Raw genomic sequence first — 72,089 nt, forward strand, 5'->3', positions numbered from 1 at the left:
TTTATATACCTGTGTTTTCCCTGTACTTGTTGTATGACTAAGAGCGCTCGAATAATAATGTGTCCCTTGAATAAAGACAGTTTTATTGCTATTGAAGCTGGATCCAACTCTACATTCTTTTCTAAGTAGGTGTGAGTATGGCATGTATATACGGATGATGGGGATTTGGCTGCCATAGCGTATGCATATTGGGTAATGATGTGGGGTCATAATCATAGCATCTAAGAGCTGGAGAGCTGGTGCCTACAACGAGCAGGCGCCGAATACAGAGTGAGGACATTAGCGCAGCGCACAAAACATTGTAATGCATACGTGGATGAATGATGGCTCATTGAGGTATGCAGTGCAGAGCGCATGTGTGCTAAGATTGTGAGAGGATGTGAACTGAGAAGCACCCAAAGTGATAGCCGCCGCCAGCGTTGAATATGTGAGCATGGATGCATAGATCCACGGACCACCAGGTATCTCCTCCTGTTGTATATTACTCTAATTAAGTTATATATTTAAAGCAGGGACTTTATGGCGTAAACATAAAAATGGCGGAATGGCGTAAACAATAAAAAAAAAAGTCCAAAAATGCAGCTTTTTTGTCACATTTTATTAAAAAAAAATTAGAAAAAATTATCTAAAATTTTTATATATGCAAATGTGGTATCGATAAAAAGTACAGATGACGGCGCAAAAAATGAGCCCTCATACCGCCCTATATACTGAAAAATGAAAAAGTTATAGGTGGTCAAAATAGGGCGATTTTAGATTACTGATTTTGTCCAAAAGGTTTTAGATTTTTTTTAAGCATTACAAAAATATTAAAGTATCTAGCCATGGGTATCATTTTAATCGTATTGACCCACAGAATAAAGAACACATGTCATTTTTACCGTAAAGTGTACAGTGTGAAAACAAAACCCTCCAAAATGTGCAAAATTGTGGTTTTCATTTAAATTTCCTCCTTAAATAAAATTTATTTTGGGTTTGCTGTACATTTTATGGTAAAATGAGAGGTTTCATTACAAAGTACATTTGGTCATGCAAAAAACAAGCCCTTATATGGGTCTGTAGATGGAAATATAAAAGCGAGGAGGAAAAAACGAAAACGCAAAAATAAAATTGGCCTGGTCCTTAAGGTGAAAATGGGCTTGGTCCTTAAGGGGTAATGTGTCTTTGTTTGCTTGTTTGCTGTGTAATTTGGTAAATTGAAATAAACTTGGATATATATATATATATATATATATATATATATATATATATACTGTATTTATCGGGGTATACTACGCACCGGCCTATAACACGCACCCTCATTTTACCAAGGATATTTGGGTAAAAAAAGTTTTTTACCCAAATATCCATGGTAAAATGAGGGTGTGTGTGTGCGCGTGTATACCCCGATATACCCCCAGGAAAGGCAGGGGGAGAGAGGCCGTCGCTGCCCGCTTCTCTCCCCCTGCCTTTCCTGGGGTCTAGAGCCCTGCTGCCGGCTCTTCTCTCCCCCTGGCTATCGGCGCCGCTGCCCGTTCTGTCCCCCTGACTATCGGTGCCGGCGCCCCATTGCCAGCGCCGATAGCCAGGGGGAGAGAAGCGGCGCCGACAGCCAGGGGGAGAGAAGGGGCAGCGGCACCCATTGCCGGCGCCGCTGCCCCGTTGCCTCCCCCCATCCCCGGTGGCATAATTACCTGGGTCTGGTCCGCGCTGCTGCAGGCCTCTGGCGCGCGTCCCCTGCGTCGTTGCTATGCGCTGCATGGCGCGGCGCATTACGTCAGTGCGCAGCGCCGTGCATAGCAGGGACGCACGCCGGAGGCCTGCAGCAGCACGAACCCGACCCCGGCAACAGGTAATTATGCCACCGGGGATGGGGGGTGGCAACGGGGCAGCGGCGCCGGCAATGGGTGCCACTGCACCTTCTCTCCCCCTGGCTGTCGGCGCCGCTTCTCTCCCCCTGGCTATCGGCGCCGGCACCGATAGTCAGGGGGACAGAACGGGCAGCGGTGCCGATAGCTAGGGGGAGAGAAGGGCCGGCAGCAGGGCTCTAGACCCCAGGGAAGGCAGGGGGAGAGAAGCGGGCAGCGACGGCCTCTCTCCCCCTGCCTTTCCTGGGGGTGTATCGGTGTATAACACGCACATAGACTTTAGGCTAAAAATTTTAGCCTAAAAAGTGCGTGTTATACGCCGATAAATATGGTATATATACATATATTATTTTTTTTTTGGGTGTGCACTGAATTGTGTATTGCTTTTTTCTTGTGGTGCAGTGTTAGTATATGGGTATGCATGGCAGCACCCCTTTATTAGAGGAGTCTTGATATAGCTGAGCCTGCTTGTCCTGTTATGTGTGGAAAGGACAATACTGCTAAACTCTTTCAGGCTATTTATCTCGCTAAGTCCAAGAATATCCCTTTGGCCCTTCTTGGCATCGACGCGGAAAAGGCCTTCGATAGGGTGGGATGGGACTATTTGAAGGTCACCCTACTGGCTTTTGGTCTACTACCACCCTTTGTACAGGCTGTCCTTTCCCTATATGACCAGCCCCATGCAAAACTCAAAATCAATGACACACTGTCCCCCTGCTTTGACATCCGCAACGAAACCAGGCAGGGCTGCCCCCCTGTCCCCCACACTATTAATTCTGGTTATGGAAACCCTTTTACAAAAAAATTTAACTGTCCCGAGATAACGGGAATACCAGTAGGCACCGGAGAATTAAAGGTTTTAGCCTTTGCAGAGGATCTGCTCTTTCTTGTCACAAACCCCCTGTCCACTCTCCCCCTTCTAGAACAGACCCTCACTGATTATAACTCCCTTCCTAACTTTAAACCTTTAAGGACCCGGGGTTTTTCTGTTTTTGCATTTTCGTTTTTTCCTCCTTGCCTTCTTACTTTTTAAAAATCATAACTCTTTCAATTTTGCACCTAAAAATCCATATAATGGCTTATTTTTTGCGCCACCAATTTTTCTTTGTAATGACATCAGTCATTTTACCCAAAAATGTACAGCGAAACAGAAAAAAAATCATTGTGAGACAAAATAGAAAAAAACAACACAATTTTGTAACTTTTGGGGGGGTCCCGTTTCTACAAAGTATTCGGTAAAAATGACACCTTGTCTTTATTCCATACGATTGAAATGATATCCTACTTATGTAGGTTAGATTTTTTCGTACATCTGGAAGAAATCATAACTACATGCAGGAAAATGTATATGTTCAAAATTGTCATCTTCTGACCCCTAAAACTTTTTTATTTTTTCTCGTATGGGCGGTATGAGGGCTCATTTTTTGCGCCATGATCTGAAGTTTTTAGCGGTATCATTTTTGCATTGATAGGACTTATTGATCGCTTTTTATTCATTTTTTCATGATATAAAAAGTGACCAAAAATGCGCTATTTTGGCCTTTGGAATTTTTTTGCTCGTACGCCATTGACCGTGCGGTTTAATTAATGATATATTTTTATAATTCGGACATTTCCGCACACGGCGATACCACATATGTTTATTGATATTTACATTTTTTTTTTCAAATGGGAAAACGGGGGTGATTCAAACTTTTATTAGGGAAGGGGTTAAATGATCTTTATTCACTTTTTTTTTTTTGCAGTGTTATAGCATTAATTATAGCATTATATATAGGACATAACCAGTTGATAATAATACATGAACATAATGATAGTGGTAATAATCCTTTATTGATCATAATATTATACATAGGTGGCTGCAAAAGTAATAGAATAAAACATTATATGCATACTTTATCCATTAAGCAGCTAAGAGACACATCTATGCCAGATCTGAGACTAAGGGGGATATTTATCAAAGGAGTTAGGATTTACTATAGGTTTAAGTTTTTCCTGTCTAAATTTGTCGCACAGAAAGTCGCAGTCTAAATATGTGTGACTTTTCTGCGACTTTTGCTTTAGAGGATTTTTAGAACATGATGCATTCTAGTCTATTTTAGTGCATTCTAGTCTATTTTAGATGGAAAAATGCATTGGTTCTGAATTTATCAAAAGCGACTTTTCAGTGACAAGTCGCATAGGCTGAAAGTACGGTGAAATGTCAGACCATGCTGGAGCAGGTTTAAATACAGTTTTGATAAATTAGGCGCACAATAGACCTGCCAAACACTCTGTAGTTTGGTCTATATTGATGCGGGACATAGACAGCTTTGATAAATATCCCCCTAAATCCCGATATTCCATCACAGTGCAGGCGTGCGCTGCGGACATGTAAAGTGCTTGCGTGAGTGGATCGGGGAGCAATGTGCAAGCGCAACTGAAACGGAAGCAGCTCCGGAAGGGAAGTAAAGTAAAACAACACACAGGAGATTTACATGCGACCTGGTAGTGATATATATATATATATATATATATATATATATATATATATATATACATATATTTATATAATGTGTCTCTGCTGTGCTCATTGTAGGTTATAGCTTGACTTCTGTTAGGTTTGAATGATTGGTAAGTGTAGGGGGAAGGAACCATGATGTCACAAAGGTCAGCCACGTATATGATGGCCCATTAACCCTCCTGATGATGTTACTAACGCAACAAAACATGTAGAGGGGGGACGTTCTTAGTTTTTAAATAGGTTCAGATACTTGTAGTAGTGAATGCTACAGATTCACCCATATTATTTTTGGCAAGATAGCCTACAGTTTTACAATATACCTGACCATCATTTTAAACGTATCTGGATCTTAATCAACACCAATAAAAATGAAGTTTTAGGGGTGGGAATAAATAGTTTTTTTTTTTTTTTACCTCTGGCTTTTGCCCGTGGGTTTGGAAATGCCCAAAACAGCCACACAGCATTTATTTTGGTGAAAAAAATGTCATGACCAGTTGTTTGCTGCAAGTCAATAGGGATTTGTGAAATGCCATACCCAATTGACGTTTTTTATTTCTCTTTGCGTTTTTCTGCGTTTTTGGGCTCATTGGTAGTTTTTCAAAATTGCAGCATGGTCAGACTATGGTGTTTTTCTATGAAATCTTTAAAAACTCTAGAAAAACTGCAAAATGAAGTAGCATTTTTTCCAGGCATTTTTGTTTGGCCAAAAAAACTTAACAAAAAAACCCCAAACAAGTGGAAACCTAGACTGTACTAGTATAGAGCCAATATTGCTGTAAAATGCACAGTTCACGCAGTCAAACTATTGCATGTAATAGTCTCCTTAAAAAGTTAAAAATAAAAAAAGTTTTAAAAATATATAAAAAGCCTTCACCTAATAAAAATTTTAATTACTACACTGTTCTCATTTAAAAAATAGAAAAAAATAATTTAAATAAAGTAAATATATATTTGCTTTCACTCCATGCAGAATAAAATATATCAGTTACCAGAATTGCTGGTTTATGGTCTCATCAAATATTAGAAAAAATAATCAAATTGATAAAGGAGTCCCATCAAAACAAAAATGCTACCAATAAAACTACCTGTAAATAAAAGAGAAAAAGAGAGACCGATGGGGGGCGCCTCGTGTATTACCACTGAGACCCTGTAGGGGATAAGGTGAAAAGAAGGGCTTGAATGGCCCTTAGGTAGTTGCCGCTCACCTGGAGCGAATAAGACATTTGTATATAACCCAACAAAGTGGGTAACCAATATAGGGAGGAACAGCTGCTGTGCCCAGGGTCCCAGGAGAAGAGATGATCCAATCCTGATGCAAGTAAACGAAGGTAGAGGAAAAACGATCCTTAGAGTGGCGCTGCTGTTGCCCAGGTAAGAAATGGAGTCCTAACCAGGAGTAATTCAAAGTACTGGAGTGGTAATATTGCATAAAACAATAAAAGATAGGGATGACACATTTTGGGGAAGCCACCCCCTTCCCCAGATCAGTGTAAGGGTTTATAGAAACAGCCAAAATATATATATGTTAAAAAATTGGCACCAATACAAAGGGGGCGGAGCTACAATGGTGACATCATACATCAAACAGTAGGGATTAAAATATATCACATAAATAAGTGCAACATTGCAAGGTAAAAAGCCAGTATATAATAAAACAATGTAAATGATATAATTAATCAGGGTACATTCAAAGGATGGCCATAACACAGCACCGCCATGAAAGTACAACATCCGGCTTCCAGATGTCAACATCCTGCGGTCTGCACAGTGAGGAGGAGGGGCCGATGTTGACAGCGCTGGAGCAAAAGGTTAAAGAGTGCCGCCGTGTCTGTGCATCCACGTGTCAGAGTGGTCCAATCAGAGTGCAGGGGCGTGTACAACTGTCACTGTTTCTGCTGCAGTAACTTAAAGTTAAATGGGGATGACAGGATATATAGCGAAGGTACTCGCTGTGGCATATATGATATGAATAACGAGGCTCCCAGAGGTGTCTGCATCAAGCATTATACAGGGTGCAATGGTTACATACAGAATAACTAAGCGGTGTTATAATAAACCATGAACGCTTGAGCAGTAACGCACATACATTGGATGGCAGAGCATGACAATGTATGACAGCATGAGAATATAGGACAGTATTCACTTGTAAATTGAACTGGGACATTCAGAGTTTTTTCTTTTTAATCAAGGGTATATGCAGGATGCATAGTACGGTACAAACATGGTGCACAGGAGTATAGGAATAATGCGCGTGCCAGGGCTGAGAGGAAGCAGCAGGAGTGGAGCGAGGTAAGGGACATGCCGGGATTCGGATGCGGGCGTGTCCCACGATGAGAATCTCGGCCCCGCCAGGAGTCAGGGAAGCTGCACTCACGGCCGGAGACAGCGGCCAGAGCGCAGCATGTTACAGTATCCTTTGGTCTCCCCCTCCTTTTACGGCTCAAGAATGTTATCCTTTGGCTCCCAAGACCTCTCTTCAGGACCAAATCCCTCCCAATCTACAAGAAAGAAACGACTACCTCTGATGAGCTTGGAGTCCAGAATTTCCTTGACAGAATATATATCAGAGGTGCCAGAGATGGGAGTGGGAGAAATGTCCTTTTTAGTGAAGCGATTATAGATGACTGGTTTCAAGAGGGAGACGTAGAAGGAATTTGGGATCCGGAGGGAGGAAGGCAGATGTAGCAAATAAGCCACTGGATTAAGACGTCTCTTGACCTTGAAAGGCCACAAATAGCGTGGTCCCAGTTTATAGCAAGATACTCTGAAGTGGATGTATTTAGATAACAGCCATACTTTGTCCCCAGGTGAAAATTCAGGAGGAGGACACCTTTTCCTGTCCGCTTGGGATTTCATACGGGTCGAGGCACGAAGAAGGGAGAGACGAGTCTTCTTCCAAATGGCAGTGAAGTTCCGTACCAGTTCATCAGCCATAGGGACTCTGGAGGAGGAAGGTAAGGGTAGAGGAGGATGAGGATGAAGTCCATAGACTACATAGAAGGGTGAAGTTCCTGTGGATTCGGTATCCCTGTGGTTGTATGAGAACTCAGCCCAGGGTAGTAGATCAGACAAGTCGTCATGGCGGGCAGAGACAAAATGGCAAAGATAATCCCCCAAAATCTGATTCACCCTCTCATCTTGTCCATTAGACTGGGGGTGATAGGCAGAGGAGAAGTCCAAATTAACTTGAAGTCGTGAACAGAGTGCCCTCCAGAATTTGGAAACGAACTGGAATCCTCGGTCAGAGACAATATGTGTCGGCAATCCGTGGAGACGGAAGATATGGGAAAGGAACAGTTTGGCTAGTTGTGGTGCGGATGGTAAGCCGGGCAAAGGCACAAAAGGAGCCATCTTAGAAAATCCGTCCACCACTACCCAAATGACAGTATTGCTGCTAGAAGATGAAAGATCCATAATAAAGTCCATAGCAATGTTAGACCAGGGCAGATCAGGCAAGGGATGCAGTAGATCAGCAGGCTTGGTGCATGGTGTTTTGTCCCCGGGCACAAACAGAGCAGGAACGAACAAAGTCCATGACATTTCGTTTCAGAGTCGGCCACCAATACTGTCGAGAATTTAGTTGCAAGGATTTACAGATTCCAGCATGATCAGCTAAAAGAGAAGAATGACCCCATTTCAAGATCTGGAGTCTCAAACGAGGAGAAACATAAATCTTCCCAGGGGGCAGATGCTGAAGACTTGCTGGTGCTGCAGAAATAAGACAATCCGCAGGGACAATATGTTGCAGATGGGGTTCCAGGTCTTGTACCTCGGAAGATCTAGATAGAGCATCAGCTCGAAAATTCTTCTCTGCAGGGCAAAAAGGAATAAAAAAGTTGAATCTGGAGAAGAACAGGGACCACCGAGCCTGACGAGCATTGAGGGCAGTCTGAAGATAAAGCAAGTTCTTGTGATCCGTATAGATGGTTATTGGATGCACAGAGCCCTCTAAGAGATGACGCCATTCTTCCAAGGCCAACTTAATAGCCAGGAGCTCTCGATCTCCTATAGTATAATTTCTCTCTGATGAAGAGGAGGTCTTCGAGAAAAATCCACAAGTCACAGTCTTACCCTTGAAGGATTATTGTGTGAACACTGCTCCTGCACTGACAGAAGACGCATCCACCTCTAAAGTAAAAGGAGTGTCCGGATCGGGTCTTGACAACACCGGAGCAGATGCAAAGACAGATTTTAAGTTTTTGAAGGCTTCTTGGGCCTCTGGAGACCAGGCCTTAGGATTGGCAGATTTTTTGGTTAGAGCTACGATGGGGGCAACCAAGGTGGAGTAGTGGGGGAATAAACTGTCAATAATAATTGGCAAAGCCAAGGAAGTGCTGAACTGCCTTCAGTCCAGTTGGTTGAGCCCACTCCAGTAAAGTGGATAACTTGTTAGGATCCATTTGTAGTCCTTGACTGGTAACCATATATCCCAGAAACGGAAGGCTGGTCTTTTCAAAGGCCCACTTTTCTAGTTTTTCGTAGAGTTGATTGTCTCGGAGACGCTGCAGAACTTGACGGAGATGGAGGCAGTGAGTGTGGAGATCAGGTGAATAGATGAGGATGTCATCCAAATAGACACAGGAGTAGAGAAGGTTCCGAAAAAGGTAATTGACAAACTCCTGGAAGACTGCTGGAGCATCACAAAGTCCGAAAGGCATAACAAGATTTTCAAAATGTCCATCTCAAGTATTAAACGCGGTCTTTCACTCGTCCCCTTCTCCTATACGAATTAAGTTATAGGCACCACGAAGATCCAATTTGGAGAAAATCCTGGCACCTCACAGACAGTGAAACAACTCCTAGATTAAAAGAAGGGGATAACGGTTTTTAACTGTGATTTTATTCAGTCCCCTGTAGTCGATGCAAGGATGAAAGGACCCATCTTTCTTTTCCACGAAGAAGAACCCAGCTCCTTGATATAGCTTGACATGGCCAGGGTTTCAGGAACAGACAAGGGGTTGATACAGCCGCTGGGCGGTGTGGTGCCGTGCAGCAAGTCTATTGGACAATCGTATGGACGATGTGGAGGCAAAACTTTTGCTTGCTTTTCGCTGAAGACATCAGGAAAATCCTGGAGAAAAGAAGGTGACCCGGGTAGAGGTCTAGATGAAGGTTCCAACTTGGTCATACGTACGTGAATGCAGTGATTGTTGGTGTGGACCCCAGCGAAGGACTTCTCCAGTTTTCCAATCCAGCTGTGGGGCATGGAGATGCAACCAAGATAGACCAAGCAAGAGAGCAGAAGTACAGTGTGGGAGTACATAGAAGGACAAGTTTTTTATTTTATTTTTACATATGCAAAAGTCGTGAATCACCTGTGGGGTATTAAGGTTTACTTTACCCCTTGTTATGTTCCCCGAGGGGGTCTAGTTTCCAAAATGGTATGCCATGTGTTTTTTTTTGCTGTTCTGGCACCATAGGGGCTTCCCAAAGGTGACATGCCCCCCAAAAACCATTTGTCGCTCCTTCCCTTCTGAGCCCTCTACTGCACCCACCGAACAATTAACATAGACATATGAGGTATGTGCTTACTCGAGAAAAATTGGGTTTCAAATACAAGTAAAAATTTTCTCCTTTTTACCCCTTGCAAAAATAAAAAAATTGGGTCTACAAAAACATGCGAGTGTAAAAAATGAAGATTGTGAATTTTCTTCTTCACTTTGCTGCTATTCCTGTGAAACACCTAAAGGGTTAAAACGCTGACTGAATGTCATTTTGAATACTTTGGGGGGTGCAGTTTTTATAATGGGGTAATTTATGGGGTATTTCTAATACGAAGACCCTTCAAATCCACTTCAAACCTGAACTGGTCCCTGAAAAAAAGCGAGTTTCAAAATTTTGTGAAAAATTGGAAAATTGCTGCTGAGCTTTGAAGCCCTCTGGTGTCTTGCAAAAGTAAAAACACATCAATTTTATCATGCAAACATAAAGTAGACATATTGTATATGTGAATAAAAAAAATTATTTGGAATATCCATTTTCCTTACAAGCAGAGAGCTTCAATGTTAGAAAAATGCTACATTTTCAAATTTTTCATCAAATTTTGGAATTTTTCACCAAGAAAGGATGCAAGTTACCACAAAATTTTACCACTATGTTAAAGTGGAATATGTCATGAAAAAATAATCTCGGAATCAGAATGATAACTAAAAGCATTCCAGAGTTATTAATGTTTAAAGTGACAGTGGTCAGAATTGCAAAAAATGGCCGAGTCCTTAAGGTGAAAAAGGGCTCAGTCCTTAAGGGGTTAAATTTCAAAGCTCCGGTGCACGCACGCCCTAAGGGACGGGGACGTGCACGCCGGAGCTGAGAGGAAGCAGCAGGAGTGCAGAGAGGTAAGGACACACCCGCATGCGAATTCCGACCCCGCTGGGAGCAAGGGACACAGGGACGCTGCACCCACGGCCGGAGTCAGCGGCCGGAGCGCAGCATGTTACAGCACGCACATGGTAACATATTAACATAGTTCATAAGATTGATAAAAGACCAGAGTCCATCAAGTTCAACCTATAACTCTAATCAGTCCCTACGGAGTTGATCCAGAGGAATGCAAAAAACCCTCATACTCAAGGTAAAAATTCATTCAGAATAGATCCCTGGATCAGCCTTCTGTCCATATAGATCTAGAATCCATAACCTGTAATGTTATTATTCTCCAAAAATGCATCCAGACCCATTTTAAATTATTTTACAGAGTTCACCATGACCACCTCCTCTGGCAGATAATTCCACAGTCTCACTGCTCTTACAGTAAAGAACCCCTGTCTGTGCTGGTGTAGAAACCTTCTTTCCTCTAAATGTAGAGGATGCCCACTTGTTATAGATACAGTCCTGGGTATAAATAGATCATGGGAGTGATCTCTGTATGGTCCCCTGATATATTTATACATAGTTATTAGGTCCCCCCTAAGCCTTCTTTTTTCTAAACTAAATAACCCTAATTCTGATAATCTTTCTGGGTACCGTAGTCCTCTCATTCTTTGTATTATCCTGGTTACCCATCTTTGAACCCTCTCCAGCTCCTTTTTATCTTTCTTGTACACTGGTGCCTAGTACTGTACACAGTATTCTATGTGTGGTCTGACTAGTGATTTGTACAGTAGTAGAATGATTTCCTTGTCATGGGCATCTATGCGCATATTGATGCACCACATGATTTTATTTGCCTTGGCAGCAGCTGCCCGACTCTGGTAACTACAGCTAAATCTACTATTAACTAAGACTCACAAGTACTTTTCCATGTCAGTCGTCCCAAGTGTGCTCCCATTTAATACATAATCCCAGCCCTTGTGCATTACCTTACATTTATCAGTGTTGAACCTCATCTGCCACTTCCCAGCCCAAACCTCCAACCTATCCAGATCCATTTGTAACAGTGCACTGTCCTATAGTGTTTACCGCTTTACAGAGTTTAGTATCATCTGCAAAGATTGCTACTTTACTATTCAACCCCTCTACAAGGTCATTACTAAATATATTAAATAGAACAGGACCCAAGACTGACCCCTGTGGTACCCCACTAGTAACAGTCACCCAATCAGAATAAGTACCATTAATAACCACCCTCTGTTTCCTATCACTGAGCCAGTTACCCACTTGCACACATTTTCCCCCAGTCAAAGCATTTTAATTTTATGCACCAACCTTTTATGTGGCACCGTATCAAATGCTTTCGAAAAATCCAGATATACGACATCCAGTGATTGCCCCTGGTCCAGTCTAGAGCTCACCTCCTCATAAAAGCTGATCAGGTAAGTTTGACAGGACCGATCCCTCATAAAGCCATGCTGATATGGAGTCATACATTTATTTTTATCAAGATACTCCAAAATAGCATCCCTTAGAAAACCCTCAAACAATTTACATACAACGGAGGTCTATAATTCCTGGGGTCACCTTTTGACCCCTTTTTAAATATTGGCACCACATTTGCCATGCGCCAGTCCTGGGGAACAGTCCCTGTTACTATAGAGTCCCTGAATATTAAAAATAGAGGTCTGTCTATTACATTACTCCGGCACTAAGACATCTTATCCCCTATATAAAGGATAGGGGATAAGATGCATGATCACGGGGGTCCCGCCGCTGGGGACCCCTGTGATCTTGCACGCAGCACCCCGTTAGAATCAGTCCACGGAGCGTGTTCGCTCCGGGTCTGATTACTGGCGATCACAGGGACGGAGCATTGTGACGTCACGGCTCCGCCCCGTGTGACATCACGCCCCTCCCCCTCAATGCAAGCCTATAGGAGGGGGCGTGACAGCTGGGGCCCTACACTGCGTCCCGTTTATACTGTGTTTCAGCAGTATGTTAGAGGTATCCGTCAGCATCATGTCAAAAAAGTGATGCTGATGTATACTGTAGCAGCTCCATTCCTTTCTGAATGAGACTGCTACAGTATACATTAACATCTCTTTTTTGACATGACAACAGACACTTATACTGCAGAAATGCAGTATGAATGGGGACTATCACCCAATCCCCCCCCCCCCCCCTCCAACAAAATAAACCATTTTTTTCAAGATTTTTTTCTTTCTTCTTTAACGCCCAGTGATGGATATATTGGCCATGAGTGGGTGCTTATTCTCACAACATGACGGATATATCCATCAGGAACTTTAACTGTCACAGACAGCCGCGCGTCACTGCTAGCCTACCAAGGACCGATCCGAGTGGTCCCAGGACAAACAGCTTGATAAAATATGGGGCGCAATTGCTCCATTTCAAAAGCGACTTACCAAAATGATGTCCCACAAATAAATTTGTGGGAAACACGGGACGAACAGCGTAATAAAAAATGGGGCACATTTTCTACTTTTCAGATGCAATGTACAAAAAAATATGTCCCACAAATGATGCATTTGTGGGGAAAAAAGAACATTTTAATTTTTCCATGGATTTTGTAACCATTCCAGCCACACAAAAAGGACTCAAAGTACTCACTTTTGGTCTAGGTGAATACTTTTGGGGGTGTAGTTTCCAAAATGGGGTCACTTGTGGGGGTTCTGTTTGGTTCTGACAGCTAAAACCCTTTGCAGGCATGAAATGCGGCCTATAATCCATTGGGCCTAAAATGATGCCCTGAAAGCCAAATGGCGCTCCTCTCCTTCTGGGTCCTACCACGCAGCCAAGGAACCAAATACGGCCTAAGCGGGGATATTTCCAAACACAGGCCAAGCAGCTCAATAAAATACAAGGTGCATTTTTTTCAATATAAGCGATGTACAAAAAATATGTCCCACAAATGATGCATTTGTGAAAAAAAGCTAATTTTGAATTTTTTACACTGACTTTGTAATAATTCCTGCCAAAAAAACTATGGTGTTAAAATACTCACTGTACCCCCTAGCGAATATCTTGAGGGGTCTAGTTTTTAAAATGGGGTCATTTGAGGGGGGACGGGTTCCTATGTTCTACCACCTTCAAATTTCTGCAAACCTTGCATAGCACATGAAGAAAAATGTACTTTTCAAATTCTCTAAATTTCAAGTTAAATTGTTAGGCTTCTAATTTATTTAAAATGTTAATTGAAACCAAAACAAATGCTTTCAAAATAAAGTAGACATCTAAAAGTATACGTTTCATAAACTTTTTGGTCAGAAAGTCTGTTGTAGATTAACTCATCGTTTTTGTACATAATGTATATACCGAAGCATAGAGAAATAAATCAGACAGAGCCATTGTGCTTTAGAGTTCTGTGTGCTGTCCACTGGACTTTATTTCAAATCGTTCAAGCTTATATCACCTTTGTCATTAACATAAGTTCCCACCCCCTGCTAGGGGATGTTCTAGCATTTAGGGAGTGTACAAATATCATGAGGAATGTGCCTCATCCTCATGGCATTCCACTTCCTGTAACTTTCCCGGGCTCCCTTTATTCAAAGTCTTCACACGATGGGAGGGGTCCAGAGCAGATACAGGAAGGAGCAGAGGGGCAAAACAGATGGGGAAGGGGGGCTCCTAAATGAATAATTTTTTACATAGATAAATCTATTACAAGCCCCCCTAGAAAATGATCATTCTACCTTTCCCTAATTTCCATCATCCTAACTCATCTGCCCCAATGTGTTTTCTCGAACGTTTCACTGTACTTTAGATGACCCATGGCTTATCCATGGACCCCCTTAGCCTCAGACTTTACACATATGGAGTCAGATGCTGTCCCTATGGGTCACTGGTGTTATAGATGGCATTGAAGCTCTGTAATGGGGTATAGGCTTCATCTGTAATCTCAAAGTCCACATTTGTCATCACTGTCACTGCATTCTTGTCGGTCGTCTCACACTTCTTCTTCTTTAGGCAAGGCAAAACACAACACACAACAAAGCAAGATTATTAGAATTATGAGTATGGTTATTTTACTGGTCCTATACTGACCGAGATATACGCGCAACAAATCTCCCAAACATTTTGTATACCCCCTTTTTCCTTTTACACCATACATCATATCTAATGCCATACTATTTTGGAATATTATAGCGGATGTGACTCTTAGTTGTTTGGCCTTACCTTGAAGAGCATTTACAAAGAAATGTATTAATCTTAGTTGGTTATAATAGATATAATTAATTTTACTCATGGAAATCTGGGATATTATTGACTCAACTCCGTCTTTTTATTTGACCTCTAGCTATAAAACTCATCTGGGACCCCCCTTGGGACTCCTTTAATATACACAAAGGGATCAAAACTCCCAGCAGGGGCTGTACGTTTTCCTCTAAAGTGTGGTTTAGATTTCTTTGTAGGTTTGATAATGGATGTGTGTATGAGCAGACGTGTCTTGACTAATGTGTATTCCCCAGTTTAATTCCTTTCTAATTTAACTCTAAACTTCATATTCCCAAGTATCCCCTACTTTATGATAGTTACAATTTACTCATCCGGCTAGCTAGGTCTATCCTTTCTATAATCTTACACCAAGTATTCCTTTCCTTTATAACATTATTACTCACTGAAATGCTTGTTGCACACCGTTATTTGTACATGTTCACCTGTTTCTCCTCATACAACGTCACATCCTAACAATCCGTAGTGATTATCTTTCCCTTTGGAACAACCATGGTTATGCACATACATAAATTTAACAGTTATCAGAGATACATCTATACGGGATCATCATATGCAATCGTCTCTTTCCTTACTTATTTCCTGCATACGTTTTGAAGAAATGGGTGACAATTACAGAATCTGAACTAGGTACAGTTTCACAAAAGGTTCTTAATTGTACACTTTACTGTATCTATGGTTAGGGATCAGTACAAGTAGACAAGGAGATACTGATATTGACCTACCCCAGGCAGTTAGATGAAGTCTACTCATATCTGAAACAGGTAAGAAGTTTATGGAGCGTGTTGGTCAGGTACCTTTATTGTTTTTACCTAGGTCATATGTCAGATGTAAATGATGACGTCTGTACAAACCTTCTTTCTGCATTGTTGAATCCTGAGGCGACCCAATGTACTGACATTACTATGCACATAGCTCCCTTCTGCTTAGTGTATGGGGTCATATATGTTACCATGGGGTACAAGACTGCTGGCACATACATTTTCTTACCAATTCTTTCCGGATGCCGTCTTTGCCCTGTACCACCTCTTTCTTCTTCCATTGGTCTCTCTCAGCATGCATAGCTGGTTCCTGCAAGAGATCTAACCAGAAAATTCCACAATGCCCATCCACCTGTACACTTGGTACCATCATTGTGGGGGAACAGGAGCGCTGCAGCCTTGGCAGTCTCCTTCACCATTCAATCCCCTTGGCTTCTGGGGCTGTTTCCTTCATGTGTCTCTGATCTTTACGATGGCCACTTTCTCTGGCAGCTCTCGGACTTTGAACACTTGAATTACAAACTACAGATTGGTTTGCTCAAGGATTCAACAACACTCTTACGTCAATAGGCCCATACTTGTGGGCGGAAATTAGAGTGTACCCGTACTCATTGTGTCATACCTTTAGATATCTTACACATCTCAGTGAATACCTTCAACTCTACTTCTCTGAACCACCAGCTCAGATCGAGTGGTTTATTGCAGTAGAACTTCATTCTGCGTGTGGTCACCATATATCCTGTTTTATGTATTACATCTTTACATTACTTAGAGCAAACTTACATTTATGACTCAGCATTAACCATTGATTCTCCGATATCCTATCATGGCTCTTGAAATTTCTCCTCCCACTCCTCTATGTCACTGGTCACCACCCCTTTGAGTCTGGCTTTTTTCCTCATTTGGTTTGGTCATTTCTCAAAAAATTCTTGAGCAATCAGTGCCTATATGGAGACATACCACACACATGTAACATGTAACAATACTAACAGTTACAAATACTCAACATACAACACACACAGACAGGGCCCACATTCTCACCAAAAATAAAATGTAAAAGAATAAAAATATATACAGAGCTCTTTCAAAAATTGGGGAAAAAAATCATCTTCAATGCACATTATTTATAATCAATAAACCATTAGCTGATTTTAAATGCTTAAAGTAATATTCATTAATTAAACAGTGATCACTTTTTCATTTATTTTACGTTTTATTTTATTCTCCTTGGCCAAACTTCTCTCCTTACTCCTATAATATAATCAGACAGTTAATTGCATTTCCTTATAACTTTCCTTTTTTTTTATCCATCTTGCACTCCTGCGAAAACAAACTTATTAAGAGATTAATAAAATATCATCAAGTAGTTTCATTATGACATAATCAAGTACATACACAGTTTCACCTAAATCCATTCACTGGTCATACTCCATGTATTCCTAATTTATCATATATGTTTCAATTGACTAGGTGTGTTAGAAATGGCTGCAGGGGAGTGGTAACATGGCTGCCCCCATACGGAGTAAGCATGTGGCAGATAATATTATACAGAAAGTTCAATTTTCACACTGCCTCCCCCCTGCTTACTACAAAGACTCTCTTAACCCCTTAACGACGCAGGACGTATATTTACGTCCTGCGCCGGCTCCCGTGATATGAAGCGGGATCGCGCCGCGATCCCGCATCATATTGCGTCGGTCCCAGCGCTAATCAACGGCCGGGACCCGCTGCTAATACCACACATCGCCGATCGCGGCGATCTGTGGTATTAACCCTTTAGAAGCAGCGGTCAAAGCTGACCGCCGCTTCTAAAGTGAAACTGAAAGTGACCCGGCTGCTCAGTCGGGCTGTTCGGGACCGCCGCGGTGAAATCGCGGCGTCCCGAACAGCTGACCGGACACCGGGAGGGCCCTTACCTGCCTCCCCTGTGTCCGATCGGCGAATGACTGCTCCGTGCCTGAGATCCAGGCAGGAGCAGTCAAGCGCCGATAACACTGATCACAGGCGTGTTAATACACGCCTGTGATCTGTGTAAGAAATCAGTGTGTGCAGTGTTATAGGTCCCTATGGGACCTATAACACTGCAAAAAAAATGTAAAAATAAAGTGTTAAGAAAGGTCCTTTAACCCCTTCCCTAATAAAAGTTTGAATCCCCCCTCTTTTCCCATAAAAAAAATAAAACAGTGTAAAAAAAATAAAAAATAAACATATGTGGTATCGCCGTGTGTGTAAATGTCCGAACTATAAAAATATATCATTAATTAAGCCGTACGGTCAATGGCATACGCGCAAAAAATTCCAAAGTCCAAAAAAGCGTATTTTGGTCACTTTTTATACCATTAAAAAATGAATAAAAAGTGATCAAAAAGTCCGATCAAAACAAATGTCATACCAATAAAAACTTCAGATCACGGCGCAAAAAATTAGTCCTCAAACTGCCCCGTACGTGGAAAAATAAAAAAGTTATAGGGGTCAGAAGATGACATTTTTAAACGTATACATTTTCCTGCATGTAGTTATGATTTTTTCCAGAAGTGCGACAAAATCAAACCTATATAAGTAGGGTATCATTTTAACCGTATGGACCTACAGAATAATGATAAGGTGTAATTTTTACCGAAATATGCACTGCGTAGAAACGGAAGCCCCCAAAATTTACAAAATGGCGGTTTTTTTTTTGATTTTGTCGCACAATGATTTTTTTTTCCGTTTCGCCATGCATTTTTGGGTAAAATGACTAATTTCACTGCAAAGTAGAAGTGGCGACGCAAAAAATAAGCCATAATATGGATTTTTAGGTGGAAAAATGAAAGGCTTATGATTTTTAAAAGGTAAGGAGGAAAAAACGAAAGTGCCAAAACGGAAAAACCCTGAGTCCTTAAGGGGTTAATTGAAGATATGATAATTCTCACCATCCTGTCACCAGTTTATAAACAAATGTATGTCTGTACATCGGTGTTAACTTCAATACCTAAATATTTGCATCATACTTTCAGTCCACACCTCATGCCTATCTATTTGCTTCACATTCTTTTGCCTATCTATATCCATTCAGAGAACTTCAACATAACTAAGTCAAATCACAATTGTTCTCAAGAATCACACTGTTATATATAACCATATATTACACTGCTATATATATATATATATATATATATATATATATATATAAATATACACCTTCTTATCTAATCAACCATCAATATATTTCAAACTTGCAACTGCCTTAATATCTTTAATTTATCAATTCCATTTTGAACTCACCACATGCTTTCCATCAAAACTCCATTTTTTTCCCTATACAACTCTGTGTAATTCCCTTCCCCCACTTCCTCTCCATATGCAATTTTATCAATGAGATCAAATTACTTCTGCACATTCCAAAGCCCTGCATCTCTCTTCAGCCCCCCCTGTCTCCTACAAACAGCCCAGGGTGTCCCCAGCTGTTGAAAACTAAAACCCTCTCAAAAACTCCTTACTTTTAGGAGATATCTTTAAAACACTAATACATTAGATTTAGTATTAGAAGGGAAGTTATTTCCCCTTCTTCGTCTGAATTAGCTAATTTAACAATACACATTAAGACAAGACACATATCACATATTCAATCAGTTATAATGGGACAAGTTTCAGAAGTCTGCTATTGCCGGGAAAATCCCTTGTACCCCCAGTCCTAGACAAGCTTTAATTATGACGTTATACCAGGCGACCAGCACCATATCCGTCCTAGATCACTTATCTATTTATGACTCTGTCCTAAACATTCTAATGATGCCTTAACATCCCAATGCTTATTTATGACAACGTACTCCGCAACGCAACTCCCCAATGAACAGTCCCAATTCCACTTATTCACTCACACACACTTCATACACACTCGGGCAGTAAGATAGATACATTATGATATCTTATACATGGGTAATTGGCTTGACGAGAATGTATCTGTCTTTCTCTGTTAGGTCACATGCAAGTCAGCTAGATCAGCATGACAAAACAAAGGGGAGACATGGGTGCTTTTGGCTAGGTACAAGTATGTCCTACCGTACGCCTGGAGTTGATCAAATCCCATCTGTGTCCGTCTATGTTCCATCATCTGGTCTGACTGCGACCTGCACATGAGGCCTATAATCCAGGCCCCACGCTAATTGGGCGCCATCTGTTGTAGATTAACTCATCCTTTTTGTACATAATGTATATACCGAAGCATAGAGAAATAAATCAGACAGAGCCATTGTGCTTTAGTGTTCTGTGTGCTGTCCACGGGACTTTATTTCAAATCGTTCAAGCTTATATCACCTTTGTCATTAACATAAGTTCCCACCCTCTGCTAGGGGATGTTCTAGCATTAAGGGAGTGTGCAAATATCATGAGGAATGTGCCTCATCCTCATGGCATTCCACTTCCTGTAACTTTCACGGGCTCCCTTTATTCAAAGTCTTCGGACGATGGGAGGGGTCCAGAGCAGATACCGGAAGGAGCAGAGGGGGAAAACAGATGGGGAAGGGGGGCTCCTAAATGAATCATTTTTTACATAGATAAATCGATTACAAAAGTATAGTATTCAGGGGCGTGCAGGTTTACTTGTATTGGTCCTTAAGGGGTTAAGGACACTCCAGCTACCTCTTACTTATTGGTGCCAATATGTACCATGACTGCTGGGTCCTCTCCAGCCCCACCCAGCAACCTGTCAACCCGATCTGCGATGTCCTGAACTCGAGCGCCAGGAAGACAACACACTGTTGGGCGATCCTGGTCTTTGTGACAGATCGCCCTGTCTGTCCCCCTAATAATTGAATCCCCTGCCTACCAGTACCTGTCTGGCCTGCCTTGCACTCCTCCCTCCCTCCTTACTGGAGAAAACACCCCCCTGGTGTTCAGAGGCAGAGTCCTGCTGCAGTACCACTAGCTCTGAAATGGCATCCCCCTCATCTGCCAACCGGGCAAACTTGTTGGGGTGTGCCAGTTCAGGACTAGCCTCCCTGACACTTTTCCCTCTACACCATTTTCTAACTGTAACCCAGCTAACTGTCTGACTGTCCTGCACCTCCGTCACACTATCCTCCCCCACCTCTACCCCCCGAGAGTACTTGCTCAGTGAGCAGGAGACTCCTCTCCAAGTTGTCAATGCGTCTCAGAGTTGCCAGTTGCTCCTCTAGATCCAGGATCTGGATCTTCCAAATGAAGAACTTCAAATATTGCATGCTTTTTTGCAATTCTCTATATTTCACTGCATATATAATTATACGGTATATATTTATCTGCCACATGCATATATGTATGCCTTTTGGAAATCGCTATATCATACACTTATTTCTATTACATTGGGACATGATATACCAATCATATGCACACAGCATTATGCACTGTGCATATACTCCTTTGCATCATGTGTGTACCGTACTATGCATCCTGCATTTACCCTTGATTAAAAAGAAAAAAACTCTGAATGTCCCAGTTCAATTTACAAGTGAATACTGTCCTATATTGTCATGCTGTCATACACTTTCATGCTCTGCCATCCTATCTATGTGCGTTACTGCTCAAGCAATATGCCATCGGCAAGCGTTCATGGTTTATTATGACACCTCTTAGTTACTCTATATGTAACCATTGCACCCTGTATAATGCTTGATGCAGACACCTCTGCGAGCCTCGTTATTCATATCACTTATGTCCATATGTAAGTGCCGCATCGCCAGTGCAGCCTGTCACTGGTGAGCGCACACTGAGTGTGCCGTACTCTATGCGCACTCAGGGTGCGCTTCTCCATACATTTAAATGTCACGATTCTCCACAATATGCCACAGCAAGTACCTTCTCTATATATCCTGTCATTCCCCTTTAACTTTAAGTTGCCGCAGCAGGAGCAGTGACAGTTGTACAAGCCCCCGCACCCTGATTGGACCACTCTGACACGTGGATGCACAGACACAGCGACGCTGTGTAACCTCTGGCTCCAGTGCTGTCAACATCTGCCACTCCTCCTCACTGTGCAGACCGCAGGATGTTAACAACCGGATGTTGTACTTTCGTGGCGGTGCTGTGTTGTGGCCATCCTTTCAATGTACCCTGATTAATTATATAATTTACCTTGTTTTATTATATACTGGCTTTTTACCTTGTAATGTTGTACTTATTTATGTGATATATTTTAATCCCTACTGTTTGATGTATGATGTCACCATTGTAGCTCCGTCCCCTTTGTATTGGCACCAATTTTTTTACATATATATTTTTTGGGCTATTTCTATAAACCATTACACTAATCTGAGGAAGAGGGTGGCTCCCCGAAATGCGTAATCCCTATCTTTTATTGTTTATGCTTCAATAACACCACTCCAGTGCTTTGAATTACTCCTGGTTTGGACTCCATTTCTTACCTGGGCAACAGCAGCGCCACTCTAAGGGTCGTTTTTTGATTGTGAAAAAAATGGCCCTCATACAGCCCCCTAGACAGAAAAATAAAGTTATAGGCCCAGATTTATCAAACTGTGTGAGAGAAAAAGTGGAGTGATTTTCCCACAGCAGCCAATCACAGCTCAGCTTTCACTCTACCAGAACTTGTTAGCTGAGCTGTGATTGGTTGCTGTGGGGAAATAACTCCACATTTTCTCTCACAGTTTGATAAATCTGGGCCATAGAGGTCAGAATAGAGCAATTATTTTTGTCAAACACTGTTTGAGACTTATCTGTGCCAACTTCTTGGAGTTCAGTATTATTTAATCATTCGTGCAGGTATAATTTTAATGGTGGATACTAATACCATGATTGTCCGCTTTATTAATTTATATATATATGTGATTTATTAGTCAACTTCTTTGTGTACAACGTCACTTGTGCAAATAGATTTATTTATGATGGTGGATACTGGTGCTGTTTATTGACTAATATCATGATTTGTGCATAAATATGGAATATTTAGATGTTAGTAGGTTTTTATATTATAAATTTATATTATACAGTGGGGATCAAAAGTTTGGGCACCCCAGGTAAAACATTGTATTAATGTGCATAAAGAAGCCAAGGAAAGATGGAAAAATCTCCAAAAGGCATCAAATTACAGATTAGACATACTTATAATATGTCAACAAAAGTTAGATTTTATTTCCATCATTTAAACTTTGAAAATAACAGAGAACAAAAAAATAGCACACCCTGCAGAATTTATAACATGCACTGCCCCCTTTGCAAAGCTGAGACCTGCCAGTGTCATGGATTGTTCTCAATCATCATCTGGAAAGACCAGGTGATGTCAATTTCAAATGTTTTAAATGCCCAGACTCATCTGACCTTGCCCCAACAATCAGCACCATGGGTTCTTCTAAGCAGTTGTCTAGAAATCTGAAACTGAAAATAGTTGACGCTCACAAAGCTGGAGAAGGCTATAAGAAGATAGCAAAATGTTTTCAGATGTCAATATCCTCTGTTCGGAATATAATTAAGAAATGGCAGTCATCAGAAACAGTGGAAGTTAAAGCAAGATCTGGAAGACCAAGAAAATATCAGACAGAATAGCTAGCAGGATTGTGAGAAAAACAATTCAAAACCCACGTTTGACTGCACAATCCCTCCAGAAAGATCTGGCAGACACTGGAGTTGTGGTACACATTTCCACTATAAAGAGATAATTGTACAAATATAGTCTTCATGGAACATTTCATGAGTAGAACGAAAAATGGATTCAATAAAATATCAGCAAATTTTGGATGCTAACTTGATGCCATCTGTGAAAAAAGCTGAAGTTAAAAAAAGGACGGCTTGCGTATGAATATGGCTGAAAGAATTACTCTGATAAAGACAATTATTTTCCCTATGGTTTTGCATGTGATTAGAGCAGCACCAGTCTGGTTAGGGGAACACCATTTTAATAAAATACAGAGTGAGATTAATGATTTTTTATGGGATGGGAAACAAACACGGATGAAACACACATTTTTGAGTCCTCCTTTGAGTAGTGGTGGTTTGGGTATACCAAATATGCAACTGTATTATATAGCGGCACAAATTGAATACATGATAAAGGAAGATGATGTTTTAAAAACATTTTTTATTCTAAATTAGGTATTAGGGGGGATAGCACTTTGAAGTTTATTGAAGGGGGAAGATGTATGCACAGGGGAAAATCCCCACTTTTAATATGCTTAATAAAGTATGGAGATTCACGTGAAGAACAACCCTAGATGGGCAATAAATAGACATGAGTTAATTGACTATATGTTTGGGCTTCGGTCCTCCTCGACAAAGGTATTAGGTAACTTATATAAGGGCCTAGTTAGATTTTCCGTTGAAAAATTTCCTCCAAAGAGTAGGGATAAATGGAAGCAAGTAGTAGGTCAGATCGATGGGGAAGAATGGAGGGAAGTGTTTATAAATATTTCCCAATCATCTCTCAACATGAACCATAAAACTTCTATGATAAAGCTGATACATAGGATCCCATATACGCCGGGGTTTTTGTATAAGATAGGAAAAAGACTTGACTCTAAATGTCCGAAATGTAATATGGAAGGTGCGGATTTGTCACACATGGTGTGGGGCTGCCCAAAACTGCTTTCTTTTTGGACAGGGGTATACAAGATGGTAGAAACGAAATTGGGTACTAAGATAAGCTTTGATATTAAAACTGCCATTCTAGGGATAGGGTGCAGTGTAAGAACAGTGTTCTGATAAAGGCTTTCGGATTAGCTAGAATAATTATTCTTAGGAGATGGTTTGCTCCCCAGGGCCCATGTGGGGTTGAGTGGCAGAGGGAAGTTCAACAAATGAGAAGATTTGAAGCTATTTACTATAAGGGAAAAAAGATAGGCCAAAAAGTTGAAAACGAGTGGAAGAAATGGGATGAGGCATCCTAGCTGGTAGTGGGTGGGGGGATAGGGGCCTGGGTGGGATTATTTATATTGTGTAAAGCGAATTTTGAAATGCATTATTGTAATTTTGTAATTTGAAAAAAAAAAAAGGATGGCTTCTACAAATGGTTAATGATCCTAAACACAACTCGAATCAAGAGGTGTAAACTGAAGGTTTTGCCATGACCTTCACAATCTCCTGACCTCAACATAATCGAAAATCTATGGATAGACCTTAAAAGAGCAGTGCGTGACAGACAGCCCAGAAATCTCAAAGAACTGGAAGACTTTTGTAAGGAAGAATGGGCATTGATACCTCAAACAGGAATTGAAAGACTCTTGGCTGGCTACAAAAAGCGTTTACAAGCTGTAATACTTGCCAAAGGGGGCAGTACAAGATATTAACTCTGCAGGGTGCCCAAACTTTTGCAGACGCCATTTTTTTGTTTGTTGTTATTTTGAAAGTGTAAATGATGGAAATAACTTTTGTTGACATAAGAATGTCTAATCTGTAATTTGATGCCTTTTGTAGATTTTTCCATCTTTCCTTGGCTTCTTTATGCACATTAATACAAATTTTTACCTGAGTTGCCCAAACTTTTGATCCCCACTGTAAATATAAATGTATTTATAATGGTGGATATTGGTACTATTTATTAACCAATATCACTAGGTATGCATAAATATGGAATTTTTAGATGTTAATTGGTTTTTATGCACTATTTATACAGAATTAAATTGATCATTTAAGTTTTTAATTATTTTCTATTTATAGATATTTTGGTCCTGTATCCTTCCATGAATTTGACAGGTAAGTACTACTTTTTTATGCTAATTTATGAATATTTGATATTTGGACATTTGAATTTATCACAATATATTTACTCTATTGCCGAATTGTCCTCTGACAGTAGTTAACACTGCCTAATTTATTGTATTACCATTATTTATTGTTATTATTTTTGGGAAAATCTACTCCAAGAATGCGGAATATGAAAAATCTTCATTTAGTCCTTTTGGACTTTTGCTGTCTAATCGATAGATCCATCAAGTTTCTTCTTTCAACAATATTTTATCTATATCTCCTTTCCTTTGCCCTATTTTGATCTTTCTCAATCCTCAGAATTTTATAGAGTATTTTTCTTTGGCATGTATTTTATTCATGTGATTAGCTAAAGGTGTGTCAGCTCCTGTACGAATAGTACTGATATGTTTTCTCACTCTTTTGCGGAGCTCCTGAATAGCAATTCGTACAATGTACACAGGGAAAAGATCCCTGTGGTTGAGCTGGCAACCACGTTCCTGGATTCCTCTCCTCACTCTTCTGATGGCTGTGAACCAAAAGAATTGCGCATCACACATGAATGAAGGAACCTACCAGCTTGTATTGATATATGGATCGCATATGCGCACGCACAGACATCTGACGGGCATCATATACGGGGCATGCGCAAAATACGGTGCACGCGTAAAACTTATTTTGGACATCTAAAACATTAAAGTCTACGGACATGCACCATGGCGAAGACATCATTGGTGTGCTACTGACATCACACGCACCAATGAATGCAGGAAAGGTGATGTCGCAAGGAAAACTCGAATGCTGATTGGAGGAATAGGACGCTGAACAATTAAGCAATTAGTCAGCGTATCTATAAATAAGCACAGAGTCCGCATCCCTGACAGCCTCGCGCCCTTTTGAAAAAGCCAGTTCATGGCGAAACGTCAGGAAGGAGGAAAGTAAATTTTAGAGCAGCACTGTGACATAGGTTCTATATAAATGTAGAACACGCTGTACTGTCAGTTGGCAGTATGAAGTAAATACAGCCAATCAAAATCACAAATGCTAGGATCATGGACTAAAACTGTATGAATACTGGCATTATTATTAGACATGAGCGAACTTTTGAAAAATTAGTTTTGGCCGATTTTTGGCTGATTCGCCAAATGTTTTCGAAAAGTTTGTTTTGGGTCGAATAAATTTGAACCTATATTAAAAATGGCTATTTCTGGCCTACTGAGAGCCCCAATAGGGGTGTAGAACACTTTGCCTTGCTGTAAGACACATAGGGAGTGTGCTAGGTTAGTGAAATCATACTGTTATTCACTATGGCATGCAGATTACAGGCAATGCCATTAGAATCGCTGCTGCAGAGCATCTATGTGGCAGCAGGGAGACCATAAGGTGTGAAAATTGAGGAGCCTAAAGAGATCTTTTATGTCATATTTCATGTAATGTCATGTGAAAATCTATTTTTTTCCTTACCCATACCACCTGTTCCAACACCTGCCTCTCAGTGCCCCCCTGACTATGAAAGTACAAATGTTTTATTTAATCAGTTATGGTTCATTGCTATTGCTCCAACATGTTTCATTGGATTCTTGTGATAATTCCACAGGTAATATGACATCGACGGCCAAAGGGCCTCAGTCTTGAAAAAATGACTACCTCTAAGAAGAAAAGATGACTGTTGAAATCTCTATTGAAGATGTATGTTAGCTAGTGCTACCATCAAAAAAATTTGGGGCCAGGCCCAGCAGCAACAGTAGGTCAAGGAGTTCCTGAAACACACAGAGGGTTTAATAACCCCATACATTGCACCATAAATTTTGAAATTTAAATTAAGCATATATTTATCTATTCCAAAAATCCAAAAATGAAAGGCCCAAGCCCAGAAGCATATTGAAGGCAAGTAGTTCCTGAAAGACACAGGAGCAGTCAGGAGCAGGCATCAGCAGTACCCAAGAGGCTTTCATAACCCATTATATTGCATGATCAATTTTGAAATTTCAATTAAGCATGTATGTAGCTAGTGCAAACATCGAAAAATGTAAGGCCCAAAGCCAGAAGCATCAGTGGGGCAAGTAGTTCCTGAAAGACACAGGATCAGTCAGGAGCAGGCATTCGCAGTACCCAAGAGGGTTTCATAACCCCTTACATTTAAAGATCAATGTTGAAATTTGCATTAAGTATGTATTTAGCTACTGCTAACCATCCAGAAATTAAAGGCCCAAGGCCAGAAGCATCAGTGAGGCAAGTAGTTCCTGAAAGACAGGATCAGTCAGGAGCAGGCATTCGCAGTACCCAAGAGGGTTTCATAACCATAATTGTGAAGTGTTGGTGTAGCAGCATCTGAGGCATCTGGCATTGGTGGCTTGAAATCCTGGCTGATCGATGCCTGATTCATCTTCACAAAGGTCAGTCTCTCCACATTTTTCATGGACAGACGAGTTCGCCTTGGGATGACTATGGCCCCGGCCGCACTAAACACCCGCTCTGATGGCACACTACTGGCCGGGCAGGACAGCTTTTCCAGGGCAAACTCTGCTAGTTGGGGATGTAAATCAAGTTTGGCTGCCCAGAAGTCCAGCAGATCTTCAAGGTTTGTTGGCATGGCCATGTCAAGGTATGCCACCACCTGCTGGTTCAGGTCCTGCTCCATGTCTACCTGCTGCTGATGAGTTACTTCACTATGCGGGTGAAGAAAGCTACTCATCATCGACTGTTGATAATGGAGCTGGTACTGCTCCTGCCACCCCTCCCCAGCAGCCATGGCAGTGGAAGGTGAGAGCAGAGGGACCCCCATGTCAGACCTGCGAGTGGATGGACCATGTCGCCGATAGGCATCGGCCAACTGACTAAGTAGGATCTCTCTGTAGTAGGTCAGTTTGTCATCCCTCTCAGTGGTTTTAAAAAACGCCCCCATTCTGTGACAGTAGCGAGGGTCCAATAAGGTGGAGAGCCAGAAGTCATCCGGCTGACGAATTTCTTACAATTCGGGGGTCACTATGCAAGCAACTGAGCATGCATTGTGCCATTTGCCCCAGTTACTCGGAGGGACTCCCTGCCTCCATCTCCACTGCATACTGCCACGGTGTGTCTGGGTCCTCTGTCTCGCCTTCCTCATAATAACCCTCTAGCTCCTCTAGCTGATCATGCTCCTCCTCTCCTGTCCAATGAATAGAAACACCGGCCATCTCATCCAACCTGAACTGTGCTCCGCTCTGCCCCTCATCATCCTCCTCCTCCAGTTCATCCCCCACAGGGCTCATGTAGTCTTGAGATGTAGGCGCAATGTCTCCATTGCTGTGACCAGCCATCGTTTCAATCATTTGTTGTAGGCAATGTAGGAGTGGAATTACATTGTTCATCTAGTAATCCAGGCGACTTACAAGTATTGTGGCTTCCTCAAAGGGCCTCAGCAAACGGCAGGTGTCACGTATGAGCTGCCACTGGTTCACATTGAAGTTACACAGGGGAGTACCCCTATCTGATTGGATCATCAAGAAATCGGTGATGGCTTTTCTTTGTTCGTATAGTCTGTCAAACATATGGAGGGTGGAATTCCAACGTGTGGCAACGTCACAAATAAGACTATGTTGTGGGATACCATTCTGACACTGCAGCTCAAGGAGGGTGTGCTTTGTGGTGTACGAGTGACTGAAGTGCATGCACAGTATCCATCCCAGTGTTAGGATGTCTTGCAAATGGGGTGGAGACTTCAGGAAGTGCTTGTCAACCAGATTCAACACGTGTGCCATGCAGGGCGCATGTTTCACACTTCCTTGTCGCAGCGCGGACACAATGTTCTTCCCATTGTCGGTCATAATGGTTCCCATTTCCAGTTTTTGTGGAGTAAGCCAGTTCCTCCCCTGTGTGACTCCGTTCGCCAAGGCAAACCATGTGAAGAACAGCGTGACACCGCCGTGCCCTACACACATGGTACGATGAAGGGCCACTGAGATTTGTACGTGCAGTGGAGGCCGAGGACACGGTGGAGGATGAGGACTTTGGGGACCTCACCACAAGGTAACGGATGCAATCCGGTACCGGGACACCACACTTGCTTGTCCTCAGTGCATAGGGCCCTGCTTGTCCTCAGTGCACAGAGCCCTGCTTGTCCTAAGTGCACAGAGCCCTGCTTGTCCTCAGTGCATAGAGGAGCCCTGCTTATCCTCAGTGCATAGAGGAGCCCTGCTTGTCCTCAGTGTACAGAGCCCTGCTTGTCCTCAGTGTACAGAGCCCTGCTTGTCCTCAGTGCACAGTGTCCTGCTTGTTCTCCGTGTACAGAGCCCTGCTTGTCCTCACTGCACAGAGCCCTGCTTATCCTCAGTGCATAGGGCCCTGCTTGTCCTCAGTGCACAGAGCCTTGCTTGTCCTCGGTGCACAGGGCCCGGCTTTTATCGCCAATATCGCAAATTCGCGAATATTGCGAATATATTTGCTATATATTTGAAATTGCGAATATTCGCTTTTACCCATATATGCGCATATTCGCATATGTGAATATTCGTATATGCGAATATTCGCATATGTGAATATTCGCATATCCCTTCTTTTCACTTGTGGGCCAATTAGAATGATGCAAATACACTTGTCAGAGGTTATCAACAACATCCCTAGCAACCAATAGTAAAGTTGCCCACCCCTTCACTGTTTTCTTCCTCGAATACGCGAATATTCAAATATGCGAATATTCACATATGCGAATATGTGAATATTCGCATATGCGAATATATACGCATATAACGAATACGCAAAATTCGTGAATATAGGACGAAAATTCATCTATATATTCGCGAAATATCGTGAGTTCGAATATGGGCAATGCCGCTCATCACTTATCCTCAGTGTACAGAGCCCTGCTTGTCCTCACTGTACAGAGCCCTGCTTGTCCTCAGTGTACAGGGCCTTGCTTGTCCTTAGTGTACAAAGCCCTGCTTGTCCTCAGTGCACAAAGCCCTGCTTGTCCTCAGTCCATAGGGCCCTGCTTGTCCTCAGTGTACAAAGCCCTGCTTGTCCTCAGTGCACAAAGCCCTGCTTGTCCTCAGTCCATAGGGCCCTGCTTGTCCTCAGTGTACAAAATCCTGCTTGTCCTCAGTGTACAGAGCCTTGCTTGTCCACAGTGTACAAAACACTGCTTGTCCTTAGTGTACAAAGCCCTGCTTGTCCTCAGTGCACAAAGCCCTGCTTGTCCTCAGTCCATAGGGCCCTGCTTGTCCTCAGTGTACAAAACCCTGCTTGTCCTCAGTGCACAGAGTCCTACTTGTCCTCAATGTATAGAGCCCTGCTTGTCCTCAGTGTACAGAGCCTTGCTTGTCCACAGTCTACAAAACACTGCTTGTCCTTAGTGTACAAAGCCCTGCTTGTCCTCAGTGCACAAAGCCCTGCTTGTCCTCAGTCCATAGGGCCCTGCTTGTCCTCAGTGTACAAAACCCTGCTTGTCCTCAGTGCACAGAGTCCTACTTGTCCTCAATGTATAGAGCCCTGCTTGTCCTCAGTGAACAGAGTCCAACTTGTCCTGCCCTCACTTCCTGTACACAGGCAATAGCTACGGGGATTTTTACACTCAAAATATGCACATTTTATAACTAATTTATATTACAAATATACATTTAATGTCATTATCTACATTATGTAAAGAGTTTTTGCAAATGACAAACAAGAAAAAAAATTGTAATGCATTACATTACTTTTAGTTAGATTTTCATAAGCCCTGCTTGTCCTCAGTGCATAGAGGAGCCCTGCTTGTCCTCAGTGTACAGAGCCCTGCTTGTCCTTACTGCACAGAGCCCTGCTTGTCCTCAGTGCACAGAGCCCTGCTTGTCCTCCGTGTACAGAGCCCTGCTTGTCCTCACTGCACAGAGCCTTGCTTGTCCTCAGTGCATAGGGCCCTGCTTGTCCTCAGTGCACAAAGCACTGCTTGTCCTCAGTGCACAAAGCCCTGCTTGTCCTCAGTGTACAAAGCCCTGCTTGTCCTCAGTGCACAGAGCCCTGTTCTACAAGACTATGGCCAGTGCTAGACTATTTTCCACTGTAGACAAGACCAATCCTAACACTTCCTCTTCCTCCTTCCTCTGGATTACAGTGCAGTTACATCCAGCGACTCACAGGGGCAGACACACAAAGCGGGCAGTTTCCGGGCAGAGCAGGACTGTTGATGACCCTTTGCACTACTCTCAGGGGCACATTAATTTTACCCACAGTGGGTTGGAAGACGGGCGATCCACTGTGAATCTGACCTGAAGATTGTCAGTCCGGCCCTTCCCCCAGCAGTAGAGGCCCATGGGCTCTATATTATGCTGCCGTAAACTGGGGAAGATAGCTGTCTGGGCCCTAATCGGAAGTGCGCCCTAGGCAGCTGCCTAGTTTTCCTAGTGGAATAACATTATATTCTGCACTGCCCATTAGCCCAGAATCAAAGTCCTAGCCGACTCTAGTACTGAAAACATTTAAAAAATCTTATCCTTCCTCCTTTATAAGAGAACCAAAGTGCTATTACACTTATTTACCCCTACACATTAACAACTACAGGGTTTTGGTCCTAACTCGCCAATGATTTTACTTACCAGGTAGTTTACCATGATGGTTTATTTTATTGGCCAACAAATAAAATTAATTATGACACATCAATCTGTTTTTAAGAACTTTTTTATTAAAAGTTTTTTCTTTCTTTTGGTTTTATTAAACAAGTTTTTATTTATACTTTTACTTTTTCAACTCTCTTTTGGTTCCAGGAGTTTTTAGACACTTTGCATCTCTGATAGCCAGGACAACTTTCCTACTTCTGATATTGGCAATAAAACCTAAATTACAAAAAAAAAAAAAAAAAAAATTAAAGCAAACTGACCTTGCACCATTTTTCCTATACCTACCAAAAACTTTTGCACTGTACTGTATATATTTGCAAAATGTGAAGTTACAACATTTGTATTGGGGTCCATAGGACTCTAGTTGTGCCACTGGCTACTGAAGTACCTCCCTGTCAGGATGTATTAGTATTATCCTTGATGGACAAAGCGGTTAAATTTGCAAATTTGCACTAAAGTAAGGTATTAAGGTCCCCTATGTATTTACTCAGGTTCTATAGTCTTGGGTGAACAGGATGACTGAGGCAATGATTTGTGTTCCCAGTGTGGTCATAAAAGAGCAAAGCTAGTAGGGAAACTATGAGATGAGGGGTGTCATATTCAGTATTATGCTTCCAAAATATGTTTGATACAGTATAGTATAGCATTGTAATTCTGAGTGTATTCTGACAACTGTTAAGACTGAATACCAGCAAAAAAATCATATATTGAATCCATTCATGTATTTCTATGACTGAATCCTTCATACCATATCCATCATTTTAATATCATTTATTTATAAAAGAAAAGGAAAAATCTAATCAAATAATAATTATTACTTATATAATTATTATTATATAATTCGTTATTTGACAAATTTTACAACTCAGTAGCATTCACAGATTCTTACAATGCATTTGGAAAATTTTAGACCTTTCACTTTTTTAATTTTGTTATGTTGTGCACTTCAAATCTCTATTTGTCTGCATCATTATGCATAATGAGAACTTTAGACATTTTTGCAAATTTATTATAAATGAAAACTTTAATTTTCCATGGAAAGATACAGCCCTGTCTATACAATGTCTCACAGCTGACAATGAATATTAGAGCAAAAACCAAGCCTTGAGGAAGAAAGACCTGCCTGTAGAGCTCAGAGACCGGAGTGAGTGGAGGGACAGATCTGAAGATGGGTACAAAAGAAAGTTATGTTACATTGAAGGGTTTGGGTTCATGGAGAACTGGGCTGACTTCGCTGTCGGTTACCGGCTCTACCGTAGGGACGGGCTGCACCTCAATGGGGAGGGTGCAGCTTTGCTTGGGGAGAAGATGGCTAGAAGGGTGGAGGAGTGTTTAAACTAGGGACTTGGGGGGAGGGAACCTACAGCAAAGAGGGGGAAGATAGTGTAGATAGAGAGGTGGGAATTATAAATGTACCTGGGGGTGGAGCGGAGGGAGGGGTTAGAATAGTTAATAGGAATAGGCTTCGTAGGAAAATAAAACTTACACCCTTGAATCCCACTAACCCCAATTACATAAAGGATGGAAATGTAAAGTGTATGTTCACAAATGCCAGAAGCCTAGCAAATAAAATGGGGGAGCTTGAGGCCTTGATACTGGAGGAACATATGGATATAGTTGGGGTCACTGAGACATGGCTGGACTCCTCGCATGACTGGGCTGTCAATCTGCAGGGGTTTACATTGTTTCGCAAGGATAGAATGAACAGAAAAGGTGGTGGAGTCTGTCTGTATGTAAGAAGTGGTATGAAAGTCAGTGTGAACGATGCCATAGTGTGTGATGTTTTTGAGGAGGTGGAGTCACTGTGGGTAGAATTACAAAAGGAGGGAAATACTGAAAAAATAATATTTGGGGTAATCTACAGACCCCCTAATATCACTGAAGAGATAGAAGTTCGGCTTCATAAACAAATAGAGAGGGCCGCCCGGGCAGGTACAGTGGTAATAATGGGAGATTTTAACTATCCAGATATAGATTGGGGTCCGGGGTTGGCTAAAACTACAAAGGGGCGACAATTCCTAAATTTATTGCAGGATAATTTTCTGGGCCAGTTTGTGGAGGACCCAACAAGAAGTGATGCCTTGTTGGATCTGATCATTTCCAACAACGCAGAGCTGGTTGGTAATGTAACTGTGCGGGAAAACCTTGGTAATAGCGACCACAATATAGTTACTTTTGACTTAAAATGTAGAAAACAAAGACAGGCGGGGAAGGCAAAAACATATAACTTTAAAAAGGCAAATTTCCCTGGGCTGAGAGCTGCACTACAGGACATAGACTGGGGGGAGGTGTTCTCAAATACTGATACAGAAGGTAAATGGGACATCTTTAAATCAACTCTAAATAACTATACAGCTAAATATATATCAAAGGGGAACAAATATAAACGATTAAAACTAAATCCTACATGGCTGACAAATGATGTTAAAAGAGCAATAAACAACAAAAAAATAGCCTTCAAAAAATACAAATCTGATGGGTCAGCGATAACATTTAAACAGTACAAAGAGCTTAATAAAATCTGTAAAAATGGAATAAAAACAGCAAAAATTCTAAACGAGAGACAGGTGGCCAAAGAAAGCAAAACTAATCCTAAATCTTTTTTTAGATATATAAATGCAAAAAAACCAAGGACAGAGCATGTAGGACCCCTTAATAATGATAATGGGGAGGTTGTCACAGGCGATCAAGAGAAAGCGGAGCTACTGAATGGGGTTTTTTAGTTCTGTATACACTATGGAAAAAGGAGCTGACATTGGCCAGGTCAGTGCTGGTAACACATCATGTAATGTACTGAACTGGCTTAATGTAGAGATGGTACAAGGTAAGTTAAGTGATATAAATGTAAGCAAATCTCCAGGGCCAGATGGACTACACCCAAGAGTTCTTAGAGAGGTAAGTTCAGTAATATCTGTACCCCTGTTCATGATATTTAGAGATTCTCTGGTGTCTGGTATTGTGCCAAGGGACTGGCGCAAGGCGAATGTGGTGCCAATCTTCAAAAAGGGCTCTAGGTCTTCCCCAGGAAACTATAGACCGGTAAGTTTAACGTGCATTGTGGGTAAATTGTTTGAAGGACTTATAAGGGATTACATACAGGAATACATAGGGGATAGTAGTATTATAAGTGATAGCCAGCAGGGGTTTACTAAGGATAGAAGTTGTCAAACCAATCTAATTTGCTTTTATGAAGAGGTGAGTAGAAGCCTTGACAGAGGAATGGCTGTGGATATAGTGTTTCTGGATTTTGCTAAAGCATTTGATACTGTCCCTCATAGACGTCTGACAGGTAAGTTAAGGTCTTTGGGTTTGTAAATTTTAGTTTGTAACTGGATTGAACACTGGCTCATGGATCGTACCCAGAGAGTGGTGGTCAATGATTCGTACTCTGATTGGTCCCCGGTTATAAGTGGTGTACCCCAAGGTTCAGTACTGGGCCCGCTGTTGTTTAATTTATTTATCAATGATATAGAGGATGGTATTAACAGCTCTGTTTCTATCTTTACAGATGACATCAAGCTTTGTAGCACGGTACAGTCTATAGAGGATGTGCATAAGTTACAAGATGACTTGGATAGACTAAGTGTCTGGGCATCCACTTGGCAAATGAGGTTCAATGTGGATAAATGTAAAGTTATGCATCTGGGTACTAATAACCTGCATGCGTCGTATGTCTTAGGGGGGATTAAACTGGCAGAGTCACTGGTAGAGAAGGATCTGGGTGTACTTGTAGATCACAGACTACAGAATAGCATGCAATGTCAGGCTGCTGTTTCCAAAGCCGGCAGGATATTGTCATGTATCAAAAGAGGCATGGACTCGAGGGACAGGGACATAATACTTCCCCTTTATAAAGCATTGGTACGGCCTCACCTGGAATATGCTGTTCAGTTTTGGGCACCTGTCCATAAAAGGGACACTGCGGAGTTGGAAAGGGTGCAGAGACGCGCGACTAAACTAATATGGGGCATGGAACATCTTAGCTATGAGGAGCGATTAAAGGAGTTACAATTGTTTAGTCTTGAGAAGAGACGTTTAAGGGGGGATATGATAAACGTATATAAGTATTTTAATGGCCCATACAAAAAATATGGAGAAAAACTGTTCCAGGTTAAACCCCCCCAAAGGACGAGGGGGCACTCCCTCCGTCTGGAGAAGAAAAAGTTTAGTCTCAAGGGGCGACACGCCTTCTTTACCGTGAGGACTGTGAATTTATGGAACGGTCTACCTCAGGAACTGGTCACAGCAGGAACAATTAACAGCTTTAAAACAGGATTAGATACATTCCTGGAACAAAATAACATTAATGCTTATGAAGAAATATAAAATCCCATCCCTTCCCCAATATCGCGCCACACCCCTACCCCTTAATTCCCTGGTTGAACTTGATGGACATATGTCTTTTTTCGACCGTACTAACTATGTAACTATGTAATTGACAGTTCACAAGAGCAAAGTGGCCTCCATAATTCATAAATAGAAGAAGTGTATAACAAATTGGACTTACTCCAAAGCTGGATCCCCCACCAAACTAAACACCCAATGGTCACTCTAGCTGAGCTCCAAAGATCCTATGTGCGGATGGGATAAACTTTCAGAAGGTCAGCATCACTGCAACCTCCACCAATCTAGGCTTTATAGAGTGGCCATAAAGAACCCTCTCCTCAGTAAAAGATGCATGAAAGCTGCCTGAATATAGCAAAAAAAAAAAAACACACACACAAGAGAAACAAGATCCTCTAGTCTGATGAAACCAAGATTGATGTTGTTGGCCTCAATGACTCTAAGCACACAGCCCAGACAACACAGGGGTTAAGGAAAAACATGATGAATGTTCTTGAGTGGTCCAGCCAGAGCCCTGACTTGAACCCAATCAAACATCTCTGAAGAAACATGAAAATGGAGTCCACTGATGGTTCCTATAAAATCTGACAGAGCTTGAGAAGATCTGCAAAAGAATGGCAGAAAATCCCCCAAACCAGGTATGTAAAACATGAGGCTTCTTCCCCAAGCAGACTGGAGGATGTAATTGTGGCCAATGGTGCTTCAACTAAGTACTGAGTTAAGGGTATGAATACTTATGACAAGTCCACTTTAAAGTGCTACTGTCATTTAAAAAAAACATTTGATATGTCAAAAATTTTGTTTGGTGGGCGTTTGGGTGATGAAACCCCACTGATCAATAGAATGACCAGGAAGAAGCACTTAGCTGAGCATTGTTTTTCCCTGCCATCTACTTTCTCCAGGAGATCAGTTCTATAGAAAGTCTATGAGGTTTTTGCCTTCAGTAAGAAGAAGGCAAAGATAAACAGACTTCAGTTGAGAGCTTCTGCCTATTAATTCTAGCAATTGGTGGGGGTCTCAGCACTCTGACCCCCACTATTCAAAATGTTTAACATGTCTCTATGACATGTCAATTTCTTTTTTAAATGACAGTATTGCTTTCATGTTTATGGAGTTTTATGAATAAAGCATACATTTATTGCTTTACCCTCAACTTTTTTTTAGATGTTCCAGGGTTTTAAACTTGGACAAGTAGATAAAAACTGGAAGCTGAACTATAAGATTACAGTTATCATATATTCAGTGTCATACCTCCAAAATGTCTTATTGGTGAATCTATAAAACTGGTTGAAGCTGAAGGTCTTAAATCAAGTGAACCTCTTCATGTATCTTAATACCAATAAGCTTTGTTTCGATAGCCATAATATTTAAAGTACAATATGCATTGTTTGTATTATAAAAAATGGAAGGAAAATCAGTTGAAATAATTATTGCCGTATGACTAGACCATATGACTAGTATACGAAAAAGAAGCAGCACTCTTGGTCAAAAAAACGTGTCCCCCATACACCACGTGGAGGTGGCCTCATTTCTGATGATATCATGATTCAATAACATTAACGTCTCCAGATTCTCATATGATACTTGTGGATTTTAATTTCTTGAATCCTTCTTTTACTGCTTTGTTTCTAATGCTGTAGATGACTGGATTTAATATAGGAGAAAGATATGTAAAGATCATTACAAATATTTTGTCCTTATCCAATGCGTAGTCTGTACTAGGTCGAAAATAAATAAATCCAAGGCATCCGTATTCCACCACAACTACAGTGATGTGGGATGAACAGGTAGAGAAAGCCTTTTGTCGACCTTCAGTGGTGCGGATTTTCATAATAGCAGAAATGATGTACATATAGGATGTGATCAGGAGAAGAAATGGGATAGTAAAGATTGCTAGCCCAAGAAGATAGGTGGTAACCTCAGCCTCCCTGTGACCTGGTACATTGGTACAGGTTAAAAGCAAGACCTGACCTACATCACAATAAAAATGAGCAATTTCTGGTGTTTTACAAAATGGAAGCCTGAACACAGAATAAACCACTATACCAGTTATGCCGATACCAGTTATAAAAGCTATGACTAGAAGCATGGTGCATGCAGCCCAACTCATAACAGTTTTGTAACGTAAAGGGTTACTTATAGCAACATATCGATCATATGCCATCGCTGTAATAATAAATATTTGCATTGCTCCAAAAATAATGGTAAAGGACATTTGAGTGGCACAGTTAACAAATAAGATACTGGGTCTGCTCCCCAAAAGGTTGCACAGAAGTTGTGGGACTATAGTTGAGATATAACATATGTCCAGACAAGATAAGTTAAAAACAAAAAAGTACATAGGTGTGTGGAGCCGAGTGTCAAATGTTATCACTAAAATCATTAAAATATTTACAGAAACTATAAGTAAATAGATGAAAAAGAAAAGTATGGCAAATAGGACTGAGAATCTGTTGGATCTTGTAAATGAAAGAAAGGTGAATTCTGTCACTGATGTATAGTTTGGTCTTTCCATATGGTCCTGTGGGATCTAATACGACAACAGTATTTGTGAATACAAACCCAAATGAAAGAACAAGGAAATCAAATGTGTCAGATATCCTTCTATTTTATTAACAAGGGAGCAGCACTCCTATATTTCAATAAGATAGGTGGTGGGGTGCAGATAGTTGCATAAGATCCTAGTAGCAGATCCTTCCTGATAGCAAACAAATAAGCAACAGCACTCCCATAAGGTGCAAAAAAAAACGGTCCTTCATTCACATAAACGTAGAGGTGGCGACGTTGCGGCTGATTCAATCAAGCACTGATAATGGCTGAGTGAGTCAGCCGAAACGTCGCCACCTCCTCGTTTATGTGAATAAAGGACCATTTTTTTGCACCTTATGGGAGTGCTGTTGCTTCTGTTTTATTAGATAGTTTTATCAATGAACAAAATGCTAAGTAAATGAACAGAAGAGAACTGTACGTCAAATCGATATTTAGTGTGAGCACCATTTGCATTCAAAACAGCATCAATTCTTTTAGCCACACTTGCACAAAATCAGGAATTTTGCATAATTATAGTCAGAGCTAGTATGAACCAATAATATCAAAGGTTAAAATCATAATTTTCATATGAAGGTTAAAACACAGTCATTAACAGAAATGGATACAGGTGTGTAGAAAGCTTGAAGATGGGTAAGGAAGAGCTACAAAGTTGAGGTTGTAGAAGACTGTACCATATCACAGGTCAGCAAGACTGAGCACAGCAACAAGACACAAGGTAGTTATTCTACATGCATTTCTGTCCACACAAACAGTTGTAACAAACATGGGGACTTCCTCAGGGGGACCTAGTGCCACCAGATTCCGTATAGTTATTAGTAATGGATACCATTAGGGTGTGTGGTGTCCCAATACCGTATTGCATACTGTACCTTGGTTAGGGGTCCCCAAAGTCAGAGTTCCTAGTAACTGTGGGGTTCCGCTTCCTTAGTCTTCCCCTAGTCAACCCTCAAATAGTTAATATATTGCTAAAATAAATGTAAATACTGTATAGAAAGTGTATACTTACCTTGCATAGCGTCGCAGGGCCTGCGGGTCATGTGACTGTGGTTTAGTCTCTATGGTAGGTAAAAGGACCTTTGGAGGTTCTGGGTCATGTGATACCCACAATACTTTGTAAAGCTGATTGACAGATGGTCCGGACCAATCCTAAAACGGCCAGCCCCTGCCCATATAAGGGAGCTGCAGCCAATAGACGCTCTCTTGTTCCTGCGCTGCAAAGCAAGCAGCATCTCTTTGCTCTTGGGTTGCTGACACTTCATGAGGACAGACCTGCGCAACTTACAATGACTGCTACTATGCCAAAGCCTGCCGACCTCGGCTCAAATCAAACAGTGAGTTCTTACAAACTTCCCCGCTACTTCTAGCAAGACCTCTGGACCTAAACATAACACTGAATCCAGCGGATCTGCGCATACTAAATCCTACTAATCTAAAGAATTTACCAAGTCCCAATCTCAGCTAAGCTGTACATAGACTCTGTTATAAATACTGTACCTGTTATCCCATGTTACAGAAAATCTTCAGTAAAGTTTCCAAAAGTTTTCAGCAAAGCTCTGGTTGTGGACATTGCATTTATTCTACATCTCCCTATCGCTTTTGTGAAGGGTGGCCATAGGCCAAGCATCACAGTATTGACCCTCACCCTGGCATCACGACTGACAAGAGTTAATTATAACCGTGATATACCTCACAGCAACACCCCAACTGCCATACCCCCCCAAGGCACCACAGGTGCATCACTATATGTGCATCACTATATACCACAGATGCACTCCTATAAGTACTCCTCTATGCAGTTATGCTTATGAGTATCACATCGCTGCTGGGTCATTCTATTCGGGGCCATCCTGGTACATTACACAGTAAATTGTATAGGAGAAGGATAGAGGGGAGGGAGGATAGAGGGGTAAGAAACTAACTAAATAAATATCATCTCCTAACATTAGTCAGTGATACCGCTCAGAGTGAACACTTACAGTTTGTGATGCTGAACAGTACCATTAATTCGATCATGTAGTGAAAGGAATGCAGGGAATTGTCCCGGCGTGCCGAAGTAGCTCGTGGTGAAGCCTGTGCCTACTGCACGGCTCTACTTCCCTATATGACTGCTAAAGTGGGGATGCGAACTAGGTGCTCAAATCAAGTAAAGCTCATCTATTATTATATCACATATATAGATAAAGGGGGAGATTTATCAAAACCTGTCCAGAGGAAAAGTTGCTGAGTTACCCATAGCAACCAATCAGATCGCTTATTTTATTTCTCAGAGGCCTTTTCAAAAATGAAAGAAGTGATCTGATTGGTTGCTATGGGCAACTCAGCAACTTTTCCTCTGGACAGGTTTTGATAAGGGGGAGATTTATCAAACCTGTCCAGAGGAAAAGTTGCTGAGTTGCCCATAGCAACCAATCAGATCGCTTCTTTTATTTCTCAGAGGCCTTTTCAAAAATGAAAGAAGTGATCTGATTGGTTGCTATGGGCAACTCAGCAACTTTTCCTCTGGACAGGTTTTGATAAGGGGGAGATTTATCAAACCTGTCCAGAGGAAAAGTTGCTGAGTTGCCCATAGCAACCAATCAGATCGCTTCTTTTATTTCTCAGAGGCCTTTTCAAAAATGAAAGAAGTGATCTGATTGGTTGCTATGGGCAACTCAGCAACTTTTCCTCTGGACAGGTTTTGATAAATCTCCCCCAAAGTGTGCAGTCACAGCATTCTTATGACAATAAACCATATGCAACAAGGCTCCGTGCAGGATAATAGCCAGCATAAACATATACATATTTCGTATATAGATGAGTGATCCCATTATAGAAAGGGGAATATTATAGTCAGTAAAATGGTCAATGATAATGTAAGTCATGGAGAAATCATCATTTCCTTCGACATTGGAGGAAAGGTAATCAAATCACATCACCACATTGGCCAGACAGAACTGGTGACCCAGGGGTATACCTAACGGGGAGGGGGAGTCAAGAGATAAGATCAGGAATCTCGGATCTATTACTGTCCCTATAACCATTCTGTATAATGGGCCCTATTCCTAAGCGGCACGGACGGCCTATAAAGGGCGGTACCGACAGCAGGATACCTCCTGCTATGCCCTAATGCTAAGGAGGTGGTCCTAGAGACACTGGTCCACTGGGACCCTCCCTGACTACCTACATTCACCTCCAATCCACCGTATCTGCTAGGCCGTGGTCTTCCCAATTAGGGATAAATCAAAAGGGGAAACAAATAGATGTCTAAAATACCTAAATAAAGGGTGAAAAATGAAGCTGTTCATTCAACCCGTGAGGTGCCATGGAGTTCAGGTTATATATCCATCTACATTCCTGTTGTCGAAGAACCTTTTTGAGATACCCCCCCACGGGGTGATAGATTAACTCTTGTATCCCCACAAATCTCAGCCCCTACTATCACCTCCATGATCTTCCCTTATGTAAATGTATACTGGTGTACTCTTTTACTGAATCTCCTAAATGTTTTTCCTATGCAAAGTTTATTGCACAGGCAAATGGCAACATATATTACAGATTTTTTAATCTCAAGGGATGCTTCACTGGTAAAGAATAACCCAATATCATTATTGTTGAGGGATTCACTCAATGTATCCAATTGGGCCTTTGTTACTGTCCATAAAATGAAAATATCATCTATAAACCTGGACCAGAAGATGGCATATTCAGATAAGTATTCCTGGTCATCTTGGAAGGTGATGGTGGCCTTCCACCAACCCAGGAGCAAATTAGCGTGGGAGCACATCGCTCTACCCCTGAGTTGGTGGTAATACCTTACATTGAACAGGAAGTAATTATGGGTTAGCGTGAAGTGAAGTAATTCCAAAAAAAACTGATTGTGTGTCTGCATAGAGGAACCCCTAGTTAAAAGAAAATGGGAAACAGCCCTCAAGCCACCATCGTGAGGTATGGAGGAGTACAGGGCTTCAACGTCTTTACTTACGAGCATGGTTTCTGTTTCCACAGTGACCCCCCTCAAGTTTATTAAGCAGGTCCATTGTATCGCGAGTATAGGACGGAAGTGCAAGTACAAAATCCCTCAGGATTTTATCAATATAAATGCCAATGTTTTGGCCTATACTCCAAATGCCTGCCACTATAGGTCTGCTCTTGAGGGGTGAAAGCCTTTTATGTATTTTGGGTAGGGCATAAAAGGTTGGCACAGTGGGAACATTGGTAGTAAGATAGGCATACTCATGTTCATCAATTATGTGATCCACTGCATAAGTGTCCTCGAGTAGTCTTGTGTGGGATCACGGCTCAGGACTTTGTATGTATTGGTGTTATTCAATAGTCTGTAACACATAGCAGTATATTTCTCACGGTCCAGGAGTACAATGTTTCCCCCTTTGTCAGAGTTCTTAATTATCAAATCATGGTTCTGGGCAAGGGATTTCATAGCTTCTCCTTCTCTTCTAGTCAAATTAGATGTTAACAAATTGGGGGAACTAGAGATGGATTTGAGGTCCCGAGTTAGAAGGTCCACAAATACCTTATTGCAAGATACGTCACTTAGTGTTGGAAATTAGAGATGACATTTTCATGAAAAATTTGATTTGCAACGAATGCGAATATCGCCGCGATTCTTTTGCTATCGCTTCATCACACTCCATTTAGTGCGGTCCAGGCTCCAGGGCATCTAAAATGTTGGATGAACATGTGAGGACATGGGGTAAGGAACTCTGGGAAGGCAGGAACAAGGGTAGGCGGGATGACCCTGTATCACATGCAGGATGCAGCTTATCATCAGCCAGTCACCCCTGTGATGTCACAGCCCTATATAATCAGAGGCCATATTCCGGCAAGTCACTTCATCCTTTCACGGCAGAGAGATAGGACAGCGCTGATTGTTACACAGAAATGTTTTTTCCAGAAGCGTTTTACCTCCTAGTCACGTCAGCGTTCTGCTGGACATAGAGCTGTGCGTTTTTCGCTGAAAATAATTTTTACTGCAGCCATTACCTCCCAGTCACTTTCTACAGCAAGAGGGGCAGAGAGCTGTGTGTTGCCTCATACATTTGAACAAGCTGGCTCAGCTGTAGAAACCTTAGCAGAGGATGGAGGAACAATTTTTCAGTGAAACTCTGTCTTGTTCCACAACAAATGGTCTGCTGGTTATACTAGTCTGTAAACTGTGTAATACCCCGCAGTCCATTTCTCATAGTCTTTGAAATGCAACTGTGGGTTTAGTACACAGAGACTGTGTGCTGCAGCACTGTTGTATACTGCTGGTGTTGGGCAAAAATACGTTTTTTAAGCGTACTGTAGCACATTTTTCTACCCTCATAAGTGCATACCACATATGTACATCTAAGTAGTGTACTATTTTGTACCTGTTAATCTGTCAAGGGCCTAGATACTGTGAAAGGCCAGGCAAAAGTAATCCCCGGCTGGTGTTTTACTCCAAATACGTTTTTTAAGCGTACTGTAGAACTTTTTCTTGCCTGTAAGTGCATACCACTTACCTACATATAAGTAGTTTACTATTTTATTTTATTTATTTTATGTAGAATGTTTGAAGTGGTGTGTATAGGAAGGAGACTATATATGGTCCTTGCGGGTGTGGGAAAGTGAGGTGGAGTAAGATATGTGAGTAAGGTGTTGAGAGAGATTAGGTTGAGATATGATAGATTGGATGTTGTTAATACTTGTTGGAGTATTATTTTGTAACATTTATTTGTCTATATTATGTATCATGGAAAATCAATAAAATATATCATACATTAAGAAGCGTACTATGTTGTACCTTTTGATCTGTCAAGGGCCTAGATACTGTGAAAGTCCAGTCAAAAGTACTCACCGGCTGGTGTTGTATTCAAATACTTTTTTAAGTGTACTGTAGCGAATTTTTCTGCCCTCATAAGTGCATACCACATACCTACATCTAAATAGTGTACCATTGTGTACCTGTTAATCTGTCAAGGGCCTAGATACTGTGAAAAGACAGCCAAAAGTACACACCTGCTGCTGTTCTAGACAAATACTGTTTTAAGTGTAGTGAAGCGTGTTGTACTTCCCTCAGCTAGTGGTTATGTCTCGATCAGCAACCCATCTGCCGTCATCGATTGGTTAACACGGTCATCCACTTCATCACAAGTGACATCTGATACCCCCAGTCAACAGTCGGTGGGTTCCTCAGAAACAACCCTCAGTTGTCATGGCCCTCTGTCCTATGCTGTTCCCTCCCCTAAAGAAGTATCTTATGCTGTGGGTTCAGCTACACTATTCAGTGAGGACGATCTAATAGAGGACAGTCAGCAGCTACTGCCCAGCCAAGAAGGGGAGGAGACATCCGCCAGTTCCTCCGCTAGGCGGGCAAGTAGTGATGAGGAAAGTGACGTGGGAGTTGCTGTTCCCAGTGTTCAGGGTCCTGAAGCAGATCCTGTTGAGAAACCTGAGGAGCACATCAGTGACGTGCAGACACTTGTTGATGATGATGAAGCCGATCGCAATTGGGAGCCAGGTGCAGAAAGAGGCTTCATCATCATCATCATCATCATCATCATCAGGAGAAGAGAGTTGCAGGTTGCCCATGAGGCAGCAGCTGAGCCAGCAAGGTGGTAGCATGGTTGGCAGTCAGCATGGTGGCAGAAGTGGAAATTCTGGAGCCAAACGTGCCCGGGGGATACCACCTGCTTCGCGGAAGGTAGTGGAACAGTGGTTCCTGGACACTGCGGCAGTAGCTGTCAATTAGTGCGGACTGTTGGTGGGAAAATCAGATACTCGGCGGTGTGGCAGTTTTTCATCAAGCCTCTGGAGTAGGTTAACATAGCCACATGCACGATGTGTCAGCAGAAGGTGAAGCGTGGCCAAGGTCCCAATGTTGGCACGACGGCCCTGCGTCAACATATGCTGCATCACCATTAAGCGGCCTGGGAGAACCGTGGCTCCGATGTAGTGGTCCAGCCTGCTGCATCACCCAGTGGCATGCCGCTCCCTCTTTCAGCCAGCCAAGGCTCCACCACCTTAGCCAAAGGGAGCTGTGTGTCATACCCTCCTTCTGTCGCTCCAGATGCTCCTGCTCCTCCTAATTTTAGTCAGTCATTCTGCCAACAATCCATCGGCAAAGCCATGTCCAAGAGACAACAGTATGCGCACACTTGTCCAATGGTGCAGAAGCTGAATGCGCTCCTGTCCAAGTTGCTGGTGCTGAAGTCCCTCTCTTTTTAATTGGTGGACTCTGCACCTTTCAGAGAACTGATGGTTTGTGCCGAGCCGAGGTGGAGAGTCCCAAGCCATCATTTCTTTGCAAAGAAGGCAGTGCCAGCCCTGCACAATTTTATGGAAGAGAAGGTGGGCCAGTCCTTGAGCCTGTTAGTGTGTACCAAACTGCAAGGCAGTGCCAACATCTGGAGCTGTAACTATGGTCAGGGACAATACATTCTTTTATGGCCCACTGGGTGAATGTGGTTCCTGCACAGCCACAACACCAACTTGGGTCAGGTCACACCCCTTGCTCCACCACGATCTCAGGGCTTTGGTCCTGTGACAGTGTGTGACTCTGCCTCCCCATCCTCCACCGTGTCCTCAGCATCCGCTGCACGGACAAGTCTCAGTGTCCCTTCAGCATACCATACCTCTTGCTGCCCCCAATTCCAGGCTGTGTCATGCTGCCAGATTATGATCTCCTCATGCTGCAGCCACCTCTAGGCTCTGTCATTGTGCTGCCATGTGACTCCTTGTTAGATTGGGTTTTGTGGTCATACAGTTTTAATTCAAAGGGAAACCGAAAAAGTGGGCCAACCAATTAGGAAACAATTCTAAGGATGTCTCAGGTAAAAGTGGTGCACTTAAATTAATCCAAAAAAGAGATATGCTGAGAACTATGTAATAAACAGTGTCAAATACTTTATTAGAAAGTGAGTTAAAAAACAATAAAAAAAATAAAAAAATTGGAACAGAGACAGACAGACTACTGAGGTGTCCGAAAACATAAATAGATCACAGAGGGTAGTAATGTGCCAATAACAAATGTAGCTAGGTTTAATACTTAAGACATATACTCATACAACTGGGAATGGATAATAATAACTGTATATGAACAAAACTAGAGTAAAAAAATAGCAGCATATATGAGAACCACAAAATATTGCACACTAGCCCATATGGGGGGGGAGTCAAGCCTGTAGACAAGAGACCAAAACAGCGGTTCAGTTTGTAAAATGCTCATGGTATAGGGAGAGCTACATAGGAAAAGTGGCTGAGGCTGCCAAAGGACAGCACTAAAGCCTACAGCACCTACGTAAAAGCAGCTCCAAAAATAACAAGAAAAAGCAGTATAAACAAAGAGAACCGGCTGGCCGTCTTACCCCAAATGTCGGACACCACCCTTCTCTCCCTATACCATGAGCATTTTACAAACTGAACCACTGTTTTGGTCTCTTGTCTACAGACTTGCCTCCCCCATATGGGCTAGTGTGCAATATTTTGTGGTTCTCATATATGCTGCTATATTTTTGACTCTAGTATTGTTCATATAAAGTTATTATTATCCATTCCCAGTTGTATGAGTATATGTCTATATATAGCTACATTTGTTATTGGCACATTACTTCCCTCTGTGATGTATTTATGTTTTCGGACACCTCAGTAGTCTGTCTGTCTCTGTTCCAATTTTTTTTAATTTTTTTTATTGTTTTTTAACTCACTTTCCAATAAAGTATTTGACACTGTTTATTGCATAGTTCTCAGGGTATCTCTTTTTTGGATTAGTTTTAATTCAAAGTAAACACCGGGACTGTTACGCCGAGCGCTCCGGGTCCCTGCTCCTTCCCGGAGCGCTCGCGGCGTTCCTCTCTCTGCAGCGCCCCGGTCAGACCCGCTGACCGGGAGCACTGCACTGACATTACCGGCGGGGATGCGATTCGCATAGTGGGATGCGCCCGCTCGCGAATCGCATCCCAATTCACTTACCTGTCCCGGCCCCCGGCTGTCATGTCCTGACGCGCGCGGCTCCGCTCCTTAGGGCGCGTGCGCGCCAGCTCTCTAAGATTTAAAGGGCCAGTGCACCAATGATTGGTGCCTGGCCCAATTAGCCTAATTAGCTTCCACCTGCTCCCTGGCTATATTACCTCACTTCCCCTGCACTTCCTTGCCGGATCTTGTTGCCTTGTGCCAGTGAAAGCGTTTAGTGTTGTCACGATGCCGGCTGGCAGGTAGTGGATCCTCTGTGCCAGAGAGGGATGGAGAGGACCGCGCTAGTGGACCGGTTCTAAGCCACTACAGGTTTTCACCAGAGCCCGCCGCAAAGCGGGATGGTCTTGCTGCGGCGGTAGTGACCAGGTCGTATCCACTAGCAACGGCTTACCTCTCTGGCTGCTGAAGATGCTGAAGATAGGCGAGGTACAAGGGAGTAGGCAGAAGCAAGGTCGGACGTAGCAGAAGGTCGGGGGCAGGCGGCAAGGATCGTAGTCAGGGGCAACGGCAGGAGGTCAGGAACAAGGACTAGGAACAGACAAGGGAATGCTTTCACTAGGCACTAAGGCAACAAGATCCGGCAAGGGAGTGCAGGGGAAGTGACTAGATATAGGGAAGTGCACAGGTGAACACAATAAGCAAATTGGGCCAGGCACCAATCATTGGTGCACTGGCCCTTTAAATCTCAGGGAGCTGGCGCGCGCGCGCCCTAGAGAGCGGAGCCGCGCGCGCCAGCACATGACAGCAGGAGACGGGAACGGGTAAGTGACCTGGGATGCGATTCGCGAGCGGGCGCGTCCCGCTGTGCGAATCGCATCCCCAACGGCCATGACAGGGCAGCGCTCCCGGTCAGCGGGACCGACCGGGGCGCTGCGGAGAGAGAGACGCCGTACGCGCTCCGGGGAGGAGCGGGGACCCGGAGCGCTAGGCGTAACAGTACCCCCCCCCTTAGGTCTCCCCCTCTTCTTGGGGCCAAAGAACCTGAGGAAAAAAAATTCAATTTTTCCGTGATGAGGTCCGATGCAAATTAGGAGGGGTTCTGTGTGGAAACGAACGAGACAGTCCAATCTTTTATTGTAAAAACAATAGATGTAGAGGGGTCTGGCGAGACTGGTCACAGGAACGTAGAACCTGTTGATGAGAGAGGCCAAAAAAAATTTTCCTGCAGATCCGGAATCCAAGAAGGCCACTGTAGAGAAGGAGAAGGCAGAGGCAGACATCCGCACAGGCACAGTAAGACGTGGAGAAGCAGAGTAGACATCAAGGACTGTCTCACCTTTGTGCGGAGTCAGCGTACGTCTTTCCAGGCGGGGAGGACGGATAGGACAATCTCTTAGGAAGTGTTCGGTACTAGCACAGTACAGGCAGAGGTTCTCCATACGGCATCGTGTCCTCTCTTGAGGTGTCAAGCGAGACCGGTCAACTTGCATAGCCTCCGCGGCGGGAAGCACAGGAACAGATTGCAGAGGACCAGAGGAGAGAGGAGCCGGGGAGAAAAAACGCTTCGTGCGAACAAAGTCCATATCCAGGCGAAGCTCCAGACGCCATCCGGAAGAACGCATGTCAATGCGAGTGGCAAGATGAATGAGTTCATGTAGGTCAGCAGGAGTCTCTCGTGCGGCCAGAACATCTTTAATGTTGCTGGATAGGCCTTTTTTAAAGGTCGCGCAGAGAACCTCACTATTCCAGGACAACTCGTAAGCAAGAGCACGGAACTGAATGGCGTACTCGCCAACGGAAGAAACACCCTGGGCCAGGTTCAGCAGGGCAATCTCGGCTGAAGAAGCTCGGGCAGGTTCCTCAAAGACACTTCGAATTTCCGAGAAGAAGGAGTGTACAGAGGCAGTGACGGGGTCATTGCGGTCCCAGAGCGGTGCGGCCCATGACAGGGCTTTTCCAGACAGAAGGCTGACTACGAAAGCCACCATAGACCTCTCAGTAGGAAACTGGTCCGACATCATCTCCAAGTGCTGGGAACATTGCGAAAGAAAGCCACGGCAATACTTAGAGTCCCCATCAAATTTGTCCGGCAAGGACAGGCAGAGGCTAGGAGTGGCCACTCGCTGCGGAGGAGGTGCAGGAGCTGGCGGAGGAGAAGATTGCTGGAGAAGTTGCGACTGAAGTTGGTGCGAAATGGTGGACATTTCCGACAGCTGACGGGTTAGAAGGGCGATCAGTCGGGCTTGCTGGGCGGCCACCGTGGTGAGGTCAGCGACAACTGACAGAGGAACTTCAGCGGGATCCATGGCCGGATCTACTGTCACGATGCCGGCTGGCAGGTAGTGGATCCTCTGTGCCAGAGAGGGATGGAGAGGACCGCGCTAGTGGACCGGTTCTAAGCCACTACAGGTTTTCACCAGAGCCCGCCGCAAAGCGGGATGGTCTTGCTGCGGCGGTAGTGACCAGGTCGTATCCACTAGCAACGGCTTACCTCTCTGGCTGCTGAAGATGCTGAAGATAGGCGAGGTACAAGGGAGTAGGCAGAAGCAAGGTCGGACGTAGCAGAAGGTCGGGGGCAGGCGGCAAGGATCGTAGTCAGGGGCAACGGCAGGAGGTCAGGAACAAGGACTAGGAACAGACAAGGGAATGCTTTCACTAGGCACTAAGGCAACAAGATCCGGCAAGGGAGTGCAGGGGAAGTGACTAGATATAGGGAAGTGCACAGGTGAACACAATAAGCAAATTGGGCCAGGCACCAATCATTGGTGCACTGGCCCTTTAAATCTCAGGGAGCTGGCGCGCGCGCGCCCTAGAGAGCGGAGCCGCACGCGCCAGCACATGACAGCAGGAGACGGGAACGGGTAAGTGACCTGGGATGCGATTCGCGAGCGGGCGCGTCCCGCTGTGCGAATCGCATCCCCAACGGCCATGACAGGGCAGCGCTCCCGGTCAGCGGGACCGACCGGGGCGCTGCGGAGAGAGAGACGCCGTACGCGCTCCGGGGAGGAGCGGGGACCCGGAGCGCTAGGCGTAACAAGTGTTGTCCAAAGCCTGTGTTCCAGATCTTCTGCTATCCACATTGACTACGAACCTTGCCGCCTGCCCCGACCTTCTGCTACATCTGACCTTGCCTCTGCCTAGTCCTTCTGTCCCACGCCTTATCAGCAGTCAGCGAGGTTGAGCCGTTGCCGGTGGATACGACCTGGTTGCTACCGTCGCAGCAAGACCATCCCGCTTTGCGGCGGGCTCTGGTGAATACCAGTAGCATCTTAGAACCGATCCACCGACACGGTCCACGCCAATCCCTCGCTGACACAGAGGATCCACATCCAGCTAGCCGAATCGTGACAGGGACATTAAACTTGGGAATCTAATATAAAACTTAAATTTAAAAAAATAGATGTAATCTTTCAAGACTGAGGCCCTATGGTCGTCGACGTTATATTACCTGTGGAATTATCACAAGAATCCAATGAAACAGCTTGGAGCGATAACAGTGAACCAAAAGTGATTAAATGAAACATTCGCACTTTCACAGTCAGGGGGGAGCTGAGAGGCAGGGGCTGGAACAGGTGGTATCTTACCTGGTGGAGGACCGCCAGCTTGATGCTCACCAGAATGGGTAATCAACAAATTTAAATACATTCAAATTAAATTAAATTAAAATTACATAAAAAATCTGTCACATCCTGACGCTCTGTGGTAGTGATTCTAATAGCGATGCCTGTAATCTGCATGTCATACTGAATAACAGTATTATTTCACTAACACAGCACACTCCCTAATTGTGTTAGGACAAAACACAGTGTTCTACACCCCTATTGAGCTTCTCTGTAGGCCAGAAATTACCGTTTTTAATAGTGATTTGCCACCAATAAATTTGGTCCAAACTAAATTTTTCAGACATTCGCTCATCTCTAATTATTTCTCATTGACTTCAATGAGGAAGTGAAAATCCACAAGTATGCAATTAAAATAGATCAGCCCAGATTGATCGATTTGCCTGAAACCAAAATTGTTTGCAGTTGCCCATAACAACCAATCACAGCTCAGCTCTCATATCTTAATGAGCTCTGGTAAGCTGAGCGGTGATTGGTTGTTTTGGGCCTTTGACTTTTTACCTTTAAATTATGTGCATTTTCATCTATGCAGCACAAATTTGCCATAGTGGACATAGTAGTACTAACACTTTTTTGTTTGTATTCATTCTTTGTCCTCATAAAAGCTGGTGTCAATCTGGCCTTAACAAAGTCAAACTGCATACCCTGTTGTTTTGTGTCCAAATTTGTCGCACATGACCTCTTTTACACGCAAACTCAGACTTACTTCTGCCATCCCTAAAAAGCATCTATATTGGCAGCATGCTGAGGTGATGTGGCCGTGAGGCAAATTTATCAAGCGCCATGTGACATTTCATGAATTTGTCCCATGCACGGCAAAATCACAGCGACATTTGAGTTCCACTTAAATAAATGACGAATTCCCACTTTATCCCAGAATTCTGTTCCATATAATTTTAACACATTTGAATGCAGTTACAGCATTGCAATTCAGCAGAATTTACCTTCAGTAGTTTATTTCAATAATCCTTAATCCTTTACCTACAGAAAGAATTGGAACAATTTTTAGGGATGCATCCTGCTGACCTGAATGAATCACTTTAGAGAGCGTGTGATATATTTTTGTCTATATTTTGCCCCTTAAATGTTTGGGGTTAGTCTTCTCAATTCTTCACAATACTTATTTTGGGCATAATGCAGTGGTATAAATATGGGGACATAGATAGAATTAGTTGTTCTGGGCAACATTGGGCCCTTTGTGTCACAAAAAAAAAAACAATAGTTTATGACCACATGATAGGTGTAGGGACAGATTTTGCATTGAGGTCCAGGAGTTCACATTTACTCTTCCGGTGTCATGTATTTAATATATAGATTGGTTAGTTAATGCGGATGTACACTGAGCCAATGCCAATTCTTTGGAGGATTTTAGTGATTTTAGATCAGAATTAACCTCTTCAGGACATAGGGCATATGGATACGCCCTGCATTCCGAGTCCTTAAGGACCGAGGGCGTATCCATATGCCCATGGGAATTCCGGTCCCCACCGCTAGCCGGTTGGGGACCGGAGCCGGATGCCTGCTGAAATCGTTCAGCAGGCATCCCGGCATATCGCCCAGGGGGGTCATTATGCCCCCCCATGTCGGCGATCGCTGCAGATCGCTGGACAATCCAGTCCAGCGATCTGCGGCGATTCCGGGTCAATCGGGTCTCCAGTGACCCGGTGACCCGGAATTACTGGCTGTTTGGGCTCTAACGGCCCCGAACAGCCAGAGCCTGCAGGGGTGAGGTGGCACTGGTGCCACCTCACGATCGCCCTGATTCGTCGGCCGGATTACCGGCCGACCAATCAGGGCGCCTGCTGCGGGTGTCACTCCCGCAACCCGCTCCGCCCCTCTTCCGGAGGACGTGAGCGGGTGCGGGACGTGCACCCCGGGTGCTGGGGACCCCGATCCCCGGCGTCAATGTTCGGATCGGGGCCCCAGGAGCAGCGGCGGCGGCGACGACGAGGGACTGACCTCATGCGGCTGGATCGTTGGAGGTGAGTGACAGCCTCCTGCTGTTGCTTAGCAACAGCTCCCAGCATGCAAAAAGGGCATGCTGGGAGCTGTAGTTATGCAACAGCAGGAGGCAGACCACCACAACTCCCAGCATTCCCTTATGGGCATGCTGGGACTTATGGTTTTGCAACAGCTGGAGGCACATTTTTTCTATGGAAAAGTGTACCTTCAGCTGTTGTATAACTACAACTCCCAGCTTGCACAAACAGCTAAAGTGCATGCTGGGAGTTATAGTGGTGCATCTGCTGGTTGCATAACTACAACTCCCAGCATGCCCGTTGACTGTCGGTGACTGCTGAGAGTTGCAGTTTTGCAACAGCTGAAGGCACACTGGTTGTGAAACTTAGAGTTTTTTTTTTTTTACCCAACTCAGTGTTTCACGACCGGTGTGCCTCCAGCTGTTGCAAACTCCAACTCTCAGCAGTCAATGTACACCATGCACCGTACATGCTGGGAGTTGTAGTTTTGCAACAGCTGGAGGCACACTGGTTGTGAAACACTGAGTTAGGTCACAAACTCTGTGATACATAACCAGTGTGCCTACAGCTGTTGCAAAACTAAAACTCTCAGCATGTACAGTCTGTCAGCGCATGTTGGGAGTTGTAGTTTTGCAACAGCTGGATGTCCCCCCCCCAATGTGAATGTACAGGGTACACTCACATGGGCGGAGGATTACAGTAAGTATCTGGCTGCAAGTTTGAGTTGCCGCAAATTTTCTGCCGCAGCTCAAACTGCCAGCGAGAAACTACTGTGAACCCCCGCCCATGTGACTGTACCCTAAAAACACTACACTACACTAACAAAAAATAAAATAAAAAGTAAAAAACACTACATATACACATACCCCTACACAGCCCCCCTCCCCAATAAAAATGAAAGCGTCTGGTACGCCACGGTTTCCAAAACGGAGCCTCCAGCTGTTGCAAAACAACATCTCTCAGTATTGTCGGACAGCCGTTGACTGTCCAGGCATGCTGGGAGTTTTGCAACAGCTGGAGGCACCCTGTTTGGGAATCACTGGCGTAGAATTCCCCTATGTCCACCCCTATGCAATCCCTAATTTAGGCCTCAAATGCGCATGGCGCTCTCACTTTGGAGCCCTGTCGTATTTCAAGGCAACAGTTTAGGGCCACATATGGGGTATCGCCGTACTCGGGAGAAATTGTCTAACAAATTTTGGGGGGTATTTTCTGCTTTTACCCTTTTTTAAAAATGTTAAATTTTTGGGAAAACAAGCATTTTAGGTAAAAAAAAATTGTTTTTTTTACATATGCAAAAGTCGTGAAACACCTGTGGGGTATAAAGGTTCACTTAACCCCTTGTTACGTTCCCCGAGGGGTCTAGTTTCCAAAATGGTATGCCATGTGTTTTTTTTTTTTTGCTGTCCTGGCACCATAGGGGCTTCCTAAATGCGGCATGCCCCCAGAACAAAATTTGCTTTCAAAAAGCCAAATGTGACTCCTTCTCTTCCGAGACCCGTAGTGCGCCAGCAGAGCACTTTTCACCCCCATATGGGGTGTTTTCTGAATCGAGAGAAATTGGGCTTCAAATTTTTAGGGGTATTTTCTGCTATTACCCTTTTTAAAAATTTTTGGGAAAACAAGCATTTTAGGTAAAATTTATTATTTTTTTTTTACATTTGCAAATGTGGGGTATTAAGGCTCACTTTAGTCCTTGTTACGTTCCCCAAGGGGTCTAGTTTCCAAAATGGTATGCCATGTGTTTTTTTTTTGCTGTTCTGGCACCATAAGGGCTTCCTAAATGCAACATGCCCCCCAAAAACCATTTCAGAAAAACGTACTCTCCAAAATCCCCTTGTCGCTCCTTCCATTCTGAGCCCTCTACTGCGCCCACCGAACACTTTACATAGACATATGAGGTATGTCCTTACTCGAGAGAAATTGGGCTACAAATACAAGTAAAAATTTTGTCCTTTTACCCCTTGTAAAAATTCAAAAATTGGGTCTACAAGAATATGTGAGTGTCAAAAATGAAAATTGTGAATTTTCTCCTTCACTTTGCTGCTATTCGTGTGAAACACCTAAAGGGTTAAAACACTGACTGAATGTCATTTTGAATACTTTGGAGGGTGTAGTTTTTTATAATGGGGTCAATTATGGGGTATTTCTAATATGAAGACCCTTCAAATCCACTTCAAACCTAAACTGGTCCCTGAAAAATACAGAGTTTGAAAATTTTGTGAAAAATCGGAAAATTGCTGCTGAACTTTGAAGCCCTCTGGTGTCTTCCAAAAGTAAAAACACGTCAATTTTATGATGCAAACATAAAGTAGACATATTGTATATGTGAACCAAAAAAAATGCATTCGAAAGGATGCAAGTATCGACAAAAATTTACCACTATGTTAAAGTAGAATATGTCACGAAAAAACAATCTCGGAATCAGAATGATAACTAAAAGCATTCCAGAGTTATTAATGTTTAAAGTGACAGTGGTCAGATGTGCAAAAAACGCTCCGGTCCTTAAGGCCAAAATGGGCTCCGTCCTGAAGGGGTTAAAGAGCATAGTAATTCTTCCGTGTACATTTTGTAGTCAATTACAAAGCGGAATATAATATTAAAGGGAATCAGTTTAGCTATACTTGTTACATGACAATCATGTCAATTTTAATTAATAAAACTCAAACAAAATATAAATAATCAGTACTGCAAAAGAAAAAAAATTTAATGTCTTGTGTATATCGCAGTAGCTGTGAGTTTTCTAAATATATCAGTGGTTAAGTTATACCTTTAATGTTAATATAGGCAAATTAGTAGAACTCTGTAAGAAGTTGGGACTTACCGCATATAGAAAGATGTGATGATGGTCAAATGTACATGCATGAAAGTGAACAGAGGGAAGTGGCAACCCCCCTCCCCTGCTGTCCATGTATCAGGTATGGAGCATTAAATAAACTGTACATTCCCAGTTGGCTAGATCCCTTTGCTTACCACTATTCTTTCAATAAATAGTCAATTAACTTTAATAAATCTCTAGTGTTAATTTACTAAGAAATGGGTTATAGCTGATGTCTAAAGTGTAATTATTACACAGTGGCCCTCATTTACTAAGAGTGTAGTGTAGGTTTCTTTTTGGGTTTTAATTCCCTACAATTTATTTTCTACAGTATTTACTAAGGTTTCCCTACATTTTCCAATTTCCCTACACTTTGCTTTTCTTTACACCTGCTCTGATCTGTAGGGTTTTCCTCAGCTCAAATCCACCAGATTTTATGTGGAAACCTTAGTAAATATGTTAGGTTTTGTGAAAATGTCAGGGACACGCCCCTTTCTGGAGACCGCATCCCCTTTTCTCGGCAGACACGCCCCTTTTTCGGGTCTTCTTAGCAAAATGGAGAGTTAGTCAGGGTTTTTTTCAATTCTGGCGCAAATTCTAGCGCAGGTAGAATTTCTGGAGCAATGCAACAGAATCTGGTGCACAACCCCACAAAACATGTCGGGTTTGCAATAGTAAATGAGGGCCAATAAGTTTCAAAACACTTTATAGGTTGTAAAGAACTGAAAATTGTCATTTGTTGTGTTTGCAGCATATTTACTGATATCAAAAGCTATTTCAATCAAACTTTTAACAACATTTTATTTATTTTTTACATTTTAACAGGTTACATTACATTTTAACATAGGATCTCTTATTTGGTAGCAGCTTCACAAGTCTTGCTTTCGTAGAACTTGTAAGTTTTTGGGCAGTTTCTGCTTGAATTTGCTTGCAAGATGTCAAAATATCCTCCCAGAGCTGCTGTTTGGTTGTAAACTACCTCCCACCCTCATATATATTTTGCTTTAGGTTCTTAATAGGATTAAGGTCAGGGGAGGATGGAGGCCACTTCGTGACTTTCTCTCCTTTTATTCCCATAGCAGCCATTGATGCAGAGGTATTCTTTGCAGGATGAGATGGTGCATTGTCATGCATGAAGATGAATTTATTACGGAAAGCAAGTCAGAAACTCCACATACTTTGCAGAGGTCATCTTTATACCTTAGGGAACCCTAAAGGGGCCAAGTAGCTCTCTTCTCATGATCCCTGCCCAAAACATGACTCCACCATAACCTTGCTAACATCGCAGCCTTGTTAGAACAGGGTGGCTGTCCACCAACCATCCACTACTCCATCCATCTGGACCATCTAGGGTTGCACGGCACTCAGTGAACAGGACTGTTTCAAAATTAGACTTCATGTATTTTTTTCTGCCCAATGCAGCCGTTTCTGCTTGTGAACATTGGTTAGTGGTGGCTGAATAGAAGGTTTATGCACAGTTGCAATACTCTGGAGGTCTCTACACCTTGATGTCCGTGGGACTCCAGAGGCACCAGCAGCTTCAAATATCTGTTTGCTGCTATGTAATGGTATTTTATCAGCTGCTCTCTTGATCCAATGCATGGATCTGGCAGAAATCTTCCTTCATTTGCCTTTATCTTCCCTATCTTTTCCTTTCTTTATTTTCTCATTCTTACCTGATCCTAGGAAACCGTGTGTTACCTGCTTTACTTTCATAAACTCAAATTGCATGAACTAGCTGATATCTGATAATTTAATAATGTGGCCTGCATGCCACTTCATCACAGTCACCGATGCATGTTATGTCTATGATGTTTTTGGACCCTAGGGGATTTCTTTCACTGTTACTTACATTGTTAAAAATGTAAAAATAAAAAAAACTATTTGCCTTTATCTGCATGAACCCGTCTGTGCTTTGAATCAGCCACAAATTTCTTAATAGTGCGATGATCACGCTTAAAGGGAACCAATCATCAGATTTTACCCTATATAACGCTTGGCAAAGCTTGTCAACACAAGAAAGCTTGTCAACTCATTATCTCTATTGAGCCCTTTCGGTTCGATAGTATTCAATTTATGAATCCAGAATGCCTCTCTCTGTCTCAACAATCTCTTGATGTCTCTCCCCCCTGCGAGGTAAGGTAACTTCTTCAAGGACTTGAAATTTTAATTGTGAGATGTTATGGCCGTATTTTTTTAAATGGTGTGGAATTGGAAAAATTATATTTTCGCACCGAATGGAGGATTTATGGCGATTGATGCGATCGCCAATACATTGGGTTGTCTCGCCGATGTATAACAATCCACAAGGGCATTTAATGCTGTAAAATTACTTTTTTACTCTTGCAAGTAAAGAAACCATTAATTGTAATCTGTTTTTCTGTATGAGGATGGTATATGGTGTCTCCCTTAATGATGTGACGGCACTGTGCGCATTTTAAACAGGGATATGTACCTTGCTTTTTGCTTTTCAGAAATTGTTGTTTCGGTATTTTCCTGGCTGTACCTAGGTCTGCTCGTATCAATTTATCTTTTAAATTGGGAGGTCTCTTGTTGCAAATTTACGGAGTGATTCGGAATTCTTGGATTTGTGGGATGCTTTTATGTAGTATAGGCCAATGTTCTCTTATTATGTAATCTATTTTGGACTGTAAGGGATGGTAGGTTCTGACAAAGGGCACTCTCCTAATGTTCTCCTGTGGGTGTCTATGTTTAGGGACTTTGGATTCAACAAGTACTTTTGTAGGGTAGCCCCTTTCCTCAAATTTACAGTCAAGTTCATGTAGTCTCTCCTGTCGGACGACAGGGTCTCTGACTATCCGTTCTATTCTCTTGTTTTGAGAGTGTGGAATGGCACGTTTGACTGTAGGGGAGTGTGAGCTTGAGTATAGTAGTAAATTGTTCCTGTCTGTGTCTTTTCTGTAAAGGTCTGTGGTAAGGCCATCTATGTCATTTTTCATTAGGTGTCCAAGAAGCTCAACTGTGTCTAACTTTTGGTCATGGTAAATTTCAGCTCGGGGCGAATCTCATTTAAAATCTCAAAAAAGGAATCAAGTGTGGATTCAGGCCCCTCCCATACGCAAAACACATCACCAATAAAACGTTTCCACATTTTGGAATGTGTATTGAATAAGTCCATATTGTAAATGTGTTGTTCCTCAAAATGTGACATATATGCGTTTGCGTATGGGGGGGGGGCCACATTCGCGCCCACGGCCGAGCCCCTTCACTGTAAAAAGAAGGTGTCTTCATACAGTAGGTGGGTGAGAGTGCCGCACATCAACATCACATATTGGAAGCACATGGAGAAGGTAAATAAAAACAAATACACGTGGGGGAACATGAAGAAGGAAATGGAGAGAGAAGGGAAAAGGTGCAAATAACGAGCATAATACATAAACTAATTTCCGTTAATTTGCAACAAGAGACCTCCCAATTTAAAAGATAAATTGATACAAGCCGACGTAAGTACAGCCAGGAAAATACCGAAACAACTATTTCTGAAAAGCAAAAAGCAAGGTACATATCCCTGTTTAAAATGCGCACAGTGCAGTCACATAATTAAGGGAGACACCATATACCATCCTCATACAGGAAAACAGATTACAATTAATGGTTTCTTTACTTGCAAGAGTAAAAACTTAATTTACAGCATTAAATGCCCTTGTGGACAGTGATCACTACAATGTGAGCGGGCTCAGCCACATCAATTAGAAAAGGGGTGCTGCTATACGTATCAATGTAATACAGTATCCAGAAAGAAAAAGAAACACGCAAAACAGCGCACACCCATAAATATCAAAAAAAGTACTCTTTATTAATACATGAATCAAAAAGACAGACAAGGTTCTTAAAAACATTTAAAACAGGCCTAAAGCAGCCAAAGCACAAAACAGGGTGAGCTCCCTCAACAAAGGGATCCCCACCCAGGGCACATGCCTATTACAGTACATCAATATCGTCACTATGTCATGCAAATAAGCTACCGCATAACACTAAATTCATCACAACAGCCCATATACAACCTGTATTCTCATGTAGCAATTAGTGGTGAAGTGACACAGGACGGTTAATGGAGGTGTTACCAGGCAAGTGCCCCCCTAAAGACCCCACGCGTTCCGTTGCCCGTCGGCAACTTCCTGAGGAACACCCCTGAGGAAGTTGCCGACGGGCAACGGAACGCGTGGGGTCTTTAGGGGGGCACTTGCCTGGTAACACCTCCATTAACCGTCCTGTGTCACTTCACCACTAATTGCTACATGAGAATACAGGTTGTATATGGGCTGTTGTGATGAATTTAGTGTTATGCGGTAGCTTATTTGCATGACATAGTGACGATATTGATGTACTGTAATAGGCATGTGCCCTGGGTGGGGTTCCTTTGTTGAGGGAGCTCACCCTGTTTTGTGCTTTGGCTGCTTTAGGCCTGTTTTAAATGTTTTTAAGAACCTTGTCTGTCTTTTTGATTCATGTATTAATAAAGAGTACTTTTTTTGATATTTATGGGTGTGCGCTGTTTTACGTGTTTCTTTTTCTTTCTGGATACTTGTGGACAGTGAAACATCGGCAAGACAACTCAATGTATTGGCGATTGCATCAATCGCCATAAATCCTCAATTCGGTGCGAAAATATCATTTTTCCAATTCCACACCATTTCAAAAAATACGGCCATCTCACAATTAAAATTTCAAGTCCTTGAAGAAGTTACCTTACCTCGCAGGGGGGGGGGGGGGGGGGAGAAATCAAGAGATTGTTGAGACAGAGAGAGGCATTCTGGATTCATAAATTGAATACTATCGAACCAAAAGGGCTCAATAGAGATTATGAGTTGACAAGCTTTCTTTTGTAACCAGATCAGCTTGTCATTTAATGCAATCGTTTCTGCAGTTTTTTCTTTTTTCTTTAAATCTGCTATTTTGTATAAATCATCTGAATTGCTTTTTATATTCTTTCTAGATAAATGTACGTGACCCTGTTGGAAATTTAGCCTAGTACGGGAGTCCACGGAATCCAGCTATTTCATAACATAGTTTATGTATGATGCTCTTTATTTGTGCCTTTTCCCTTCTCTATCTCTGTCCTTCCTCATGTTCCCCCACGTATATTTGTTTTTATTTACCTTCTCCACGTACTTCCAATATGTGATGTTGACGTGCGGCGCTCTCACCCACCTACCAATGATGCACTCACCTGATGTCAATGGAACTGTCAATCATAAATCGAGCCAGCTGCTGCCTGCAATCACCGGATATTACGTATAAAAGCACTGTTCATTTCTGTTTGCATATGATTGAGAAAGGCTTTAATTGCCAAAACGCGTCTTGTAACATGTAAAATAATACATGCTGTATTATCAATAAATTCCTATTTGCATCCAAGTCGCTGGTGCCAGGATTCCTCTTTTCTACTATCTGATCACATATGACTTTTCCACAATTTCCACACTGACTAAAATGTATATGTGGAAGCACCAGGCCTCAGGAGGAAGAAATCTGGTTACCCCGTGCTGCCCACAGATAACAAAACTCTCAGATACTGAATCACAGGTACCCACTTACAGATAAAGGCTTATCAAGAATATTTGGATTTGCATCAACCCCTAGGTTCCTGTCTGACCTTCATGGCTAGTAATTTTCAGCCTATTCCTGACCAAGGCTACCGGGAGCCTAAATTCAGGTAAGTGAAGTTAAACTATCAAAACAAAGTGTCATATAAACTGATATAGATGATAAAGGGTTTTCAACAGTTGTGCGGGGGATGAATGTTCTCACAAACTACTTTGTGTAAGCACTAGAGCCCTCCAGGCATCCTTACTAATGGCTACATCATCTAAACAGAAATACAGTATGCTTTTAGGACTTTAAGCATGCAGAAAAGAAATACCACCTGCAATGATGAGGTGTATGTATAGCTTGCCTCAGTGACACTTGGCCAGTAACCCTATTGCCTAACAAAGAGACTATGATTTGGTGCCATGCTTCTTCAGGCCTAGAGGGCAAAGAATATAAAGCCCTTCTTGAACCCATACTTGGAGGAGCAACCCAAGGAGCAATTAAGCCCACATCTTGGTGAGTGTTTCCAATGGCCAGTGAGCATCGGCAACAATTTGGTAGGGCTACATAAATATTACCTGTGACAGAGCTGTCTCTAGTCAATTTTGATGACATCCTCTTTGGAATGATGATCTCCTGTCAAAAGGCTGTCCAGATCTGTGCTTTTAGATCAGGTAAAGATTTCTAAAGAATCCTGGCATATGGAGATCAACATTGGAGCCATCACCAAGTCCTGGCCATCTGTAAGTACCATCAAGCCTTTCAGCTAACATTCCATGGACTTCTGTAGGACTACGTTGCTGCAGTTCACTTTTCTTATAGGCAACCAACCTCCAATCAAGGAGAAACACCACATCCATTTTGCAACTTAAAAAAAAACTCCTACACATGATAACCTTACACATAAAGACACTTACTCCTTATAGTGCATAGAAACATCCTCGACCACCTTTCTCAAGTCTTGACTTAAGCTTGACTTAATACTGGAAAGTGCCTATGGCACCCACATATCGTGAAAAAAACTATCTTAAAGGGGTATTCCAGTGCAAAAAAATTTTCATGTCAACTGGCTCTAGAAAGTTAAACAGATTTGTAAATTGCTTCTATTAAAATATCTTAATCCTACCAGTACTTATCAGCTGCTAAAGTTGAGTTGTTCTTTTCTGTCGGACAACAGTGCTCTCTGCTGACACCTCTGTCTGTTTAAAGAACTGTCCAGAGCAGGAGAGGTTTGCTTTGGGGATTTGTTTCCACTCTGGACAGTTCCTGAGACATACAGAGGTGTCAGCAGAGAGCAATGTGGTCAGACAGAAAAGAACAACTTGACTTCAGCAGCTGATAAGTACTGGTAGGATTAAGATTTTTTATTGAAGTCATTAACAAATCTGTTTCACTTTCTGGAGCCAGTTAATATGAAAAAAAAAAAAAATGGTATTCACTGGAATACCCCTTTGACCATCCCTATGGGCGTGTTCGAATTCAACATCCCTAAGAACTTTGCAATGCACCTGCCCTGTTTCAAAATCTGGTGTAGAAATTCCTGGGCCTCTTCAAAGGTGTTCTCCTTTAACTGGACTTCCAAGTCCTAGTGTGATGTCCCAGCACCAAAAGCTGTACTGTGGGCTAAAGATTGCCTCGGGCATCCCTGCTGTCTACATGTTGGGCCTACTGCTCCATTGTCTTACCAATATTGTTGACCTGTTGTAATGTGATCTATGGTTGTGTTATGTCATGTATTTATTTATGCACTGCACTTTTAAGGGATTGTGGCAGAGTGACCAGGTGACCCTGACACCCAATAGGAGACCCGGAAACCTAGCCTTTATGTAGTGTAGGGGGGAGGAACTGTTCAGTGGTAGCCTAGAGTTCACTGTGTTCAGAATGACGTGAGTTCAGGAGTGGAGAGCTGAGGTACCGTGGAGAAACCTAGGGAGAAGAAAACTACAAAATTCCACAGCCACACCAATCTCAGGAAAAACGCCAATGCATGGGGGAATATCAAAGCCTCTAAAATCTCTACGTCAGTCAAGGTAAGTCTTTCAAGTCAGCGTGTGCTGCTAATAATCTTAAGAAAGGCGACAGGCTCCCCAGGTTTCACTCTGCCTCCAGCAAAGTAAAGATAGTTATCTGTAACCTTGCATCGGTGTATTCATTACCCTGCGCCTGGCTATCTAAAGCTCAGACCTTTGAGGTTAATGGTGCCCTGGCGTCATGAACTGACAATTACACCTTACAACTCATTGACACCATAGTAACATAGTAACATAGTTTGTAAGGTTGAAAAAAGACAAGAGTCCATTTAGTTCAACCTAAAACCGTATTGTGTTGATCCAGAGGTAGGCAAAAACCCCCATGAGGATGATGCCAATTGCCCCATGACAGAGGAAAAATGTCTTTCCAGTCCCAATATAGCGATCAGAATAAATCCCTGGATCAACATTCTATCCTCATAAATCTACTATACATAGCCTCTAATGTTATTACTCTCTAGAAAAACATCCAGGCCCCCCTTGTTTATTGAATCAGACATCACAACATCATGCAGCAGAGTTTCATAGTCTCACTGCTATTACATTAAAGAATCTCTGTCTGTGATGATCGGGAAACCTTCTTTCCTCTAGACATAGAGAATGCTCCCTTGTCACAGTTACCGGCCTAGGTATAAAAATATCACTAAAAAGATTTCTGTACTGTCCATTCATATTTTTGTACATTGCAATTAGATCGCCCCTAAGACCCCTTTCACACTGCCTTTGTGCCCCGTCTGAAAAGGTCCATTAGGCACTTTTTTTGTGTGTGTGTCTTTAATGTCCGTTATCCGGACGGGGCGCAATGGGCAATAACAGGTGCACACAGATCCCATTTACTATTATGGGGTTTGTTGGGTGCCGTGGTTTTTTGACGGGAGTAGCAGGATAAAAAGACATTGCATGGTGGATTTTTTCTCCCACTATTCTCCCCGTGCTCCCTGACATCCATTGTACTGCCCTGTGCAAACGGCAATGTGAAAGAAGCCTCAGATGTCTTTTCTCTATGCTAAATAACTCCAAGCTTGATAAACTGTCTTGGTCCTGTAATCCTCCTATACCGTTAATTATCTTTGTCGCCCTCCTCTGCACCCTCTGCAGTTCCGCCATGTCCTTTTTATATACAGGTGCCCAGAATTGGATATAATACTCTACTCCATATGTTGTCTGACTAGTGATTTATGCAGAGGCAAAACTATGTCCTTGTCACGTGCCTCTATGCCTCTCTCGATACATCCCATGACTTAGCCTTGGCAGTCGCTGCCTGGCACTGATTGCTAAGGTCGAGTTTACTGTCCACCAGTACCAGTGTCTTTTCAGTGGAAGTTTGACCTAATGTCTTATTATTTAGCACATAATTGTACGTTTTGTTTTTATGGCCCAAGTGCATAAGCTTACATTTATCCACATTACATTTCATTTGCAATGTTTGTGCCCAACCCTCCATCTTCTCCAAATCCCTCTGCAAATATTGAAATTCTACTCTGTAATCCCTCTACAAGGTCATTAATAAACATATTGAAAAGAAGTGGACCCAGTACTGACTCCTGTGGTACCTCACTAGTAACTGTCACCTAACCAGAGTAAGTCCCATTGATACTCACCCAATCATCCATCTTGGGCTATCAGGACTACAATCAATCCTTTTGGCTGTATACTGATGCCAGCAAGTGAAGCAATTGTTGGAGAGTTATCACCAATGTAAATAATAAAATAGTCCTCAGGGCAGCCAGGATGAATAACCAGAATTATAATTCCTTCAAACTAGAGTTCCTTCCACACACCTGGGCTGTAACTGGGAAGTTTTAAATATATATTACTCAGCTAGACTCACAGTCAACAACCTATTGGCACATATGAAGACCACTTGGCTGGAAACCCTAGAACAACAATTGACCTAAGACTTTGCAACTAGAAATGTTGGATTTCTATTACTCTTTCACCCAACGGCATGCTACTACCAAGGAATATAGTGAACCATGCTCTCAGAAAGGTAACAGAAAAAAGAGATAGGAATTATATAACTATGTGCGGTCAAATCCAGAAAACTTTGGAGAGGTATTTGCAACTATTTACAAACCGGGATACTGTATATAAAAGAGTATAAGTAACGTCTTTAAACATGCAGATCACAAATGAGAGAGCATAATAGATAAAAGAAAGGATGTTAATAATACACTGCATATCAAAGGCTAGAGGAGGAGTCGCAGAATGAAACATATGGGGTTAAGCTATCTAATAGGGTCAAGGCCAGATAACCAGGACATTTAGGAGGGACAGATACGTGGTATTACTGGTGTTCAGGGTGTGGAGGGGAATAAGGGAGATGAGGTAATTGAGGGAGAGATTGAGTTGTATTCTTTCCAGGGGGACCAGATCTTGTGAAAAGTATCATGCTTTCTTATCTCCCAGCTTATCAATTCCTCCATTCTGCAAATATGATCTAATTTGTCCAACCAGACAGAGATTCTAGGAGGGTCTTGTGAACGCTAGTTGATGGTTATAAGAAGTTTGGTGGCCATTAGCATGGTAGTAGCCAGGGTTAGGTGCCCAGAGTAAGAGAAGTGGTGCAGACAGAGGGACTTTTTGTTTGGTGACTGTTTTGATTATGGAAAGGACTTCTGACCAATATTGGTTGAATATTGGGACAGGTAAGCCAGATATGTGATAACATACCGACGTCAGAGGTACAATGCCAGCAGAAGTTGTTAGGTAGAAGGTTGAGGAGGTGAAGCCAATCTGGTGTGTGGTACCACCTAGTTAGTAGCTTGTAGGAGCTTTCTTGAATATGGACAAATCTAGAAAAGCCATGGGAGTGGGCTAAAATGTGCTTGGTCTCCTCTTTGGAGAAAGTGACATTACGTTCTGGGCTCCAAGCAAGCAACTAGGTGTTGGTGGAGCTGAGTGAGTGAGGAGTTCATCATATGAATTAGAAATGATGCCATCAGGGAGTTGAGGGGATAAATAAAAGCTATCAAGCCAAGAAAGAGGGTAAGATAGATTTTAACCACCGTTTGTTGTACATGCAATTGGGATAGAAAATTAAAAGTGGATCTTATTGAGGCAGGTAATAAGAGCAGTGGGTCAGCATACCCACTCATGTAGAGTTCTTTTATCATGAGATCCCGGAGCCCCTTCCATGTATTTGGGAAATGATTATCAGCTCCAAAACATAGAGGTAGGTTCTCCAGCGGAGCAAGTTGGGAGATGGTAATGTGGACACCTAAGGAACATAGGAACTGTCTATATGTTTTAATGGTCCCTACAGTGAAAGTATTAGAATTCTATGAAAAAGAAGTGCCCTGGAGAGAGGACCAGAGTGCCCTATACGTTTTATCGTCCATCAGAACTCTTTCAACATCAGTGAAGGTCTTGTCAGGTGCAGCCATCTCGAAAAGTGCATTGCCTGATAGTACTTGTGTAGGTTAGGTAGGCCCATGCCACCTCCTGAGGGTTTTAAAATTAGCAGCTTATGGGGCAACCTGGGCTTCCTGCCAGACCAGAGGAAACGGGTGAAGTCAGAACGGAGGGATGAAAAGAAGGAGTTAGGGACATCGATAGGAATCGTTTGCAGTACATGTAGTACCTGGGGGAGTATGTAAGTCTTTAAGTAATTCTTTCTGCCCAACCAGGAGGTCATGTGAAGTTTGATAAAGGGGGAGGGTGATAGGGGGCAACCCTGACCTGTCCCATTACTAATAGTAAAATGAGGGGCAAATGTGCCGTTCAGACATATAACGAACTGTGGGGCAAGAATGCATAGCAGAAATGAATATTTGTGGTAGGCCAAATTTATGGAGGGTGGCATCAATAGAAAATCCAGGATAGTCCTTGGTCAAATGCCTTTTCGGCATCCATACCTAGTAAAATTAAGTCTGAATGGGAGATATTAGCATTGTGAATTAGAGAGATAAGTCGAGAAGTATTATGTTTATCCTCTCTACCCTGTACAAAGCCCACCTGTTCCAGTAATATAGGCTTTAAGCGTGAAGCTAGAAGCTTAGACCACCATTTAATGTCTGAGTTTAAGAGGGAAATAGAGTGATAACTGCCGCATTCCAGTCTGCTTTTCCCTTCTTTGGGAAGAAGAGTGATATGAGCTCCAAGTGCCTGGGCAGGTAAGGTGGCGTTGTTCAGGAGAGAGTTGTACAGGGGGTTCACATAATGTTTTATAAGAGGATATGGGCAGTCCATCCGGACCTGGACTTTACCTGAGGGGATGCAGGCTAAGACTTTAGGCACTTCCTCTAATGTGAAGGGAGAGAGTAAAGTCTGTTTATCCTCTTCTATTATGGAGGGCATATAAATAGAGTCAAGGAAGTGAGTTATCAGAGAGGCCATGGTCGGGTGGGTTTGGTAAATTATAAAGAGAGCTGTAAAAGTGGAGGAATTCTATATCAGTAACTATGGAGCCATAAGGGAGTTTAATCTGATGTATGAAAGATTGTTCAGATCTCTTTTGTAGAAGAGAGGATGTCAGTTAAGAACCTTTGTCCCCATGTGCATAGTACTTAAAGGAGAAAGTTTGATAAGCTTTAGCAGATTAAATATTAAGGAGATCTTTTAAAGCACGTTGGAGAGAGGTCAGCTCAGCTTGCACTTGTCACTCCATTTACTTGGTTTCTCCAGTGTTTGAGACAGAAGAGAGTTTTGTTGAGCAGTGCATTGTTTTTTCACATAGCAAGAGCTATGAACTCTCCTCTGACAAAAGCCTTATGGGCCTCCCACACAGTCTGGTAAGAAACATCTGGGGTTTCGTTGCGGGTGAAATAATCAGTGAGTAAATGGGAGAATTTTTCCTTATGAGCAGTAGAGTCTAGGAGAGTTTCATTGAGCGTCCAAGACCAGCTTTTGCGTGGAATGTCAGAGAAGAAGAGATTTATGCTAACAAGGGCATGCACCGATAGTGTGATAGAACCTATTGTAGAGGAAGCAGTTTGGGTAAGAAATCTCTCTGAAATCAAGATATAATCTAATCTATGGTATGAATGATGTAAGGTGGAGTAGAAGGAGTAATCGTGTGTAGATGGATTTTGAAGCCTCCAGACATCCAAAAGATATAGGGAAGAAAAGGCTTTGCGTAAAGCTGCTAGAACTCTATAGGACACTGATGAGTGATGTGTAGAAGCGTCAAGTAACAGGTTTAAGGCTAAGATGAGGTCTCCACCTAAAATGATAATACCCTACGTAAAATGTTCTAAGTGTTTTAAAATGCTAATAATTCAAGCTAGCTGGTAAGAATTCGGGGCATACAAGTTGGCGATGGTGACCTTACAGTTTGCTATAGAGCCCTTGAGAAACAAGTACCTCCCTGCTGGATCTGATAGGGATGCTGTATGTGAGTAGAGAACATGTTTGTGAATAGCAATACTCACACCTTTAGAAGCCGAAGTCGGGTGAGTGCTGTGAAGCCATTGGGAGTAGATATGGGTTGTCATGGAGCGGACCCGGGGTGCCCTGAAGTAAGTCTCTTGGAGAAGAGTGATGGCGACCTTTTCTTTTTTCAGTAGTGAAAGTATTTGACCCCTCTTTCTTGGTTCATTAAAACCTCTAACATTATAAGAAATAATCACGTTACAAGCCATAAGAGTTTACAAAACAACAAAAAGAGTAGAGGAATCTGCATGGGAAAAAGAAGCCTGGGAAGGCATAGCCAAGAATGACTAATTACAAAGAGTAGAAAACCAACCCAATGAGCCTAATTAAGGCACATGGGAAAACATGGCAACAAAACATTGGATAAAAAGAGTACCATTTAAAACATATGTAATAGACAAAACCACCAATAGTGATAAGAGTGAGAGAGTACTACTACTGAGAGAGTAGTGGATGCATGGAATAGTCTTCCTGCAGAAGTGGTCGCTGCAAATACAGTTACATAGTTACATAGTTACATAGTTAGTACGGTCGAAAAAAGACATATGTCCATCAAGTTCAACCAGGGAATTAAGGGGTAGGGGTGTGGCGCGATATTGGGGAAGGGATGAGATTTTATATTTCTTCATAAGCATTAATCTTATTTTGTTCCAGGAATGTATCTAATCCTGTTTTAAAGCTGTTAATTGTTCCTGCTGTGACCAGTTCCTGAGGTAGACCGTTCCATAAATTCACAGTCCTCACGGTAAAGAAGGCGTGTCGCCCCTTGAGACTAAACTTTTTCTTCTCCAGACGGAGGGAGTGCCCCCTCGTCCTTTGGGGGGGTTTAACCTGGAACAGTTTTTCTCCATATTTTTTGTATGGGCCATTAATATACTTATATACGTTTATCATATCCCCCCTTAAACGTCTCTTCTCAAGACTAAACAATTGTAACTCCTTTAATCGCTCCTCATAGCTAAGATGTTCCATGCCCCATATTAGTTTAGTCGCGCGTCTCTGCACCCTTTCCAACTCCGCAGTGTCCCTTTTATGGACAGGTGCCCAAAACTGAACAGCATATTCCAGGTAAGGCCGTACCAATGATTTATAAAGGGGGAGTATTATGTCCCTGTCCCTTGAGTCCATGCCTCTTTTGATACATGACAATATCCTGCCGGCTTTGGAAGCAGCAGCCTGACATTGCATGCTATTCTGTAGTCTGTGATCTACAAGTACACCCAGATCCTTCTCTACCAGTGACTCTGCCAGTTTAATCCCCCCTAAGACATACGATGCATGCAGGTTATTAGTACCCAGATGCATATCTTTACATTTATCCACATTGAACCTCATTTGCCAAGTGGATGCCCAGACACTTAGTCTATCCAAGTCATCTTGTAACTTATGCACATCCTCTATAGACTGTACTGTGCTACAAAGCTTGGTGTCATCTGCAAAGATAGAAACAGAGCTGTTAATACCATCCTCTATATCATTGATAAATAAATTAAACAACAGCGGGCCCAGTACTGAACCTTGGGGTACACCACTAATAACCGGGGACCAATCAGAGTACGAATCATTGACCACCACTCTCTGGGTACGATCCATGAGCCAGTGTTCAATCCAGTTACAAACTAAAATTTCCAAACCCAAAGACCTTAACTTACCTGTCAGACGTCTATGAGGGACAGTATCAAACGCTTTAGCAAAATCCAGAAACACTATATCCACAGCCATTCCTCTGTCAAGGCTTCTACTCACCTCTTCATAAAAGCAAATTAGATTGGTTTGACAACTTCTATCCTTAGTAAACCCATGCTGGCTATCACTTATAATACAATTATCCCCTATGTATTCCTGTATGTAATCCCTTATAAGTCCTTCAAACAATTTACCCACAATGCACGTTAAACTTACCGGTCTATAGTTTCCTGGGGAAGACCTAGAGCCCTTTTTGAAGATTGGCACCACATTCGCCTTGCGCCAGTCCCTTGGCACAATACCAGACACCAGAGAATCTCTAAATATCATGAACAGGGGTACAGATATTACTGAACTTACCTATCTAAGAACTCTTGGGTGTAGTCCATCCGGTCCTGGGGATTTGCTTACATTTATATCACTTAACTTACCTTGTACCATCTCTACATTAAGCCAGTTCAGTACATTACATGATGTGTTACCAGCACTGACCTGGCCAATGTCAGCTCCCTCTTCCATAGTGTATACAGAACTAAAGAACCCATTCAGTAGCTCCGCCTTCTCTTGATCGCCTGTGACAACCTCCCCATTATCATTCTTAAGGGGTCCTACATGCTCTGTCCTTGGTTTTTTTGCATTTATATATTTAAAAAAATATTTAGGATTAGTTTTGCTTTCTTTGGCCACCTGTCTCTCATTTTGAATTTTTGCTGTTTTTATTACATTTTTACAGATTTTATTAAGCTCCTTGTACTGTTTAAATGTTATAGCTGACTCATCAGATTTGTATTTTTTGAAGGCTATTTTTTTGTTGTTTATTGCTCTTTTAACATCATGTGTCAGCCATGTAGGATTTAGTTTTAATCGTTTATATTTGTTCCTCTTTGGTATATATTTAGCTGTATAGTTATTTAGAGTTGATTTAAAGATGTCCCATTTACCTTCTGTATCAGTATTTGACAACACCTCCCCCCAGTCTATGTCCTGTAGTGCAGCCCTCAGCCCAGGGAAATTTGCCTTTTTAAAGTTATATGTTTTTGCCTTCCCCGCCTGTCTTTGTTTTCTACATTTTAAGTCAAAAGTAACTATTGTGAGAGGGACAGCATCAAATGTCGCTTGGCAGCCTGGGCTTCACAAGTAGAGACAGGGACACTGTAGGTAAAGTCCAAGTCCAGGCTGTGCCTGGGTTTATTTTAAGTGTCAACACAACAATACAGCCTTAACATCAGGCCAAACATACAAAATAAACACCTGCTCGGCTGAGCTCTGACTAAACAAGGTACGACCCTAACTATACTAGAGACACACTAGGTGCCCCCGAACGTGAAACAAAACAGTAGAACACGGCCACTTACATCATGGTTCTTA

This window comes from Hyla sarda, chromosome 3, assembly GCF_029499605.1.
Source record: "Hyla sarda isolate aHylSar1 chromosome 3, aHylSar1.hap1, whole genome shotgun sequence".
NCBI classification, from domain to species: domain Eukaryota; kingdom Metazoa; phylum Chordata; class Amphibia; order Anura; family Hylidae; genus Hyla; species Hyla sarda.